Here is a 72,089-nt window from a genome sequence, read left to right as displayed (position 1 = left end):
AATGCAGACGCTATGTATCAAAGGGCCATGACTACTATCTTTCATGATCTCATGCACGTGACTGTGGAAGATTATGTTGATGACCTCTTGGGTAAATCAATAGACAAAGAAACGCATTTGGACATACTTTCAGTCGTCTTTGATCGGTTGGAAAAGTATAAAGTGAGATTAAATCCCAAGAAATGTGTCTTTGGAGTAACCTCCGGGAAGCTCTTAGGATTCATTGTATCAAAAAGAGGAATCAAAGCCGATCCAGCTAAAGTCAAGGTCATCTTGGAGATGCAACCACCAAGAAATATCAGTCAACTTCGATCTTTGCAAGGGAGACTCCAGTCCATATGAAGATTCATAGCACAACTTGCAGATAAGTGTAATCCTTTTCAGCACTTGCTAAATAAAAACATCAAATTCATATGGGATGATAATTGTCAACAAGCTTTCCAGACACTTAAAGATTATCTTCTGAATCCACCAGTTTTGATGCCACTAGTTTCGGATCAACCTCTATTACTATACATATCAACTACTTCAACAACATTGGGGGCACTCTTAGCACAACAAGTTGCTGAGGGCAAAGAAAAGGCAATATACTATATCAGTCGCACATTGGTGGGATATGAGCTAAACTACACACCAATTGAGTGTGCATGTCTCGTTGTGGTCTTTGCTTCGCATAAACTTTGACATTACATGCTAACTCATAAGACTAAGTTGGTTGCAAGGATTGATCCTTTGAAATACCTTCTCAATAAAGCAACACTTACTGGGCGACTAACCAAATGGGTGATGCTCTTGAGTGAATTCGACATTGAGTATGTGGACAGAAAAGCAATAAAAGGACAAGCTATCGTAGATCAGTTAGCAGATGCTCCCATGTTAGATGATGTTCCTCTAATTTCATAATTTCCAGATGAATCCATTTTAACATTGTCACATGAAAAGCCTTGGCAACTCTACTTTGACGACTCATACACACAACATGGGGCAAGAGCTGGCATCCTCTTCACAACTCCTCAAGGGGATTCTATACCAAAATCATATTGATTATCATTCCCTGCACTAATAACATAGTGGAATATGAGGCATTAACAATTGGATTACGGATTGCAGTTCAGTGGAAGATCTAGGAACTTCATGTTTTTGGGGACTCTCAACTTGTGATTCGTCAGGCAACTAATGACTACCAAACAAAAGGACAATAAATTAATGCCCTATAAAAGAGTGGTGGATGACTTGAAACAACAGTTCATGAAGATAGACTTTGAGCAGATACCCAGAGAGCAGAATCGAGTCATGGATGCCATGGCTACAATTGCTTCACTAATTGATCTACCACCGAATGAGACCCACTATGAGTTTTTGGTGGATAACCTTTTGGTTCCCTCATTTAAATCACTCCTACTAAGATGATATGTGTTGCTAGTCCTGAATCCCAGTTATACGGTTCCATTTTCGCATACCTTCGTGACAATACCCTACCTCCTGATCTATCCAATAAACAACGTCGCACTTTCATTCGCCAATCTTCTCGATATGTCATTTTAGCTGATATCCTATACCGTCAAGGTCTAGATGGAACTCTTCTTAGATGTTTAGAAAGCAATGAAGCTCAGATTGCATTACGTGAAGTACATGAAGGGATATGTGGTCCACATTCTAATGGTCCTACCTTAGCCAAGAAACTCATCAGGACTGGATATTACTGGCCCAATATGGACAAAGATTCATATCAGTTTGTCAAGAAATATAAGTAGTGTCAGCTTCATGGAGACCTCATCCATGCGCCAGCACAAGAACTTCAACCAATTGCGACTCCTTGGCCCTTTTGTTAGTGGGGACTCGATCTCATAGGCAAGATTCACCCTCCATCTTCCAACAGTCATAAATTCATCGTCACTGCCACAGAGTATTTCACAAAATGGATCGAAGTCGTGCCTCTCACACAAGTCATTAGAAAACAAATTGCTACATTCATTCTCAACTATATCATTTGTCGATACGATATTCCTGTTTCCATCATCACTAATAACGGGCGTCCCTTAAAAAATTAGGATGTTCGTGAACTCTGTGACCGCTTCCATATTACCCATTGTTTCTCCACACCATATTACCCCCAAGGTAACGGTCAAGATGAGGCGTCTAATAAAACAATCCTTAAAATCTTGAAAAAGACAGTTGACGACGCTGGCCGTAATTGGCATAGCCAACTTAATCCCGCACTTTGGGCTTACCACACAAGTGTCTGCACACCTATAGGAGCTACACCCTATTCACTTGTCTATGGCACTGAAGCTATCTTGCCTATTGAGGTCGAGTTACCCTCTTTACGAGTCTCTTTGAAAAACATTATCAGTGATGAAGACTATAGGGTCTCTCGCTTACACGAACTTGAACTATTGGATGAACGAAGACAAACTGCTTTTAATCATCTCAAGGCTTATCAACAATGAATGAGTCGCAACTACAATCATAAAGTCAAGCCTCGCACATTTGAGGTAGGTGACTTGGTCCTCAGAGAAAATCCTAAAAATCAGCAAGACAGAGAGAAGAAGGGCAAGTTCGAACCAAACTGGCTTGGTCCTTACATCATCACAACAACTTATGGATCTGGTGCATATCAACTCTCAACCACAGAGGGTGAATCCCTGGAGGATCCTATCAATAACATGCACCTTCACAGGTTTTACACATAGCTCTTTAGAGTATCTTAATTCAAAAATACAAAAAAATCAAAAAATTCAAAAATACAAAAAAAATAAAAAATTTCAAAATACAAAAAAATCGTTACTTGGTGAAAACCTGGCAAACAGGTGCCTTGTGACACAAAAAAATAAAAAAAGTAAAGAAAAACATTTCGTCCAATGGTGAAAATCACTTCGGTGGCGCCCTGGGCAAGTACCATGGTGAAAACTGGGTCACCAGCATCATGTGTAGAGACATTGCTCCTCCCTCCTTCAGGATTCAATCTCATTTCACTTTGCACACACTCACAACCTATCCATTCATAATAAACTTACCCATTCCCATCATGGCTTGTTATTGATCTATCTAAGATTGGTTAGCCATTCATAATAAACATTCATTTTCGCTCGTTTCAATCCATAATAAATCAGCTCCTATCTGTGGCTAAGGCAAATCCTACGTCTAGTAATGGGTGTGGAACTAAGAGCATCACATGTTTCGAGTATAGTTTCTTCCAACTTTCTTCAGTCTATCCGCGCACAATCCACAATAAAGCAGCACTTGCATCGCCAATCCGCAATAAGGTTTCGCTTTCTCCGTAATAAAGTATTAGTTTCATGGATTCAGTCAGTTTCAGATGAGACACAACAGCAACAATGGACTTCAACAAATCAAATCTTTCAACAGACTCAAACAACATATGGTTCAGTGTTATCTATCCTTTTTGTGAAAGTAAACATTGTGACCACAATCAAATACGACTTATACAAGTGACAAGAGACACTAAACTTGAGGACTACAGTGGATGTTGGTGTCGAGTCTTGGTTTTCTTTTGTTTTTATCTTTTGGTGACATGTCTTTTAGATTTTCTGGGATGTCTCTAACTAGAGATTTTATCTCCAGGATGTCTTTGACTAGAAAGGTGAGGATGGGGTATCGTCACCTATTTTTCTTTTGTTGTCTGTGGATTGTCTCTTAGTAATGCTATGACTTGTTCGAGGATATGAGGACACTGTGAGTCTAGTATGAACTGGGGCATTCCTTGTTTGTGACTATCTTATCTCCATGCAAATAGGTATAATGACTTTCTGGGTCGAACATATGCCTTGATTGTCATAACCTACTTGCCATAATAAAGCTCAATGATGATAACGCACAAGAAGCTCTTTCACTTTCACATCTTCTATCTTCCATCCCCCTTTCTTGATTGACCTCCATAGTCCTTCTTGAGTCCGTGTAGCCTGCTATCACACGACTGAGTATAATGACACACCAAAAATATTTGCATTTCATGTAGTTGCACCTGCATTACCACATATTAAGCATTCTATACATACATAAAGACATCACAATTGCATCACATCTTGCACACAACACATATTAGCACATTTTACATTTTCATCATGTAAATAATCATTTGCATTATCATATTCATTTGCATTTCATACATTCCCATTTGCGTTGGCATAACACATTAAAAACATTAAAAAAAAAAATTGCATTTCATCATGTACATATTTGCATCCATATCATAAGCATCACATAAAAAACATCTCATCACATAGGTACACATGCATATAGCTGCCGCAAAGATGAATCATCTCATATATATATAATCAAAAGTGTCATGATACAATGATGTCAAAATCATATGGCTACAATCACCCGAAGGTGTCTACATCATAATACAAAATAGTATAAAACTGATACATAGGGAGCCCTCTATGGCTATGATGAACTCCCTCCCTCGGAGCTGCCTGGCCTCGACAAAGTCTGAGCCCTAGAAGGACCCACCCCAGGATCATCTCTCCTGCCCCCTCTATCTGGTGGTGGTGGAGGACCCATAACCCCATCGCTGGACGCCTATCTCCTTTGACTCCCTTCCATAGCCGTCGCTGTTCATGATGGTCTGCAGAAGCTCCTCACCCGTTGCTTTGGTGGCACTGCCCCGTAGTATAGGTCTCGCCAATAACCTATCTCCTCCCCTGCCCGTAGAACATAGGCATATCGAGTCTCTGTGTCCTCTGTCGCCTTCCCCCCAGCCCTCAGTGCTGTCTCAACCTCAGTATAACGTTGGATAGCCTGATCCCGCTCCCGCTCAGTATCCCTCAACTATCTCCCGAGCCTAGTTGTCTCCCTCTCCAGATCTTGGATCTCATCTGCCTATCCCTGGCAGATCTCCCTCAGCTCAAGTAGCTCATCCTCCTCCTCCTCGACCCCTTGTGCCTCTGCCTATGGCTCCCCCTATACTGGTGGTTGTGCCTCTGCCTCTGCCTCTACCTGTACCTGCCTCTGGCCCTGTCCCTATACCTATCTAGGACCCTATGTTGCTGGCACCTGTAGTGGCAATCCACCGCGACCCCTCACCACTCGAGCCTGTCTATCCTCTCCACCCTCTCTTCGTGGAACCACTCTCCTATCTCCAACTGCACCCCGCCTCCTCTGTCGACCTCTCCCCCCACCATCTCCATCTCCATCATCATCCCCATCCCCATCACCATCTCCATCTATCGGCTCCCCTAGGTCTATCAGTCATGGAAATGGATGCTCTGCCCAATATGCAGTATACTCTGCATCCATACTTGCATCCTCAATCTTCAGCCACATATCCCATGGCATAGGCACCATCTCTACCAGCTGCATCACAGCCTGATCATACGATAGCAACGGCCCGAAGTGTGCCTGATCCCTGACTGTTCGAGCATACATCCCTGAACCCCGTGGCATCCGCTGAATCCTGCCAAACTGCTTGCATACCCTGTCAACCAACTGCCTCTCCAGTACATAGGGCATCTGCCCAATCAGATACCTGCTCCTGAAGGTGTATGGCAGCTCCACTGCGTCATCCTCCCACACCTCACACTCTCGGTACGGTCTCCATTCCATAGTGTCAATCTCATCAATGACCCTACGCCAGTGCTCCAGTCTCCCAATCTGTGGCTGTGAGGTAATCATATCATATAGATGCACAAAGCTGCGTCCATGACCCCTACCCCTAAAATGTATCGGTCGGCTAACCAACAGATGCTCATATGCCCACACCTGCAACAATGTAACTCTGCAGCCCAATCCTACGGATCCATGATAAACAAACTAATGAAGCTCATAATATAAGTGTGCCAGCACGCACGGTCCCCAGGCATATCTAGTATGTTGTGTAACCAGTGTCTCCAAGGTGCTCCCCCAGCCTACAACCAACCCTCGTGTCACCCTGTCTGGACACAGGAACCCACTGATCACTCCTCCTAGCACTGCTGGTAGTGCCAATCCTGTCACTGTCATGGTATCCCATGCCACGTGTCCAACCCTCATCTCCAGTCTCAGATCCTGGAACACTCGTCTCAGGGCCTCCCTGTCTCCCTCTCGATCATAGGGTATCAGCTCCCCGTCGATCGGTATCCTCAGAATCCTGTAAACATCCTCCAAGGTGACTGTCATCTCACCCATCAGCAAATGAAAAGTGCATGTCTCAGAATGCCACCTCTCAGCAAGTGCAGTCAACAAACCCATGTTCGCCCGAAACTCAGGCACATACAGAATGTATTGCAGACCCATAACCTCAATAGCTGCTCTGTCCTCACATGTCAGCTCTAGTTGTAACCTCTGCATCGACGAGAATCTCTCTCATGACTCCAGCATAGGCAAGTACTCCTGCAGTCATGCAAATCAATCATGTCAATCCTAGTGACACTCACTGTTCATCACAAAGTGTTGCTATCTATCCTAGTGACACTCACTATTCATCACAAAGTGTTGCTATTTATCCTAGTGGTACTCCCTGTTCATCACAAAGTACTATGTTTTAGCACTCCCTGTTCATCACAAAGTGTTGCTCATATTTGCACTCCCTGTTCATCACAAAGTGTTGCTCTTTTTAGTACTCCATGTTCATCACAAAGTATTGTGTCTTGGTACTCACTGTTCATCACAAAGTGCCTTGATCTATCCTATCCTAGGGCCTCTGCTTGAGTGTATCCTCTTGAGTAGTTTCCTAATTGGCAATGTATGTTCTATCACAAAATTGTCAATCTTAGCCCTATCTGCTCTCCTAGTCTTCCCTAGAGGACCTGCTTGAGTGTATCCTCTCAGTAGCTTATCCAATCGACAGCGTATGTTCATCACAGAACTGCTGATTTTCCCTTGAAGACACAAACGTGCCTTCATGACATAAATGTGCTTACAGACTGCACAAACGCGCCTAAAATACATAGACGTGCCTCTGCTCTGCACAGACGCGCCTGTCTTGCATAAACGTGCCCACATTTCACAAACGCACCTGAACAACGTAGACGCGCTCGCATCTGGCACATACGCTTTTCCCAACATAGACGCACCTGGCACAAACGCAGACACGCCTAGCCAACACAGACACACTTGGCACCAACGCAGACGCGCCTACACGTTTTTGACATTTTTTGACATTATCCTAAAGAGCATTTATTGCACTACCTAGCATGCATTTATGACAACAATTAATGCGACAAAGTAAAATGAGGTTTTTGAGGTACTTACCGGCTCTCTTGCATCTGCTGGCCTCTGATATCGGCGAACGCGATCGAATCTATGCACCAATGCCATCGCTGCTGACTGTTGCTGCTCTATTCTCTCTCTGCACTCTGATCTCTTGGATGTGTGGATGACAATGAGGATGTTTTCCCCTCGTAGTCTATCTTATAGACTGTCCTAGCCCTACCCTAGCCCTCGTCTCCCGAGTTAGTCTTTGTTATCCCGTGACTCTGTCACTCTATTCGGTCAGTCCATTCTAGCCTTTCTTTCTTATTGAGAGATTGTTTGCGATCTTTTCAAACATTTTCATCCAATATCTCGAGGGGGCATATCATTCCCATCTTGGGGCAACTTTGTATCAGTTCATATTATCTTCTTTCAAACAACGCGACAAGCCGCATTGTCTCAAAGAGGGGCAAAATGTAGACACCTAAAATTGTCCAGTCTAAATAAATAAATATTTTATTTATTTAATTACTTTAGCCTAATTCTTCTATTAATTAAATAAATCTTTATTTATTTAATTAATTCATTTATCCTCTTCTAGCCTTATTTCTCATTTATATTTAATTTATCCTTTTCCTAAATTAAATAAATATTTTATTTATTTAATTGATCCCCTTCTTCTATTAATTAAATAAATCTTTATTTATTTAATTAATTCATTAGCCTTTTCTACCCATGACACATGTCATTCATCTCTTAATTCATACACTACCTACCCTTTCATTATTTTCTTATTTTCTTTACCTACCCTCTAATCATAGCCGACCATTTATCTTTTACACCTCTCAATCTTATCCCTCCATTTCATATAGTGTCTTCTATATAAGAGGATACTTCCTTCATTATCAACCCTAACGAACTACTTGATTAATTGACTATACTACACCTTTGCACTTTCATATGCGATCCTACTTGCAACCACATTTATGTTCTTTGTTGAGCTCTTGTGCACATATAAAACCTAAGAGCAAATATATCAAGCAAGATCAATGGAGATAGGAAGAATGGAGATTCAAACCCTATTGGACATGTGATGGTATAATCTTTGTGATTTCATTTGATTTGCATTGTCTTAGGTAGTCTTCATATGTTATGGTGGATCTTTGTTGTTGTTAGGCTAGGGTTTTGTGGTTGAATTCATTTAGTCTTTCAACATTGTTGTTATCTATTTTCACCGTATACAGGGAGAAATGTTGTTTATTGGAGTTGGACTATGTTTTTTCTTCAAGAACTCACCACTTCTATGGGATACTGCATATTGTGGTGGGATATATGCTCTATCTTTCCCTCTTATGGGGGGATCATTAATTTTATTTGTGATGTATGTAGTCCTTGGGGGTAACATTGAGTGAACTCCATGCATCATTCGTCTTTATATCTTTTCTCTTTTTTGGAGAGCCCAATGGGTTTTCTCCTTTTCTATGTTTGTGAAATATTGCATTGTAGATGGGTGCCTAACATGGTCTAGTAGCTAGGACCGACAATAATATTGCATCTTGCATGATAATTAATTCTTTGTGAGTTGCATTTAAAGGGGGTGTTGGTGTGAATAAGTTATTTTACCCAACTAGTTCATTAGTGTGTCCTATTCACATAGTTAAGTTTAGTTAGGTTGTAAATCTTTCTAGAACGTGTTAGTTGTCATACGATATTATCTTATCTTTTGACATTTACTTTTAGTTACCTATGTCATTTCATAATTGAAACTTTAGTTGTCTCATAGCATAGGATTAAGACACATGTCATGATCTTGTCTAATCTTATGTCTCAACCTTGTCTTTATAAGCAAGACATCTCATGGTCTATTTCATAACTAATCAATCATTCGAGCATCTATAATCAAGAAAGCTATTATTTCAATTTCATCTATTGTGGAAGATATTTTGGTCTAATAAATAATATTGGGGTGTCATGAGTTCACCATTAACTCCTACAATTATATCCCTGATGCTAGTGACATTACAATTCTAGATGGTACACACTTACCTAGATATAGACTTGTCGATATAGTACAAATTGTGAGCTAAGTTAGAATATCAATGCCAATAAAGGAACTTCATATAGTTCATGTATAGGGATAGAGTGTGTCTTATTTTACTACTATAAATGAAACAGATCAATTTCTACTCCTAATAATGCTATTAGTCCTAAGGGTAAGAAAGACATCATTGAAATATATTTAGGAAATTTTTTATCTAATAATCAATCTAATGTTGGTCCCTTTTATATCACACTATTGATCAGTAGGTGGCTTATTCATAATTTCATGTTGGATTTCAGTTCCTCAAGTAATGTCAAGCACCTCATAGTTATAAATGATTTCGGTTCAGTCCAAGTCTTATGGCAAGTGTTTTTTCATTTTTTCTAGAGAGGTGAATGTTGTTGATATTGTAAATATTGTGAAGGTTCAATTGGCTACACCCGAACAAGTCATTCTTAATGGACATAATCATTATTGATTGTTCAACCAAGTGGAGTATATTGCTATCTAGAAAGTGGGCTATCTCAGTGGGTGGTAATTTAAAAATGGACCTATCTTAGGCTACCATTCCATTACAAGGTGAGGTGGTAAATATACATAAAGAAAACAAATTGCATGATACTATTGAAGACAAGTACAAAACAACTGATGAAGAGAACCATATTCATGTTGGACCTAATCACTTCATTGAATATTGTGAATAATTATTTTGAGATTCTTCAGTTTCTTGTTCCCTCTAGTCATATTACAAAGACAAATGACTTATGGACCATGTTATTTGATGGTGTATATTCTAAAGATGGTTCAGTGGCTAGAGCCATTCTTGTTCCACCTAATGGTGAATGTTTCAAATATGCATTTAAATTAAAGTTCAAGTGTAATAATAAAATTACATATTATAAAGCTCTAGTTTTAGGCCTAAATGTTGCACATAAACATGGAATTAAATATATAAATATTCTTGAATACTTGAAATAGATTGATCTAGAGGTGAGGAATATATAGGCAACTAAAGATGAGAAATTGAAAATATATAGAAATACTGTTTGGGACACCATTGATTTATTTGATGCAATTGATTCGAAGTGGATTGATAGATCAAAATTATTGTTGTTGATTCTTTAGCCATTGAGGTATATAAGTTTAAATTGAAGTCAATTATGTCCCAATATAAATTCAAAATTAAGGTTCTCACTTGACCTAGCGTACCTAGTAACATTCATAATTGACAAGTATTTAATGATAATTAACATACTTACGTTTCTAAACTATGTGGATAAATATAATAGCCAATCAATTGATTGAGAATATATGGTTGAATTTTAAGATGGTAGAGAGATACTATAGAGAAACGAAGTGCAATTTCATACATACTAACAAAATTCCCAAATGGTTAGTACAATTAGAAATAATGTTTGGTAGTGCTAATTTCTATAGGATAATACGTTAGCTAATAGATGAAATCAACATAGAAGGTGTAAATATGGGTACTAATTAGTAATATTTTGAAGCCAACTAATAACTTAGTCTTGATAGAACACTAAAAATTTTGAGTATTTTGCATGGTCATATGGTGAACTAAAAGCCTATAAAGAAGATCCATTTTGGCATATGATTCCTCTTCAGCCAAATGCAAAACCTTTTTTATCAAAATCCTAAAGAAAGGGTACATTATCAAATGAGTTTGACATTTAGAAATTGAATGACTAATATCTCAAAGACAATTATCCTCTTCTTAACATGGATCATTTTCCATAAAAGTTTATTGGACTAGAACTAATGTCCATGATGGAAAAATTATTAAGGTATAACCAAGTGATGATAATCAAGGCACCATAACAACACAAGACAACATTTGCAACTCTTTGGGGTACTTATGTATATGTGAGAATACTATTTGGGTTCAAGAATGTAGGATCAATTTTCCAAAGAGCCATGGATGTTGCATTTGTAGGCCTCATAGATGAAATCATGGTTGTGTACTAAGATAACCTAATGACCTATTGCAAGGATATAAAAGATCACTACAAACACTTATAGAAAATATTCAAAAGGTTCCTTGAATATAAAAATTCTTTGAATCCTAAAAAATGTAGACTTGGTGTTGAAGAAGATAAATTGCTAGGACACATTGTGTCTAAAGATGGAATAAGGAAAAATATGTACAGCCTAAATATCATAATTTTTTAATAATTAACCAAGATAAACATCTCAATAATAACAAAATGGTCTAAGTTAACACTCGAACAACTTTCATTAACTTTGATGATACAATGTTATAATGATATGCAAATCATGCAAGTGATATCAAATAATAATCTACATAATGTAAAACTTCCACTTAAGTATTAAATTAAGGAAGTACAAATCAATAAGTACATTGCAATAATATGAAATTCTCACAAATACAACCCAACAAGAGGTAAAAAATACATCAACAATGAAGATAACATCATTCCATAACCATGATAACAAGAGGTAAAAAATACAACCCATATCCATGATATGAATATATAATAGATCATGAGACCAACCATATATAAAGTATAAAAATAATGTACACCACAATACCATATGAAGAACTTCAATCTCAATCTACAAGTTAATCCTCCAAGAAACCATTCTCCTATTGTTCCAATTGGAGAAGGATTTGAATCAACCATGAGGATGTCTCTTTCCTCCCTATCCATCAAACAAGGTGAAGAAGCACCATCCATAAACCAAGGTGTGGTACAATGTAATCTATTAACGATTTTCTTTCTTACTTCATTCCTTTGGTAACCTACATACCCATGAAATGATATATGCAAAATTTCATAGTGCATATTATTAATATTAGTCACATGTCAAGTAATCATTTCAAGATAAGTAATCTTCATATACATTCTTTCTAGCATGTAATACACACTTGAATGCAACAACATGAACAAGTCAAAATATGACTATTAATGAAAAAACGACGAGTCCTTTCAACCTCATAAGGTTAGACTTAGTACAACACATCTAAGACCATATACAACATCCACATAAATTACCACTCACATCCCATATTATGAAAGCTCTCTTCATGTGATTTTATATATCTTCCTATTAACACATTCCTTGATGTAGGATGACATAAATCCTAACCTTTTCACAACACGTATCCAAATATACTAATAAAAACAGTCCAAATATTCAAGCACAAACAAAAATAAACATATATAAAAAAGTACATATAAAGAAAGTGCATAGAATAAACAAAAAATACAAGCACCTAGCATATTATTAAAAATTTATTATAATAATGACACTCATTTAACTAAAACCATAGAAACATTCCACAAATATGAAAAACACAAAGGGTTCTGAAAACCCATCTAGAGAGCATCTCCCAATTATGTAGTGTACCCAAGTACTACTACCTCACATAAGACAACAAGGTTAACCATAAAGCACCCCTAACACAAGGTATACCAAACATGTATGCCAATGCAATGAGCCATATGACTTATCTTGGAGATCTCTTAGCTCTAGTGGTACAATGTGGTCATAACATAAATTGCTTGTGTACCCTTTGCCAACAAAAGCATCATAGTCTATGACAATGTGGTGCCTATAGCAAGATAGGAAAGCTCAAATCTTGGCCAAATATATTAAAAATAATAGTATATCAAGGTATTGTGACCCAAGTATAAAAAAATGATATTAACCATCCTAAACCATAGGGAAAAATCATATTGCACTCTTCCAAATGAAACCCATGAGATATTTAACTCTTATAAAAAAGTCACATTTTATCATTTCAAATAGAATATATGAGATAACTCACCTCATAAAAAACATATTCCATAGTTTCCAATATAATTCATGAGATAAAAATCTCATAAAAATCACATTCTATCTTTTCAAATAGAATCCATGAGATAAACATCTTATAAAATTCACATTCCATCCTTTTAGGTAGCACCCTACTCTTATGAGTATAATTTCGACACAAAAGATATCATCTACAAATATGATTAACTGTGGTAAAATAGATGTCACACATAAATCATGACACACATTATATCACAAAATAACTATGACATAGATGAAATCTTATCAATAAAAAAAAAACCATGACATTAAATATGCAATATATTAACATGAATCAAGAATGATACAAAAGATGTCAAAATTAACATAGATCAATTATAACACAAAGGATGTCATAATTCAACACAATAAAAGTTGCCAAAATGTCACAAATAAATAGATTTAGCTCCCTAAGGAGTGTTGGGAAAATAGGTGTTGTACACCTTGCATAATAATGTTTGTAATTGTAATATTTATTTATTATGTGAGTTTCCCATGGACGTGTAATGTAATATTAATCTATTTGATGTTGCACATGGACGTGTAACATGTAGAGATTCCTTTGGAATATTCTCGGGACCACTTGATGAGTTGTATTGTAACATTAGGAGCTATTATATTGTATTTATTTAATATTGGGGAAAGTAATTTAATAAAGTACCCAATATTATATGTGGGGTCAAGGGGGTAGGTAGCCCATGGTATTTGCACATGGTTTTGATATAATACCACTTATTGGTTTTGTGGGAGCTTGTGTTTATAAAAGCATCCACAAGGGTAGTTGTTTGGGTGAGAGCCAGTTAGCCTGGTTAGCATTTGTGGAGGTTGGAAGCATGGCATGAGATGTGTCGTTACATGCTTGTTCACATGGAGTGCTTGTTGATGGCTGGGTTTTTAAGGCTTTCATAGTTGTATTGTAATGGTTGCATTGTTGAATAATACATGGTGATGGATGCTTTTGGAGGCTGGGTTGTTCCCTCATGAGGGTTTTCCCAGGATATATCTTGTGTCATCTTTAATGGGTATGTTGTCTATTCTTTGCATGTGGATTCTATGTGATTATTTTGTTGAAATCTAAATTGGGTTATGTGAAAATTGTCATAAAGTTGGCTGCAAGTTTCCTTACAAGGAGATAAAACAACACCAAGATGAGTTAGATATACACAAACATAAAAGTCTAAGAAAACATTGTACACCATAGACTATTGACCCTAGATCATTCATATAGTGAAAATACAATCATACAAACACTTAGGTATTGAAGGCAATTGTAGAAACCTCTGGGAGATAAGACAATAATTGGCATTCAACACACTAGCATGTCACACTATAGTATTCTTAGGGTTATAAATCCTAAAATATTAATTAAGACCCGTAATATAACCAATCAAGATACAAAAATATATAATATGAATAAATAGGTAATATTTAATCTTAGTATATTAATACAAAATAGAAATTCACTAAATAATTACTCTCATAATTTACAAACTGTGTATATTACGGATTTTGGGTATATGACTAATTGTCTATATGATTAAAAAAACATATCTATACATCTTTACTCAAATTTGTTAAAAACTCCATTCATTAGCTAAAATTTAATTACCAAAAAAGAGTGGTTTTCTCATATCATATAATCACTTAAATTCAATTAATCACATGATAATATAATTATACATTATACATAATCCACTAAATAAATACTTGCATCTAACATAAGTCAATATAGCACTCCCAATTTAGCCATAGAATTGAAATATGGTAGAATCATAACGAGATTGAGAATGAGAGATGGTACAAGATATAAAAATAGTAAAAGTAATTAACATTATTCCTAGGCCCAAGACAATCAAAAGGGTGTGTTGGGACTCAAATATGTTTTGCCCCTTTATTCTCGAGTCCCTTAATTTTCATGTGTTGACTTGGCCATTTGGACCCATTTGTTGATAACCAATTTGAGAAATTCTAAATTGGTCATCTTACTTGTTATGTCTTTAGATGGTGTCACTCCCCCCTTTATTTTTTAACCAACTACCAGTGTTGAAAAACCAAAATTTGGTTAAGTGTTGTTGTAGTTTTGTAAATTGTAACCTTGCATAATTCACACCTCATTATAGTGCCCCTACTTAAGCGTGTCCCATTAGGCTCTATTTCGACCCTTTTTACCTCAAATTTGATGTCACCTGACTACATGGCTAAGTGGACCCCATCTTGAGATTGTACCTTCTTGCTTGCCTCCTTGTTTGCCCCATTTTTGGAGGACAAGGGTGTTGGTATTATGGATATGTTGCATTGGTTTTTTCATTGATGTCAACACTTATCAACACTTATCCTTCTGGAGATCTTTGGTTATGTTCATCGGCAAGTTCAGTGACTTATGCACAGTCACTGGTATTTGGTTCACCTACAGGTTATATTGTTCACTGGCATTGAGGATGACTTGTTATCATCTGGAGATCACTTGGTTATGTCGAAGACATGGTTTGGACACTTGGTTTTGGAGATTTGGTTATTGGTCTAATCGGGTTGACATATTTGTTGTTACCGGCAAATTGGTTTAGGTTATGGACTGGCACACGTTATCTATTCCAGATCAGCACAACATGTTATGGAGATGGTTTAATCAATTGGTATTGTTGTTGAGCTAACATGATGCATCGCATCTTGACTTACTTGTAATAGATTTTATTGTATTATTCTTAGTAAGTCGACCTACACATTTGGTCTTAGGTTTTGGTATATATGTAAGATCTCTATTGTGAGATTGTGGTGGTGATATGTAATAAGGTATTATAAGGTTATGATATTCAGCATATGCGAATATAAGCAGAGCTACTCACGCAGACATCATTTGAAGATTCAAGAAAGGTCTGAAGAAGACAATCAGAGCTTAATTGGTACTGAATCCGGCATTGGAGATGCTACTTTGAGCAGTACATTATCATTGGATTTAATCATCCAATTATAGTCAGTGTGACTCCTATTTTGTGATTGAGCAATGAGCTCTAGGCAGCTGGCCTTTCTGCATGTGCAGACCCCATTTATAAACACTCACTTTCTGTAGTAGTATCATCTAATTGTGGGTAAGGTTTCCCACCATGGTTTTTCCCCTTACAAGGTTTCCACGTACAAATCTTTGTGTTATGTGTTGTGGATGTTGTTTCTCTTTCTGTTTCATGCATTAAGTTTCACCGGTATTAATATTAACTGTTAATCTACTTACCGACATCAAGTTTGGTTTATCAGTATTAAGTATCAAGTTTGGTTAAGTTGTATTTGGGTTGAAATTATTAGACAACTGATTCACCCCCCCTCTCAGTTACCTTCGGGTCCTAACAAAGGGTGCTTGGGGTGCCCCTGTTTGGACCAGGGTATCCTGGGCATCATGACCCCCCTTAAAAAGGCCCCAATTTAAATAGGATGGGGCACTTTCCCTCCCCAATAAGTTTTGGTCCATATTCCTCAATGTGACTGTTGGAGGCCGACCTAATTAGTAAATTACCTAGGGAACCCTATATAAAGACATCCTATCAATTAATTTTGATATCACTTTCATACCCCAACATTTGTGCATTCGTCATCAAACATTCTCAAGCATTCAAGGCAACATTTCTTCCCACCATATTCTTCAAGCATCATGGAGAAAATCACATCAACTTTCAAGCAAGCATATGTTTGTGTTTGATATTTCTATGTGTTGTCATGTTATTGCATCAACATTTGCAATCACATCTAAAGAGCATTGCATATCAATTTTCAATCAACCATTGCAGATTTGAGGTATACCATTCAACATCTACTTCAGTACTTACATTTCCTATTTCAATTCAATTCAAGGTTAATTCCTAAACTAAGGCTTGACCTAAGGAAAAACCCTATCAACAACCCCATTTCTTTCTTTTTGTGTGCAGGGAATTGGCTTAGGAGTTGTGAGCGAGGAATCTAGCAAAGTAGATGATGATAGTCAGACTCAACTTTTGAAGGCATAAAAAGTGGAGGACCAAGATGAACGACTTCCCTTGGTCCCAAGAATTTTTTACAGTGGATTTTGTGTGTCATATTGATTTGGAAAACATTAAGTTTGTTTGCCCCTAATATTTAGAGGACTAGGGCATCTGGATCTCCCTAGTCTTGACAATTCAGCCTGACCTTTCTGTCATAGTTTTTGATCTATTTTTGATCCTCAGATCTAGGTTTACAACTCTGCATGATATATGTAACATTCTGTTATTGTTATTTTATGTCAATTTCTCATTGTTTGTCCTAGATGTAGCATTGCAATTCAAACCCAAGTCAAATTTAGTTTCAACTCAAACAAGGAGGAATTAATTTGATATGTATTTAGCCCTTTTACGATTGTATTAATCAAATTTAATTCCCTCCTTAATAATTTGTGGTCTTGTGAAATTAGTGTCTTTATCCATTAAGGTGACGAAGCCCTAATTCCAACACCTTACAATTATGTTTTTCAGGTTGTTGGAGTTTTGATATTGATATATAGCTGTTCATGGATACTTGGAGACTTAGGTGAGGCTAGAGTTCCCTTATGTTTAAAAACATTTATTGACACAATTACTATTTTGAAGAGGTTTCAACAAGAACTTTGAGGAGACTACACCTTGGTTGGTTGTGATATCAACATGAACATATAGAGGAGATTGTTCTTGGAGTGTCATGATAGCTTGGGACAAGCATTCTCATTCCCCACCTTTGGTCCACTTAGAAGATAGTTATCTAGAAGAGGTATTTTCCCATTCTTGTTTTTATATGCATTATATTTTATGCTTTGTCTTCCCATGCATATGGATCTAGATATATGTTTTACTATTTGTGGAGGGTTCATTTGAATAATTTTGGCATGTTTATCTCCTTACCCATATGAGCTCATTTATGATGCCATTCATTGATAAATATTTAAGAGGTGTATTGGGTTGATTTCTTGATATGGGAATGGTTTTTAGTTCAATCTCCTTGTTAGAGAGGCTTACATCAATGTTGGTTACTGATACATATGTTTTGTTTAAACTTGGAGATTGAGTGGTTGGGTATTGTTGAGGGTTTTCATTTGAGGTGTTGTGAAGGATACTTGACACAATTTAGCATTTAGAGGTGTATGTAGAAGGACATGCTACATGCTTTAATTTTCAAGTTCTCTCTTTCGTCTTGTTCTTATTGCTAGATGTTTTTATTCACATTGCATTGGATTTGAGGTTTATGTGGAGCTATGGTGCTCATTATATTTGTGGTCACATGTTTTCCATTGTTCTTTGGTGACAATATAAAGGTTCCTAAATCTCTTTCTTTTGTTGAGTGTGGAGAACTTGGGAGAGCCTTGGAGACTAGTTATGAGAGATGTATTGTAATAGATTCATTTAGAGGTTTTACATATCTTTGTGGATGTTCTTTGGTATTACATGATATTGGCTACACAATCTATGTGTTATTGGTAGACTTGATATGCCTTGATTTTTTTGATTTTTTTTGACATTACCCATGCAATGGGAGTTCTTAGATGTGTATGTTTTCAATGACTTGTTTGACACATGGAGCTTGTGATTGTAGTTTATGGGTTCCATTTATTGCTGACATAAAAGTTTATTGATGTTGGATACCTTACGGGAATGGATGATTGTATGGATTAACATTTATTGTGGTTACTATTTCCATTCATGTGGGTTTTCAAGTCTTTTGAAAATAGCTTGGTAGCTTTTCTATCACTTGGATTTGATGCTTGTGTTCTTTGGATTGGCGCATTTTCACCTTGGCCTATTCCCCTTCTTCTATAAGTGGCATGTTGGAGGATTATAGGATTTCTTTCTTGATACAATGGATTTATTTTTATGTCATAAGTATCTTAATGGAGCATGAGAGCATTGCGGAGATTCGTGTGGTTTCTTGTTTGGCTATGATGATGTACTTCATTGATCGATCCTTATGCAATGTATACAAGTGTGAGATTGTTAGGAATAGGTGTTGTAGACCTTGCATAACATTGATTTAATTTACTTATGTAAAAAATATATATTTATTTGTGGTGCATAGGAGATGTGTTTGACCACATTAAATATTTATTTGGAGCCACTTTTAAAGTTCTATGTAACATTGGGTTAAATATATTTATATTTGGGTTGCACATAGGAAAATTATTTAATGTTTGAGTACCAAGTTACAAAAAAATTGGGGTAAATGGTTTTGTGGACTCATTGTTTTGAGGCACATGATTTTACCTTATCCCTTGGTTGTATTTGTGTGAGCTTGAGTTTATAAAAGCAACCACATGCTTATTGGTTTAGGTTGACTAATTGGAGTTTTGGTTTGGTTGTCATTCTAATGAATTTACTTCTTAGGAGTGCATATGTGAAGCATAACATGGGAAATATGGATTCATGCTTGGATACATAGAGGAGCATTGAAAAGGCTTAATGCTTTAGGAGTGTTTATGGAGACTTTATAAGTGCATTGTAATATTTCATTGTTGAGTACTACATTGAGCATGAATGCTTTTCGAGGCAGGGGTTTCCCTTTATGATAGTTTTGTTAGGGTATATCTTGTGTAATCCTATGATATGTCTTTCATCTTTGCATATGGTTATTTTGTATAATTGTATGCATGCTTTTCTCTCATGGGATCATCTAGGAAATAGATTGATCACCCTATGTGATTTTTCCAATAGTAAAAAAGACAACGAGGAAAGAGAAAAATGACTATGATAATGGAAAGTCAAAAGTAAACCTAAATCAAGGCTGAGATTGGATGGAACACCACTAAATACAAGATAGTTAAGAATCATAGGTAGAATGACATGAAGAAGAACAAAATCATATAAAAAACCAATAAATTTTGCAACGACCACACACAAGAACCACCCCATGATTACAATACACAATAAGCAAATAACTAATGCTCCAAATACACCAACAACCTTTGGGACACAACAACGACTTTAGATTGCAATGAAGATCAGAAGGATGCACACGAATGAGAAAAATGCAAAGAAAATGACCAAAAAATCACACAAACAATTAATTAAAACCCGACCCAAATCTACTTACCAGAATCACCATTAATGCATCTTAGAGCAATGAATGTGGTGTAGGTAGTAGGTGGAAGACATGTTATATCTTGCGCTAGAGATTGAGGTGTCAAATATTTGCCTACTAACATGCCGAAATGACAAGTTACAAAAGTTTAACGAGGTGAATCATTAACCTAACCTAACCTAACCATTAGGGATTAAAGCTTTGAGAAATTCCTTATAGTCATGCCATGATGACTCACTCACCTCAACTTTATTAAATCCTTCCATATTGCAATGCTTTAATGATTTTTTTAATCATTACAGAAGAAGGTCAATAAAAGAAAAGATGAGCCCGTGTACTTTGACAATTGAGTGAAATGACATTTTGTATGACACAAAAAAAAAACATACAATTTTATCACTTAAACTATTTTGCATCTGATTATATTAGTTGTGTCAAATAATATAAAATAAATTTAAATCTCTAATGCTTTATTATTTTAAAATTATTATTTATTTGAAACAAGGTGAAAGCTCCAAAAATAGGTGAAATTCCTCACCTAATCATTTGACAATAATTTTTTTTTAGTATTTCTAATTAGCCAATATGCTCTTTATGGTAGGCTTTGCCCACTAGATTTAAGAACCCTCATGCTTGAACTGATTTTTAGTAAGCAAGATGCATGTAAAGTTATACAATAATTCTATCATTACTCTTGTGTTGTACAAATACATGGCAATTCAAAACATGGAACTCAACAAGTTTCTTGTGGAAAAGCACGAGAGCTATATCAACTTGAGCTCTACAAAAGTGACATAAATGTTTTAAAAAATTGGAAAACAAGGATGAAAAAGTATCTGGAAAATTGGAGCTTTATCTAGTAAATTCCAAGATTGTTTGAAGAGTGTGTCGAAATTAATTAATATTTTGAAAATTTTGAAAACCTTAATGATTGCACATATTATTGCTTTTAAGCATAAATTTGTGAAAAATTGTGCAAATTTTGTATGTTAATATTTGCTAGAAGCATAAATTTGTGAAAGTTTGCAAAGATTTTGTAAATAATCATGGGTTGTAAATTTTCCAAAAACAATCAGCCAAATTCTAAAAATGTAGAAAAATAATACAAGACATAATTTGCAGAGAGAGCCAAAAAACTGTCATATATCTAGAAATTAATTAAAATATATCATCTACACATGATTTGAGATGTGGGACAACTCAACTTTTTTACTTGGGAGTCTTTTCAAAATGTAAAACAAACTTAAACCACTTGACAGGTAAGGAAATGTACTAAATACTATTAATTCAACTAAGAGTGGTTATGTCAAAACTTATTTTTCAAGTCAGCTTAAAATATTATTTAAGAACTATTGCTAAAAAATGTTTTAAATTATAGTGGTTATGTCAAAACTTATTTTTCAAGTCAGCTTGAAATATTATTTAAGAACTATTGCTAAAAAATATTTTAAATTAGCTTGATTATGGTACAATTGTCACCAACATGCCACATCGACTCTTCTTGCGGCCACGTTCCTCATTTGTGGCAACTTTCTAATTAATATTTTGGGCACACCTCATCAAATGCACCGCCTCCAATGAGAATTTAAACCCAAAATCTTAGAAGGAAAAGAAAAAAAGATGAAGCCTGAACAATACTTGCACCAGAGACAAGGGAATTTGAGAGAACCAGACAAAAGATAGGAAAAATCTTAGATGAAGTTTGGAGATTTGCAATCCAGGCATGCCATTGCTTTGTCTTCTTTCCACATTATGGATTCAAGCAATAATTTTATATTGTGGGACCTTTTTTTTGTTACTTTCTTTCTTCAGCTTAAATCCAAAATAAAATCACCATAGATGAAAATTTAAGGTATAGTATTGATTTAAGGTTGCATCATAAGTTATGCTAAAAGAAATGAGTTTTTGAACAACTTTTCAACCAAAGATTCTCTTACACTTGATCTATTTCTTCAACCTATAAGTCTTCCTAAACAAAGATGAAGATAAATTCTCAAACCTTATATCCTCCAATAGCACAATTATAATTTTATTGTTTTAGATTTGAGAGCTACTTTTAGGTACAAGAACATCTGAGATTTTGTTAAATAGTTGTAATTAGTTAGTCCTTTAATAGATGAACTTTAAGTTTTATGGAACATAGAAGTTTTGTGAGTGTGAATCTTTAAACTTTCTCAAAGTTAGCATTTGACTAGGTATCAAGGATTTGTGGTTCTTATTATTTTTAAACTTTATTCTAAAACACCAGCCATTTCAATTTTTTAGCTATAAGCTTCTTGACCTTACCAAAGTCTAAATTTAGGCTAAGTTTCATTCACTTTGAGACTCTAAATTTAGGCTAAGTTTCAATCACTTTGAATAAATCCTATCCAAGTTCATTTACAACAAGTCAACATCAACAACCAAACTATATTTACTTTAATCAACTTAATCTCACAGTAAACTTAATGTATCAAAATTTTGTTTTGCAAATTACCTTTAATTTATTATGATGCCATCTTCAAAAGGTCAACATCAACTACAAAGAAGACATATCAACGAGCAACATCAACCACAAACAAAAGAAAGAAACAATAATCCCCATCTTAATTATATTTACTTAAATCAACTTCCATTAGTGGAAGAGCCCCACTTGTCGCCCATGTTCCAATTACCGTCAACTCCTTGCTCATTCAACCCCCCAATTACTAACTTTAAAGAAACTAAAAATATGATACCTAATAAATTTCACATGTACCAATAGCCGCCCACTTTACCCCCAATAATTAAGAATTTTTAAACTTTAATTGGAGGAGTTGTGCAACTTTATTGGTACCAATAGTGCATAATAACTGGGGCATTTGTGCATAAGAATTGGCCATTTTTGAGGTGGTTGTAGTGCATGATTATTGGGGCATCTTTAAGTAGGTATCAAAAGACATTATGAAATGACCACTATCTCGTAGCGTACACCATTAGTACTCAAAAGCCAGAACAATAGTTGTTAGTAGTTTATTCACATACAAAGACACCAAAAAAAATGGTCGAATTTTGATATAACGTTTAAGATCTATGGATGTGCGAAATTAGCTATAATGACTACTGATACGCTTTCCCTACATAACACCCTCAAAATTTCATTTTATAAGAATTAAGGCCAAATCATGACAATATCATTTTCAAAAGGTAAACATAAACACAAAGAAAACATCAAATATCAAAATAAAATTGATTAAATATAATTTATTTAATAAATTAATTATTATCTCAAACATACTATTTATTATCACTATTACTACAGCCATTACACCTCTTTTCAATGCAAATACCAATTAGATTTTTTTAATCTGTGATCCCATAGACTCAGTAAAATCAATCATTCATTCGTTCAAAACTAATTATTAACTTCTGGTTTGTATTTTGTTCTCATACAAGTAGGTAGTAGTCTACCTGTTCAACGATTTTGAATGCTCCGCAGGTGCTAGAAGAGAAAAGTGAAAGGGGCGTGGAAGGAAGATTATGGCAGGAGGGAAGAGAGAGCCATGGGTGAACATTTATGCTGAGCGACCTGCAGCATGGCGTCCACCAGTAAGCCATATCTATGCATTCAATCCAGCCATGCACTTCTGCAGTTTAGACGTCTGGCCCTTGGTACTTGGATTTTTTTATTCGAGAAACGAATGCCTCGAGGAAGGTTAAATTCGTAAGAGGAAAAAGGCATGAAAAAAGAGGAAGAGAAGAACTCGATTATGTGCAACGAAATTTTCAGGTGCCTAATTTGTTGGACGCCATAGCTTAGGTTTATTTCTTTCCCAAAGTCGTCATTTTCCGTCGGGTTGTAGATTTTATTTGATAGATTGATAATAATTGAGTATTTTTTCTATTTTAGCTGCTGCAACCCATTGTAGATGTTATTCTTTGCCTAGTAAAAACCTAGGCACTATGCCTGAATACAACGCCCTTTAAATTGCCATTCATACTCATCAAACAATTTGTCTCGTTGTGAATGTCATGATTATGGCCCTAAATAAGGTGGTTTTCTGGTTAAACAATTTCGATGCCATCGCAGCAGGTTTCCCACTCTTTTATTCACCTGGCAATGACTATGCGCAGTTTAATTGACTGTTTCGGAAGGTATTGATCCTTAGTCGCCTGCTTGAAAATAAACCTTTTACATTTGTGTTTTACGGTTTAGATAAAAGACCAAAACAAAAAACCTTCTTAGTTCTTGATTAGTCTCAAGGAACCTTGGATACTCTCTTATTGTGACGAGTTCAGCTTTAATAAACTCTTGTTCCTTAATTGAGAGTTATTGCATAAGAAAAACCTCTCCTTATACCACAAAGCGTTACCCATCCATTTTAATCTTGTTGATGAATTCATATTCTATTATACTTACTAGCTAAGTTCACGAGTCAAGTGATCTTGTTGCCATACTGAAATTCGTCCTTTTGAACGATTGAGTTGAAGTGTAGATATGGCATGGAACAGTACTTCGTTATTTTCTTTCCTGAAAATACATTTTACTTGATTTTCTTATAAATGGTTTCAAACGACCTATACAAACAACTTGTACCCAATACTTTTGAGCTATCTTAAGTGTCTAGCCATGAAGTCTTAGTCTGAAACGGAATTCTGAATTGGTTAAATTCAGTTCAGCTGGACCAGTAAATGCCTTTACTAGTCAAAATTGACTAAGGCACCTTGTCAACACTCTTAATGCTCCTAGGATCGGATATTTAGCAATTGTTTGGAAACTAAATCGAATCAAGCTTGTAATGAAACATCTTATGGTCATGTTTGTATTTACAGACTTTAATGATTTTGTTTTTTCATTGAAGACTATGGCTAAGCCTAGGATGAAATATCTCGTTAGAATAACTGAGATAATAGTTTAGAGGGTTTTCCTTGGGGTGAATTTAACTACATTAAGTATGATTTGTAGTGTAATGGCTGTTAATGGGATTTCGTTCATGTATGATGCTGTGAAAAGTTTTGTTAGGCTGATGTATCCTTATATCTAAATATTTATCTTAGTAATCAAGGGAAGAAGGCTGTCCTGGAGGGTGAGGTAGTAGAAAATCTGAAAAACGCTTCTTACTCTTGAACATAAGACCATTGAGAAGTAAGCTCCATCCTTATTAGATTTTACAACTGCCTAATGTTCAAATGAGGAGCATGTTTAAGCCTTCTCAAGTTATGCTACTTCTTAAATGAATGTCATGTTAGCTAACTTTTGAAGGTCTCTTACATTTGATTCAGGGAAAATTACACGAATTCGCTATCTGCTACCATGGTCCAGTAGAGATTTCTTCTACAAGCCTATGTACCACTTCAGAGATTGTACCCTGAGGTTAAAGGATTATCATGTCCGTTTTTATTTCTTGGTCCTAGGAGTAATGGGATAATCCTAGACGAAGTAAGCCATATGATTATGGTTTCACTTTCAACTAATCTCATTGTAAGAGAATTTTTTTCAATTGTAGAACCAAGTTGGATATGAGAGCCAACTTCTACGGCAACACAAAATAGTCGGAGTAAAAGACCTAATGAGGGCATAGGTATAGGGTTGTATAACCTTAGTCATAGCTTACTCCTCTCCTTCTAAGGTGATCACCTCCTTTCAAGGTGATCAACAAAACAGTAAATCCTATGACCTGCCCAAAGATAAGCTTATTGCTGCTCTAGCTTGGCGGTAGTAAGGGAGCATGCTTTGCATGTAGATTGATTTGGCCATATCCTAGAGTTAGTCAACTATCACCTAGGCATGCAAGTTATGGATGCTAGGAGCTACTCATGAGGCTTAGATAGCTTTCGCTAGTAGCATGCAGTCCATAGAACTAGTGGCACGCAAACGATGGATGCCACTTTCTACCACTTAGCAGTCGTACGGATTGCAGGGAGAAAGAGGAATAATGGAAGATGAATAGGTAATGAAGAGGTTGGGATAATCTGTGTGGGTAAATTTTGCATCTTTCTTGGGTGGTCGTGTTCTAGACTAGCAAGGAGGAAATACGTTAGTATGGTTTGGTTGTTAATAGGTAACTACCTTGCACATTCATGATTGACAACAATAATCTCTCTCCGCAGGTCACATAACTCACTTGGATGGGGTGGATAGGGACTCTTAGCCATGTGGTTGGGATTGCATTGTGCTCTAGCCCAAACCTTTGGCAAAGCAAACGTCTAAGGAACTAGCATATCTCGATGTAGACAGCCAAAGGTATGATTTCCTTTATTAATGGTATTTATTTTACAATAATCAAATGTTGATGTGAATGTTTATTTGGCTTAATATTTACATTCTTATGGGTTTAATATGTTGTAAGAAGATTTGAATTGTAGTTTCTTATGGTTCAAATTGGGTAAGTTATGAGCATGAGCAAAAGTGATTTTATTGGCTTCTTTAACCTGCCGATCTACCATGTAGAGATTATGCACATTATTGTTGTATGGCTGTTCTTCTAAGCATCCTTCTTAAATAACAGCAATTTTTTTTTTGTAGTAATTATAAAAGGTTATTACACTAATGCTGTAAGTTATATAATAACAAACTCAATTGTCAAGTAAACAAATTCACGAATAAATGCAAACAAATGATCAAAAAGAAGTCCGAAAACACTTTTGTCCATTAAACACACTTTCTTGATTTAGACTCTATAAAATGCAAAAAATAGAAGAGAAGCTACATGGGGGCAAGAAAGCTCTGCAAGGGAACAAACATTACAACAGTAGGGAATGGAATGCTATGTGCAAAGACAGTCAATCACCACATATCCCATAATGAACACAATTGGACACAAAAAAACATGATGGATTTGTAAATGATCATAAACATGTGAAATAACTTCTAGGGACAATGTTTTTAACTTCACATAAGAACAAAATCAAAGCATTGCAAACATGATTCTATTGTTATAGACAAGTTATGTTGCTTAGAATGGAGACACAATGGTTTTTGAAGAAGTGTTTCTTCTAGTCAAGGACTTCAAGATTTATCACCTGTTTTATGATTTGTCTTGCCTTAAGATGGTCATCTAGGCGGAGGCAAATGTGAGGAAGATTTCATGTGTTAGAAAACATTAAGCATCAAAATAACCATTGAATGCAAAGTGTCTAATAGAGTGCAACTGATTGATGTGGTCAATCACTCAATCGATATGTAGTAACCACCTAGTTACTACGTTTTTTTTTCAATAAACCTCAATTAATATCTTGATTGACCAAGCGAGTTCAAACCAATTTAGAAGTGCCAACTACATAACCTTACCAACCTTAGTCAAGGCAACAACTTAATGCCACAATTTTACATACTTGCACCAAACATGGTAACCTTCCAAATATTAAGGTCATCCCTAGACCCAAACCTAAACATGAAGTATTCATTTGAATGGCTTTGTCTACATATTCTTTTTTGGGAGTCAAATGCTTCATAATTTGCACACTAATAATAGAGATGCTTTATTCCTTTGATACAAGGTCTCTAATTTCACTTTTAATTTATAGGCATTATTTGAGCTTATGCTTTTAATTAAATCTATATACAATAATATGATAGCAAATACATTCCAATCAAATGTTAGTTCAATGCCAAAATCATTGTACAAACACACTGAACCACACAGTGACCAGCTCATACATACACCACATGTACACACATAATGATTTGCTTGTACATACATCACATATACACAAGGTGACTAGCTCATGCTTGCATCATATATACATAGTATGGCTAGCTCATAAACATAGTATTAGGTAAAGCATGCACCGAGTCAAGAGAATGGAAAATATTCAGTATGCATGCAATCAGTGAATCCATTAGCAAATCCTATTTGTAGGTGTTATAACAGCCAAGTTCTTGTATTAGCAAGGTAAGCATTTTATCAAACGAGTTTCATGCATTCAGCATAACCTTTCACCCAAGGCCATAATAATCTTTCACCTAAGGCCATTGGCTTCCTAATTTCTGAACTAAACTTTCAGCATAGCCTAGAGGCATACAATCTACTAAAATAGTGGTCTGGGAGGTCTCTGATAGTTAGAGATATAAAAGTATAGATTATAATAATGTAGGCAAGCACCAAAGTAACTATGATGTGCCCATTGCAGCAGCATATCAGCTGGTTAAGGAGCTAATTTCAGTGTTCCTGGCAGCAACAGCTAAAGCCAAGAAAGCAATTTGACCTCACAAGAAGAAAGGTCTGTCTCTATAAGAAGAAATTGGCAATTTGCCAAACATATGGTCTGTGTTCAGCTTAAAGACATTAAATGATGCGTATGGCATCCGTTCAGCTTTAAGCATTATAAATTCATAACAAATGTATGGCATCCATTCAGCTTTAAGGATCATTTAAAATTATGCCAGACATTTGGCAACTACATCCATGCTAGAAGGTGCCTAATAGATTGACCTCTACGTTTATTTTCAAGCCTTAATATGCTTAAATTTCAGTCACCTAATTTTCAGAGGAATTATGTCAAAATGATAGACAAGCTACATGTGTTTTATTACAATTCCAGAAACCAATCACTATTGAGCTTTTGGTTAAATTTATGTTCACATATTCTGATTTCAGAACCCTTCTCGTGTCTAAGGTTAGAGGGGCTTGGGGGCGCAGGGAGGGGAGTGATAGGAACTTTCAATGCTGCGAAAACATGTGTCAAACGCATCACCATCTTGCAATCATCTAGAAGACCATAGAGTAGGCATCTTAATTAGCCGATAGGCTTTGTTTTAAGTGGACTTCCCAGCCCACATCTTCCCGTTATACCTGTCTCACACCGTCAAACCACTACTAAACCTCTTTTAAACCATTTTTAGCTGCCACCAAACCATTTACCAATCACCAATTTTCCAGGTACTGCTCCACATCTGCCGTTTTTACGCCCGTCCATTTTGCCCATCTATAACCGTTCTCTTAAATGGGCGATTTTTGATCATCAAACGGTCAATCTCCCATGATCTCCTAACAAAATGCAAACACTCTGTTACTGCTGATTCCATCGAAGCACTCTTGCCTAGCCACATGCCGGAATCTGGCTGGCCAATGATAGGCTGCAATGGATGGCTTAAATAAATTTGCGTGGAAATGAAAACAAGGAGGTGAACACGGGATCGAAATAACAAAAATCACTATAGTTAGATTGCGAGCTTGTTTTTAACTTGGGTTTAGATTTTAACAACGAGGCTAATAATAAATTTGAGCTCATCCAAACAGAATAGAATACACTGTTTTTAACGCTTATGAGATGAAAGATATATTGTGGATGGTAGTTTTGTCAGATTAAGTTGGGAAAGTAAATATTAACACCTTAACTATAATACATTCATCTAAAGTGAATGCAAATTAATGGAAAGCATGATGTAGTAGTTCGTATATTTATCTATATGCGGTTTGTTTACTGTATAAACTTGGGTAGAGTTTTTTAATAAAATATATTAATTGGCATGTAAAGTAATTATTATTATTTTAGTTTTATTAATTTTATTTTGTTTAAAATTTCATAAATCAATTATAATTAAAATTAAATATTAGATTTTTTTAAAATTTGTAATTTAATTTTTATCTTATTTTTTGTTTTTATTGTATTTGTTATGTTTTAGTGTATTAATCTTTATTAATATGTTATGATATGTAAGCAATGTCATAATGGTTAAGCAATGTAATTTTATTTCAATATTCATTATTAAAAAATTATTTAAAAAGGTTTAAAAGGAAAGGAAATAAAATAGTTTTAAAATCTAGACTATAATGAAATTAAGACAATATCGTAAAAAGCAATGCCAAATTCTGCTGAGGTAAATTAATTGGATGTATACCTGTAAATTGATGTATTTCTTTGTTCACTACAAATAAATTTGGGAGTGTCTACAAGATAATGTTACATTCTTTTATGTGCTTTTTTTATGTCCTACTATATCTATTTGTGTCATCTTTCTAAACTACATTGGATATAGGTACATATGCTCAATATATTTGTTAATTGAAGCATAATATTAGAATTTGTACAGTTTGTCATCACGAGATTCCATGATTATGCTCAATTTGGACCTTAGAAATATCACTTAAATTAAAATTGTACCATAATAATTCAATTAATATACATATATGTTATTCTTATATTTACAACAAAACTTCATCTAATGTTATATTAAAATACATTTAGATTTTATCTTTAATTTCCTAATGACATATCCCTTGAACCTCCTATAGGTGCAAGTGCTAGTTTTAGCATCATTATTATTCTAAGCACCTCCTACTATAATCATATCCGTGACCTAGATATTTTACTGACTACCTTACAAAACTCACACCATTCTTGCATTTACAAACAGAATTGCATCACCATTTAAGAAAAAGAAAAGGTACCTTTCAGTTTATTGAATATCCGATACTTCACACATAATCCTAAATCATCCTAGATTAATAATTTCCAGCTACAGCAGTGTATAATTCAGTATTTCACATTATAGAAGCTACAAAGAAAATTAATCACAATTCGAATCCATTCAAGAGAGAGTTTGTGCATAAATCCTTTTCTCCCCTCTTTGTGCTGTCCTGTCCTGAAATGTGATAATGAGGAGGGTGGGGACCGTGGGGTGGCACAATGCCCTAGTAATAGCCTGTTTAATGACTTCTTCCCTCAAGGCACCTATTCCCTACCCTTAATCTGTCTCCTTCTGTGGTATATTGCTCTCCACCTGCATTCAAGTTCCTACTTTAATATGGCAGTTTGGTAGATTACCATCACCCTTGATTTTCGTTTCTCTTCTTTTAACTTTAGTTTTTTTATTTTATGCTTTTCTTTATAATTTGTCTGGACTCGAGACCATTGATTAGGAGCTGGAAAGTGAGGTGATAGAGTAGGTTGACCACTCTCACTTCACCATCATTTTGTTGTTCATTTTAATATTTTTTATTTTTCTTTTATTTATTATCATATACATATGGTAATAATATTTTACTTATGTTTGAGTTACAATTTAATTTAGAATGTTTTATATTTGTAAAAATGTGTTAAATTAAAATTAAAATTATTAATTGTATATTAATTCTCACACAGAATGATATCCTTCCGAGATGAGGTCTCAATATGACAACACGAGAAGCCGATATCATCCTGGCCCTCGTGAATTGATCAATACACTGATCCATGACAAGTAAACTGGGTGCCTGCAGGAGGTGTGACACAATATTGCAGGTAAGCCACTGCTATAGTTTTCTTCGTCCGGCTTTTTAATTGCCATATCTGAAGTATGCATGTAATATTAGTTCACATTTTTTCAGGGAGGCTGATTTGATTAAAGTAGTTTTGACAGATGTGATAATGTGTTTTCCAATGTTCCACGCAGCTTCCTGACGGGGGAATGCGGGGACGGGGGACCAAGGGCCTAAATTTGGGGACAGTGAGGGGAGGGCGGGGGACGGTGGCAGAGCGGTGCTGATATAGAAATAGAGGTCAATTGAAATCTTCAAGGCAAAATCTGCAATATAACATCTCTGTGAGGGCCCCATGAAAGGCCAACTAGTTTTCATGAAGTTAAAGGTTGCAATCAGTATGTAATGGCATGTGCCATATAGCAAGCGACCCAGCGGCATCCCTGATAGAGGTGGCAGAGGTGGTTCTGTGGGGGGACGTTTCCCCCAAGTCTTGGAAATGTTCCCCTACAGGGACATGGGTGGGCCGTTGGGAAAAGATTGTGACATTGGGTATAAATGGCTTGATTGAAATATATTATACCACATGGCAAGATGGGTTGGCTGTATTTGTTCTTAGCATGGGAGAATATGTCAAAAGGTAAATGACCTCATAAAGCTGCAGACCAACATCCTCAAAGTTGTCTCATAATTTGGAGGTGAAGTAGATCATGTTGATTGAGGGAAGGGTTTAAGGGAGATCAGTTCCTCCTTGATGACGTTAAATGTCTGAGAACCTTAAAGCACTGAAATGAAATTACAGTGACTTCAGGGAAGGCAGCCGTCTGACTATTTTATCGCATGATCAACAAATTGTAAAAGTAGCCAACGTTGATGAAATGTGCATATTGAGGCTTTCTAACAAACATAAAGAAATTGAATTTTGAGAATAAAATGAAAGGGCTGATGATAAAGAAGCAATAAAAAGAACATTAGCTTGCACTTCTCACCACTCAAAACCACAAATTCTGTCCTGTGGCTGTAAGTTTTTTGACCTTCCAAATGCTGAAGTCATGATTTTCTTTGTTGGTTCTATTCATATCTTATTTGAAATTAGATCATAACAAAAAACAACTTACCATAGAACCTGCAAACGATAAGCATAACAGTCACATCCTTGTTGGTCATGTTACAGCACCTACTGTTGCATGCAAAGACCCATAATGCATGTGGGATGATGGGGATGGTATGATGGATGGAAAATGTTCAGGATGTACCCAAGTGCATCGTGAATGCTGGATATGTTCTTTTTCTACGACTGAGCCATTTCATCAATTGAACTTGGCCCCCTCTGGTGTTTACAAAGTACTTAATATGTGCAATAAACCAAAAGATAAAAAATGATATCCTTATCAAATTTGGTAGGTAGCTTCTTGTTGTAATATATTCTTGCAAAAATATCGAATCATTGATAAGCATTACAAGATTCATGCATCTTGATTTGACACTAGTCTCTTTAGGCTGGACTATAGAAATACTGTAATATTTTCTTTTTCATTTATCTTGATTATTCCCTTTTTTAAAGTCTGAATTTCCAATAGATTTTGAATCCCCCAACTTACATGGGGGTGAAGGACTCGAACTTGCAACCATTGACTCATTCATATACACTTTCTCTGCATTATTTGCAAAGTATAACATACTCTCTGAACAATACTTCAATGCCCTTTTGGTGATAGTAGGCTTATATTTCAGTAGTTTGGCATACTCCGTTAAAGCATGGAACATATAGTCATAAACATTTTTCATCGTTAACTCATTTAATATGAAATGACTCCCTGCCTCACCAATTGCCATGGCCTGCACAGCAACCCAAAATGTTAAAAGTTCTGCTAAAATCAGTAAAATAAAGAAACTAGAAATAATTTAACGTTTTACACCATGTACCTGTCCTCAGGATGATACCTGAAGAGATATGTAGAATTTCATAGAAACAAGAAAGTTTAACATGTAGCTAGAAGCTATACACAGAAACATGTAAGGAATTACACTCACCTCTTCTGTGTGGTTGTTTCCCCAATTGACAGTAGACTCGATGGATTCACACTTCTTATCTGGTCTTATGGGCCAGTAGTGGTGCTGAGGAACAAGGCCTCGCAGGAAGAAATCATAGAATTCTGGTGTTATCAGGAGAGTTGGAGAGTTACATGCCAGAATATACTTGAGGCTCACTGACCATGCTATGCCTTCTACATATATCTTATATCTTGAAACAACAGGCCAACAAAAACTATCTCAATAATTTGTATATCCAAAGATATTTACTTTTTAAATGATGACGTATTACAATATTAGGCACAATTGCACATATGTTTTCAGTCACACCAATGTAATGAGAGTCCAACAAAGTTGGCGTGGCACCCAAATAAACAATTTTCTAAAGAAAGAAAGAAAGAAAGAAATAAAGATTATTTTATAGTCCATGATGTCGGGTGGTCTGTATATGGGTCTACAGATGGCTTATAGTAATATGGGAGTACCCCATACTTCTTGTGGGAGGTGCCTAACTGTGCTACAAACGAAGCATACAAGTAGAGATATATTGTAGAAACAGTTTTCTATGCGAGTAGATATACTTTGATAGGTCAAAGAGACTACTTCAACCTTACAAGGCTCAAAGGTTACAGTAATTTCTCATCTATATGCAATCTGACAGCCATCCAAGTACAGTTCCATAATGTGCCAGTAGGACTGCGCCCATTACTTCCATGACTATCCATCCAATAATGGCAAGGGGCATTAAAACGTTGGAAGTATGCCTAATGGGACATTTCAGACCTATATTTATATGCTGCACTTTCAAAACTATATTCATATGGGACATTGCAGGTGTCTAATTACATAGGTCTGAGGTAGTGGTTTATCAGATCTCATCCTTGTAAAAGGCAAAAATTGAAGTTTATCACTCTGGTTGTGGTACAAAATAGCAAAAATTAAAGTTTATCAGTTTGGTTGTGCTACAAAATAGAAAAAATTGACATTTGTCACTTTGGTTTCGGTACAGAATAGTTTTTACCTGTGAGTACACTGGCTGGAAAGTTTGGAGTCCTTGAAACCACTATTAGACTCTTTGAACCAGTCCTGTGTAAAACCAATTGTTGGAATTCACAAATATTCATAAGGAAACTTTTCAGTGAAAAAGATAATAGAAAGCCAGAAGAAGACAAATATAATAATACTACCATACATCATAAAGTTTGGCATTATCATATCGCATTGTGATTGAAAATTTATTGTTAATATTTGCTTTTATAATTTTGTTATCCCACATACTGTTGAAAACAAGTGGATTGACCCGTGTTTAACTTCAACAACAATTGATCCTCCTTCGGTGAAAAGAAAAACAAGCAGTACTTTTTTGTTAGCATCATTGCAATCTAAATTTTCTGTTTGATATCCAGAACACTCACAATAAAATTCATTCTTTGGAGGGATTTAAATCTGCAATTTCAATCACATAATAGTTTTATGAGATATGTTCTTTTCAGTCAGTGATTCTAATCATATATAATTTCATAACACATTTTCTTTTCAGTCAGTAGCATACGGCAATTTTATTTCTTATATTCAATTTTTAAAACACCAAAAGCAAGACTACATCCTTGCAGAAACTTTTATATGTAATTCTATCATAGACATTTTTAAGTGCTAATACAAAAGGATTGAGTAGCCTATCTCCAAGTTAAGTTGGGCTACATCAATTCTTCAAACTTTCTTCAAACATCTGGGAATGAATTGGCAAAGTTAATATATCAGTATACTAGTAAGGATGTATAAGATTCCTTACAATACTATTTTATGAAGTGTGACGTCAGAAGTCTACATGTACGTGGGATTAATTTAATTTGTTTACCTGTATATATAGCCTGCCATTCCAATTGGGAATCCCGCTGCACATCATAAGGTCCAGTCTCTTGGGAGAAACGAAAGGATTGCCTTTCCAATAGGCAGTTGGATCTCTATTCGGCCAGTTGACCTGCTGATTTCGGTTTTGGATGTCCTGCATGGTTCTGTTCCATGGTGGTATCTGTAACTCCACCCTATCATTAAAACAACAAAGAAATTAAAAACCCGTTTTATCCGTTTAATCAAAACCAAAGAAATTCAATTATTCATCTTTAGACTACCAAATTCGAATTTGGAGTCACTGCTAGCAATGTAGGTCATGCTTGTTGATTTAGTTATCCAGGTGTTTAAATCTGATTCTTAGTTAATCAGTTTGTTTATATAGCTTATTAAAATTCTATTTTTGCTTTCATCTTGGCGCAAGCAGTGTGTCCCAATTAAAGTATATTCCAGCCTCTAGACTGAGATAAAATTTAATACTTTTCTTATTTACTGAAGAATTCCGCTCTCTTGTTCAAATGTTATGTTTTAGTTCAAGGGCTAAGACGCCCGCTAGTTTAGTTTATGAGATCTGAATTGTTTGTGAGATTGCACATGCGAATTTTTGTCTATTTGAATAAATATCCATCCAAATCTCCTTGGAGAGTTATCATCATCTTTGGAGAAGAAACAATACATAAGACGTTCAATCTTGGAGAGTTATCATCTTTGGAGAAGAAACAATACATAAGACGTTCAATCATCCTAATTTTAACTATAAATTTATGGCCACTCCTAATAAACAGATTTGACTATATACACACAAGCTTCTGATATCAAAGTTTATCATAATAGGTTCTATTGTTTATACAAACTAGTAATCTACTTCGTTCAAGGAGATGGATGCATATTACACAGGCACAGGAGAGTAGAGAGTTTTAGAACCTTTCCCTTGTAATGTAACGTCATAATTTTTAATTTTTTGATTGGTAATACAAGAATTTTTAGCCTGGCCTAAATTAGGTGATATCACAAATGGGAGATCTCATCCTTGATGTGAATGCAGAACATTAATATGAATAATTCAAATTGGTAAGCATAGTAGTACAGCAAGGGCACAAAGCTTGCAAGCACATTAAACCAACAAGGGTTGAGATCATTAAGTCAATTGACATGAATGATGACATCGACACAAAGGTTCAAACTCATGAGCAGAATGGATCAGCTAAGGCACAATGCTCGTGATCATAATGACCCAGTGAAGATTTGACCTTGGTGGCTACAACAAGGTCATGATTTGACTATCACAATATGCTATTAATTGTTAGACAGTTCATAATTTTAAATTACAAGTGACCAAATATAATAAATATTTTAAGTAAATATTTGACTTGATGATGATGGAGATCCATGCTTATAAAATCGTGATGATGTAAATCCTTATTGTGATAAGGCAAACCTATAGTTCAACCCAAAAAAACCTGTAACAAAAAAGTGAAAAGAAAACGTCCTTGGCATGAGTTATTTGTGCCATATTTGAATATTGCTCAACACACTTTCAACTTAAAAAATCAATTTAATTGGTCCTCCTTGGGTAGAGTGGATTGGCTACTTCCCTTCTCATGCCCGTAATCCTTTCTTGTGAGTGGGTCTCTACCTCGAAGGTAGGACAATTTTTTATATTGAATTTGGCTATTTTATTTAGTATGCAAGAGAATAAAGAAAATGTTTTCATTGGATGGAAGTAGGGTCTAAATCTGATGGTCGATTTTGTCAAGTAATATGTTTATGATGGTTATCAATTCGAGGTTCTCTTAGAATACTAAAACATATCTTGATGTAAATAAAATGTTATTTAAAAAAAAATCCAATTGTATTCATAATAATTGCTTTGAGTTGCTACCAGTTATTTTTTAAAATTTCATCTCAATAATTGTGCGCATTACAACTTCCAAAATTTTTTGCACAACTGATCTAATACACATTCGTCTGATAAATGCTTTTACAAATACCTATGCACAAGTGTCTCATAATTGTGTGCTATGGTTATCAACAAAGTTGCACAACTCCAATTAAATGTTCAAATTTTAACTATCGGGTGTACAACTGGACGACTATTGGTACATAAAGGATATTTTAATAGTTTTTAATTGTATTGATTATTTTTAAAGATTATAATTGGAGGATTAGGTGGACGAGAACATAACTATTAATGGTACATGGATGATTGCTACAGCTTTTCTCCTATGACCTTCCAAATAGAGATTGTCAAAAAATCGGATCCTTTATATTTTCCAAGAAAATCTTCCTATATTTGTTTCACTCTTCTAGTTCGCTTATAGCATGTTTGATGGAATACCAATTTCTTTCTATAACAATTTGGGATGTATGTAACATTGAGATAAATATTTATTGTGGGTTGCACATTAAAAAACTATTAGATATTGAAAACAATTAATGCCAAAAAGGGGAAACTTAATAGCAAACATTAAAAATGAGGGTGACATGGTTTTGTAAGATGGTGTTATTAGACACATGGTTTATTTAATACCACTTGGTTGTTTTGTGCAGTTTTTTTTAATTTAAAGTAAGCACATGAGTAGTTGTTGAGATTGATTAGTTACTACCATAACCTTTGGCTTATTGGACAGGTTGCATATGTGAGGACTGTTGTTTGTAATTAGGGCTGGCGAATTCCAATTGCCTTGGGCAACATTGGAATCCGCCCCCCCCTTTATAGGGCCAGGCCCAATACCTCTCGGCCCTCAACTAAAGAAACCTCCACGCTTCACTCAACTCACACGCCTCCTTGATAGGGTCGGCTCCATCAATTAAAAGGAAATTAATACTTAATTGTTTAATGGTAAGGAGGCCGACATGGTTGAGAAGTTATGTGTCCCCTATAAATGTAGCGCATACTTCTCATTATCAAACCAAGTTTTTAGCTGATGACATTATATTCTGCAAAGAGCGAATTAATACAAAGGCATTTGGAATAGAAAACAGTAGACAACGAACTCCACAAGAGGCAGCAAACAAAGAGGAAGAAAATCCAAATTGGAGAGCGAACTAGATCAAATAGTTGCAGATCCCAAACAGTAGACAGCGAACTAGGAAGAAGATCCAAATTGGAGAGCGAACAGTAGCAGATCCCAAACAGTAGACAGCGAACTCCACAAGAGGCAGCAATCCATCTCCAAAGCATAGAAGACTTCTTTAATGAACTGTGATTAGATGAGGAGGACTGCAAGCTGATTGAAGAGTATTTCATCTCTTTCACATAGTGACTGCAACTCTAGATAAGTGTGTAATGTTCAGTTGTATTCTAAATCATAAATCAGATCTGAGGATCCTTTGGCTGGGTTTTTCCTCTTAGGAGGTTTTCCCAGGGTAATTGTGCATTGTCCTTAGCATTTCATTTCTCTTATTATGCTTAAAAGTACAGAAAACAATAAATTAATTAACCTAATTCTAAATTTCTGAGTTTTATTCAATCTGAAAGTACTAAAAATATCATGGTATCAGAGCTTATTGGTTAGATCAATCTTCATATTTAAAATTCAGTACTCCTTTATTTCAGTTTGCTATGTTTTTGTAAATCAGGTCAATGGGGCTGAAAGTTGAAGATAGGCTTGATGGGAATCTAAATTTTACTGCATGGAAAGTTAGAATCAAGTTGGCTCTTGAGGAAGAAGACCTTCTTCAATTCATAGAAGAAAAGGAGCAAATTGAGCCTTCAGATGCAGCTGAGTTGAAACAATTCAAAAAGGATGCCATCAAGGCCAGGAAGATTCTTATTGATTCAGTCAAAGATCATCTCATCACCTCTATCGCCTCATTCACCACTGCTAGGGAAATGTTCAACCATCTACAAGGTACATATGAAGTTAATAATCTTAGTAGGGCAATTACATTAAGACAACAACTACTTAATATAAAAATGGCTAAGGAAGATTCTATGATTTCCTACTTCATGAAAATTTTAGAACTAAAGATTCAGCTAGGTTTAATTGGTCATAACATGGAAGACAAAGACCTTGCCATGATTGCCCTTAATGGTCTACCTCTCTCATGGGAGTCATTTATCCAAACCATAAGTGGTCGGTCCGAGTTACCTTCTCTTGATCGCCTTAAGAATGATTGCATCCAAGAAGAGTCTCGCCTCATATCAAGAGGTCATTCCAAGAGCCCCCATGTAGATGACCATCACATGCTTGCAGCTCAATGCAAGAAAAAGGGAAATTGGAAGCAGCCTTATCCTAAAAGAAATAGGGAATCTAGATCTTTTAGTTCCCAACACCCTTGGAAGAAACCAAGAGATACTTTGCGTGTGCAATGTTTTAGATGTGACAAATTCGGTCACTATGCTAAGGAATGTCAGTTTAACCCTAACCAAAGTGAAGCAAACCTAAATGAAGTCTCAGAACAAAATGATGACTTCTTATTCATCTCCGCTCTATCTAGCAGTGTTCCCTCAGATAGCAATACATGGTTGATTGACAGTGGTGCCTCCAGACACATCACAGGTTACTGTGATCATCTTTCAAGCCTAGTAGAAAAGGATACCAGCCTTCACGTGGTAATTGGTGATGACGCACGTTATTCGGTAAGAGGTTCTGGCTCTACTTCTCTAAAATTAGATTCTGGTATTTCCTTGCATCTCAGTGATATATTGTTTGTTCCTGGAATTAAAAGAAACCTAATTTCCATTTCTGCTCTAGAAGATAAAGGTTATCAAATTGCATTTTCTGAGGGAAAAGTTCTTGCTTGGTCTAAGAAAGATAGTTTTAAATCTGCTCGTATAATTGGACATAGATATGATAGTCTTTATAAGCTCTCTACTAACCCTATTCAAGCACTCATTAATGAGGCTCCGGAATCCTGTGAGTTATGGCATAGAAGACTTGGAAATCTACATTATCAAGCCCTTCCATCTCTTGAAAGGATAGTTAAAGGTATGCCTAAACTCAGTCAAATTCATGATAACACTTGTAAAGGTTGTGCTACTGGTAAGAATGTTAAAAGTCCATTTCATAAAAGTGAAAATAGAGCTAAAGATAAACTAGAACTTGTTCACTCTGATTTATGTGGTCCTATGTCTATAGCATCTCCTAGTGGATTCCTTTATTATGTTATCTTCATAGATGATTTCTCTAGGAAAACTTGGATCTACTTCTTGAAATCTAAAGAATCCGATGAAGTCTTAAGTAAATTTAAGGAGTTTAAAGCATTAACTGAAAACTTCTCTAGTAAAAGAATCAAATGTTTAAGATCTGACAATGGAGGTGAGTACACCTCCGGTAGCTTTCATGATTTTTGTGTTGAGTCAGGAATTAAGAGAGAGTTTTGTGTTCCATACAATCCTCAACAAAATGGTGTTGCTGAAAGAAAGAATAGGACCATTGTGGAGGTTGCAAAGGCTATGATCCACGATCAAGACTTGCAGACCTTCCTATGGGCTGAGGCTTCTAGAACAATAGTATACATCCAGAACAGATGTCCTCATCGTGCTCTAAAGAACATGACCCCGGAAGAAGCCTTCACAGGATCCAAACCAGACATTAGTCACCTCAGAATCTTTGGAAGTCTAGTCTATGTTCATGTGCCCAAGGAAAAACGATCCAAGTTGGAACCCTCCGGAAAGAAAGGCATGCTAGTCGGATACAGTGAATCCTCCAAGGCATTTAGGATTTACATCCCAGGTCAAAGGTACGTTGAGGTAAGTAGGGATGTTAAATTTGAAGAAGACATTGCTTTTAAGAAATCGAAAGGTTCTTGTGTTATTGATGAATCTAATGATAATCAAAATATAGACGTTGATACTAACCCTGAGATTCAGAGGGAGCAAGTTGAACCTCCACCTCAAGACAATCATGATGATCCTTCAGAACCCATGAATCCCACTGATATTCCTAGTGACATTGTCATTACCAAAAAGAGGCCTCTCTGGGTAAGAAACACCATTCAAGAATCTGAGAGATTTGCTGCTCCAAGTGGCACCTTCCGTGAAACTAAGAGACCTCAGGTATTTTCCAACTACGTTTCGTTAATGTGTAATCTCATTGAAACTGAACCTTGCAATGTTGAAGAAGCCTTAAGTCATCATGCCTGGAAGCTTGCTATGGATGAAGAATATCAGTCAATCATCAAGAATGATGTGTGGGACCTTGTGCCCAGACCCAAAGGTAAATCTGTTGTTTCATCTAAATGGTTATTTAAAATTAAACATAATGCTGATGGTAGTATTGAAAAATATAAGGCTAGATTTGTAGCGCGTGGCTTTTCCCAAAAGGAAAGCATAGACTATGAAGAAACATTTGCTCCTGTTGCTAGATATACTTCCATTAAAACAATAATTGCTATTGCTGCCTCTAAGGGTTGGAAACTACATCAGATGGATGTTAAGACTGCCTTTCTCAATGGTGTCATTGATGAAGAAGTCTATATTGAGCAACCTGAGGGATATGAGATTCAGGATAAATTAACCCATGTGTGCAGGTTAAAGAAAGCGTTGTATGGTATTAAACAAGCTCCTCGTGCTTGGTATGAAAGAATTGATAAATACTTGCTAAGTCTAGGTTTTTGTAAAAATGATGCTGACCCTAACATTTACTTTAAAGTAGCCAATGATGAAATGCTAATTCTAGTTCTTTATGTGGATGACTTATTTCTTACTGGTAAAGATCAACTTATTATTAAATGCAAGAAAGAACTAGCTTCAGAATTTGACATGAAAGATTTAAGTCTAATGCATTATTTCCTAGGTCTAGAAGTATGGCAAAGATCTAACGAAATCTTTCTAAGTCAAGGGAAGTATACTATTGACATTTTGAAAAGATTTAGAATGATGGATTGTAAACCAATGTCTACTCCTATGGAATCTAACTTCAAGAAGTTAAGTGTTTCTGCAGCTAACTCTGAATTTGCAGATCCATTCGAGTACCGACAGTTGATTGGATCACTGATGTATCTAGTTAACACTAGACCAGACATATGTTTTGCTGTAAATGCTCTTAGCCAATTCATGAGCTTGCCCAAGCATGTTCACCTTGTTGCAGCCAAGCATATCCTAAGATACTTGCGAGGCACAGTTGGTTTTGGGTTGAAGTATCCACTTAACACTCCAATAACCTTGGAAGGTTATTCTGATGCAGACTGGGCTGGAAGCGTCAAAGACAGGAAAAGCACCTCTGGTATTTGCTTTAGCTTGGGTTCTGCAGTGATCTCTTGGGCTTGCAGAAAACAATCCTCAGTGGCATTGAGTACTGCTGAAGCTGAGTATATTGCAGCAAGTGTAGCATCCAGAGAAGCAGTATGGCTTCGTAAGCTTCTTGCTGGGTTGTTTGGTCAGCCATGGGATCCTATAGTTATTCACTGTGATAATCAGAGTTGTATTAAAATGTCTATCAATCCAGTGTTTCATGATAGGTCAAAACATGTGGAAACCCATTATCATTTTATTCGGGACATGGTGCAAAGAGGAGCTATTCAGCTGAAGTATGTCAGCACTGATGAGCAAGTTGCAGATATCCTCACCAAGCCTCTATCCAAAGTGAAGTTTGTGTACTTTAGGGATAGACTTGGTATTGTGGAAAATGAAGCTCCGATTGAGAGGGAGTCTCAATTTCAGTGATACTTTGTATTGTATAAAACCATCCTCTGCGGGCAATGTAAGATGGTGTTGTAAATGTTAACCACCCTCTGCGGGCAATGTAAGGTGGTATTGTAAATTTCTCAGGGAGAAGAGTAATTATTAACCATCCTCTGCGGGCAATGTAAGATGGTATTGTAAATATTAAACCACCTTCTGTGGGCAATGTAAGGTGGTATTGTAAACTTCTCGGGGAGAAGTATAATATTAACCATCCTCTGCAGGCAATGTAAGATGGTATTGTAAAAGGAAGTGTAAATTGTTAAACCATCCTCTGCGGGCAATGTAAGATGGTATTGTAACCTTGACCATCCTCTGCGGGCAATGTAAGATGGTAGTAAAGGATCCTCTCCACCCTCTGTGAGCAATGCAAGGTGGATCCAGTCTATGCTTGTGTGCAAGCTGGAAGATTATGATTATGATTCTATTCCCTAATTAAGAGGGAGTGTTGTTTGTAATTAGGGCTGGCGGATTCCAATTGCCTTGGGCAACATTGGAATCCGCCCCCCCCCCCCTTTATAGGGCCAGGCCCAATACCTCTCGACCCTCAACTAAAGAAACCTCCACGCTTCACTCAACTCACACGCCTCCTTGATAGGGTCGGCTCCATCAATTAAAAGGAAATTAATACTTAATTGTTTAATGGTAAGGAGGCCGACATGGTTGAGAAGTTATATGTCCCCTATAAATGCAGCGCATACTTCTCATTATCAAACCAAGTTTTTAGCTGATGACATTATATTCTGCAAAGAGCGAATTAATACAAAGGCATTTGGAATAGAAAACAGTAGACAGCGAACTCCACAAGCGGCAACAGACCAAGAGGAAGAAAATCCAAATTGGAGAGCGAACTAGATCAAACAGTTGCAGATCCCAAACAGTAGACAGCGAACTAGGAAGAAGATCCAAATTGGAGAGCGAACAATAGCAGATCCCAAACAGTAGACAGCGAACTCCACAAGAGGCAGCAATCCATCTCCAAAGCATAGAAGACTTCTTTAATGAACTGTGATTAGATGAGGAGGACTGCAAGCTGATTGAAGAGTATTTCATCTCTTTCACATAGTGACTGCAACTCCAGATAAGTGTGTAATGTTCAATTGTATTCTAAATCATAAATCAGATCTGAGGATCCTTTGGTTGGGTTTTTCCTCTTAGGAGGTTTTCCCAGGGTAACTGTGCATTGTCCTTAGCATTTCATTTCTCTTATTATGCTTAAAAGTACAGAAAACAATAAATTAATTAACCTAATTCTAAATTTCTGAGTTTTATTCAATCTGGAAGTACTAAAAATATCAAGGACAGGAAGCATGGATTGACATGTTACACGATTCTCATTTGCTTGTTCACATGGAGTGAAAGTAAGCAGCGTGATATTTCAAATGTATTCATGGAGACTCTACAAATGTATCATAATTTTGTTGACAATATAATGCATCAAGTGTGTGAGTGTTTTTGAAGGACATTTTTTCTCCTCATTATAAATCTTACGTCATTTTGATTGCATGTTTGTCTATTCTTTTGCATTATGGATTCTAAATACTTGTTTGCATATTTTTCTATCATGGGGGTTATGTGGAAGTAGTTCATAATGGATGTAAGTTTCCTTTCTCTCAACAACTAGCCTAGATTTGTTATTTTATTAATCCATTTTCCAAGAAAGTTTTTGGAGCTTCATATGATTATGGCTTGTGGTAGGGTTTATAGAACCAATTCGTTCTTCCCTCCTACTATGTGGGCTTTGTTAGGAAATATGGTTCAATGCTAATGGTTTGAGGGTTGGTGAGTGGGGTCATGGCTCCTTCTCCAAGTGATATTTAAGGTAAGGAAATCCTTGTGTGGGGTAGAGAATGGGTCCCCCCCATCCCCTATTTTGGAAGGTGAGCCACTTTGTATTCCCCATGTCTCTAGCAAGTTTGATGTTGGTTCTTCTAGTGCTTTGTTCTCAATGGGTAGTAATTTTTCTATTGGCAATGGTTTTGCTATGCCTACGACTAATCTTATGCCCCAAAAGGATCGAGGAGTTTGGACCTTGGCATAGACAAGAAATCCCAGTCCAAGGTGATTGGTGGTTTGCCCTACTAACTACTTCTTTTTGATAACCTTCTTGAATTATGATGATAGTGTTAGGGCCCTTTTAGGAGGTCCATAGTTCATTTTGAGATTGAGGCTCTTCCTTTAGATGTGGAACTAGGGTTTTGATTTTAAAAAGGAATGCCTTAATAGGATCTTAATTTGAGTTAGGCTCCTAGGTTTATGACTAGAATATTGGGATGAAGAGGTTTGAGTAGACACCACTAGTTCTTTTGGACAACTTAATGCCATTAACCTTGTGACAAGATTCATTAAGCAAATGATGTATTGCTAATTTTGTTTGAATGTTAAGAAGCTATCTTCCTCTATCTCCTTGTCTTCTAAGTTTGATTTTTGGGAGCAAAGGATCAAGTTTGAGGTGGCCTTGAGCGTTTGTCAATTATGCTTATGTGTGGTCACTTGTCTGTTGTTTGCTTGGGTAATAGGAGGAAACAAAATGCTTGAGGAAGAAAGGGAAAAAAGAGCTTAGTAATCCTTTGAACATAGAGGAGATGCCTTCCTCACCTATTGTTGAAAGGAGTATGAAAGTGGTTGCACGAGGAGATTGCCTCACCTATTGTTGAAAGGAGTATGAAGATGGTTGCACAAAGAGATTGTTGTGCTAGCCCTTTGCATGCTTCACAACCTTCTTCCTACATGCATATAAAAGAACCATAGTTCCACAAAGTTTTTTGATGGGGGACACAAGTATGCGGGATGGGTTTCGGGGACCAGGGGAACAAGGGCCTAAATTTGGGGACGTGAGGGAACAGCGGTGTGGGGTAATACTGATAAAAAAATAGAGGTGAATTGAAATCTTCAAGGTAAAATCTACAATATAACATCCTTGTGAGTGCCACGTGAAAGGTCAACTAGTTTTGATAAGTTAAAGGTTGCAATCAGTATGTAATGACATGTGCCATATAGCAAACGACTTGACGACATCACTGACAAATGTGGCAGAGGTGGGGGAAGTATTTGTGCTATGGGGGTACATTTCCCCAAGTCCCCATGTCTCAACAACGTCCCCCGGGTTTTTTTTTTTTTTGGGGAGGGAGGGGGCGAGGAGGGAACGTGTCGTCATGGAACACTGAAGGTTTCGGCCCCTATTGATCACTTTGACATAAGGTCTTTAAGTCAAAAACTAGGATCAACCATTAAAAAAAAAAGGAGATCAAATCTTTGTTTCAATAATTTGATGTAAAGAACGACAAACTAGTATTCAAAGCTCTCTCGAACTCAATGGGTTTAAAACTTTTAACTGCTGGACACCTTTATCTGTGTTGTTTGTAGCAATTGTGCAGCTAGTGTAGTGCTGATTGCTTTTGTTTTCAGCCTTTGAGCTGACCATATAATTCATATCTATTGAATTTAACTTCATTTTCTATTTGATTTGACTTTACTTAAAAAATTGAACCCTTTCAAAGCTTATTTTTATTCTTATGAGAAGAAAAATTGTAATTCATAAAATTCTAATCCTGTAAAATTTTCCTATTCCGACTTTACCAAAAAGTTTCAATCCTTTCTTAACCCATTTTTTTTGTTCTAATGAAAAGTAAAACAATTATAATTTTACAAAATTTCAAACTAACTTATTTAGTTCAACTATATTCATGAAATTTTTACCCAACATAATTGAACACAGAGTTTGAGGAAAAATTCAATTTTGAAACTTACCATCCCCAGAAGGACCAATCTGGAAAAGCAATATCAAACGTATCTTCGCTCCCACAGTAACGAAATAAGGGCGGTGGCTGGGTATTCTTATACAACTCCTTATGCACAGTAGTCTTATCTTTGCAATTAAACATCAAGTCCAAATCAGGTACCATTCCTGGATACATCCTCAATAACTGAGCAATTCCCCACACAGTAAACAAATCCCTTGTCTGAAAACAGTGACGAAAGCTCTCAACAAACAAACTTCCATTAACAATAATGAGTCTGAAAGATGCCTCCTTTTGAGCTTTCTCGACAGCTTCCAATGTTATTCCCGACTTTTTCCATGGCTCCAGGTCTTGGTGAATGAAGTTAAAATACAAGGGGCAACTTTCTGAGTGATTATCAGGGGAATGCTGATCATTGGGGTGAGTAGATTTGGGTGAAAATGAGGACGTGTGGGGTACTTTGCAGTAGTGGTCTATGATTTCTTTGGCCTTGGTTATATTTTTCCAGAGTGTGGTGGTTTCTTCTGTTTTGTCTGGGTGGAAGATACTTCTGTCTGCAAATGATTCATGCATCCATAGCTCGTACAACTGCAAGAGCCATGAAATTTCACTTATCAATTCTGTTGTGAATATCAATCCACAAAGATGTTGGGTGAGGGATTTATAATCCTTAAACCTTTCAATTTAACAAATACACAACGGCATTAAAAAGTGTTTACTGGATTGGAAAAAGGCTGCCCAAAAACAGAGTTCACTATGAAAAACTAAAAATATATGACACCCATTAAAAACAGCTTTATTTGGGGTGGTTTGTTTTTTGTTTCAGTTTTATGAGTTGATTTTGAGCTCTTCTTTGCTTTTCTTTCAGAGGTTTCTTTATTTGATTCAGGAGGTGGAAGAATTACTAAAACTGGAAGATTTTATGAGTTGGTTTTGAGCTGTTATTTGCTTCTATTTCAAAGGTTTCTTTATTTGATTCAGGGGATGAAAGGATTATTAAATTTGTAAATTGTACAATAGATGAGAGAATATCATATTTATAAATTAATTGAATTGTTTCATTAAAATTGGATGATTTATCTGCAATAAAATAATTAAATTAATTAACAAATTTAAAATAATAAAAAATTAAATTATAGTTTTTTAAAAATTTAAATGTAAAACTAAAAGAAACTTGCTTGTTTAATTATTCATTGAATGACAATTTACATGAAAAATAGAAGTTTTTTTGGAAAATTCAACTTAATCAAATTTGTAGAATAATCTAAAAAATAAGAAATTTGTTCAAAATTGATTGTTATTATATTTAAGAAAAAAAAAATTAGCAGCTAATTGTTGGGAATTGAAATAAAAAATAATAAAATGCACATACATTTGTAATTTCTAATAGTTCTATGATTTAATTTTATTAAGGACTTTTGGTAGACATAAAAAAGTAAATAATATAAAAATAATAGGAATCATAAATGTGAACAAATATACAAGAAAATAAAAAATAAAAAATAACACAAGAAATATGACATTCATTTGGATTGCGAAAAAGGTTAAGGTTATGGTTAAAATAGGTCTTAAAATATGTTACAAAAATGGATAGTGAAATAAGCACATTACTTAGATAAGAAATTATAATACCTAGCTCAAAGGAATACAAAGAAAAAACACATGTAATTGACAAGACAAGCAAACAAGAACAAAAATCACAAACAAAAGAAGATAGTTTTGATTAATTTCATTGAGATGATAGCCTATTCGATGAGAATGAGCATACTACCCTTTCAAGACAAAAGTTGAACCTCCCAAATTTGTTCAATAATACATAAGCATAATTATAACATATATACCTATAGCTTAAATTCCATCAATGTCTTTTACTTTTTGGCCTTTTTTATATGAACACTTTACCCATTGTACTTTTCACACCCATTTGACCTTCTATATTTGTTTTCAAGACCGTTCTCTCATTTTAGAGCATTTTGGTGTCCGTTTTCCATACATTTGTTTAGTTTACCACTTAGTTCAATACTTTTGGCTTTCTACATCTCTTTTTCCCCCTTTTTATCCACTCACAATTTTATGTTTCTTGAATTTCTCACTTTGTTTGTTTATGTTTCCTTGTTACATTTTGTTTTATACCTATTTCAAATTTCCATGTTTGCTATGCTTTTTATATGACTTATGTTTGTCTCATACCTATGACATTTATATTATTATGATGCTTATATGTTACCATTAACTATTGATTACTTACTTTGACCCTATATTGCTATATGACTCTTTTTATAAGTTACATATTGTACCTATATTATCATATATTTTATGAGTTACATATTTGAATTTTGTTGTAACATTATAATATTTTTAAAGTTATCACTAGACTTGAGGGCCTCATACCCCCCCTTTTAGATTTCACACTTTCATTGCTATATCCTCATAACAAGGGCATTATGTTAACCATTACCATTTAAGCTACTTATATCTTTGCATTGGGAACATCACGCCTTCATCATCCACACTTTTCTTACAATGTCTTTAGCATTTATATCCACATTGGGAGCATCATGCCTTACTCCTTACTCATTATGTTTAGTGGACATGTTTTTCCCATTAGGGATATCATACCTTACACCACACCTACCATATGTCATGTCTCTATGTCAAGAACATCATGTCTTCCTCTTCTTGACATTTCATACCTACATCTCTCTTAGTGCTAATCTTATTATCAAGGGCATCATGCCTTCCCATATCATATTGTTTCTACCTAGAATCATGTTAGCATGAGGGACCTATTACATTACAAATCATGTGCTTGTGCTATCACATTGGGGACATATGCCGCCTTTAGTGTCTTATGTACCTATATGGGTGTTTTCGACCATCGAGGGCTACGATACTATATTCTACTTGCCCATGCTAGGAGAAACCTTATCCTTAGAGATTCATCTCCAATCCACATGTTCTTACTATGCTTAATCAATTTACACTTGATTATTACATGATACACATACAATTATTACTCTACATGTTTTACATGGTTGCATGCTTACCTTTAGATTTTATTTACATTCGATGCATTATTTCTCCCTCCTTTAATTCCTTGTTGAGATTATGGATGCAACTAATTGTCACGATCATTCTTGAGTTGAGATTTTAGGTAGGGATAATTGCTATATGGAGATTCAACACCATGACTAGATGAATCATCATCACATGACATGCCAACATTGCGCATTCACCTTCTCATCCTATGGCCATTGAGCCAAATAGAATACTATCACTTTTTGAACAAGTAGAATTCCTTAGCTTTTCTTAATTCATGATTTTTCTATTTCTTGGATAGTTAAGCAAGCTCCTAATTTCATGCCTAATTTTTATTTGTGACATAAGCTACTCATTACATATTTTCCCTATTTTGTAGGTTCTCATGGAGTGTGGATGCCAAATGATGAACTTACATGATCATATTCAATAGGGTCCATTAATTTATATGGACTTACATGATATCATTTTGTGTTTGAATATTTACTTTACACACATGTTTATGAGAGGTACCTATTTTGTGATACACAATCATTCTAGGATTTACATGTACCTCAAAGTGGGGACAAAATGTAAGTAAAATTTGCACACCTATGTCACTTCCCATTTTGATCTATGCTCATTTTGAGAGTATTTAAAAAAATGTACAAATTGACAAATAACACAATCTTGTGTGAAGTTAGCTTCATTCTCGAAGCCTTTACTTGTTCTAACTCACAAATCCCCATACATTTTGCTCCACCTTATCCATCTTTGCATATCTTCTCGTATTGTATCACACCTACCCAAACATTCATTCCCCACTTAGATCCTACTATTGGGTGAACTCACAATACTGGGTCCCACTTTTTGACCAACTTTGACACTTAGATGAACATTTTGCAAAAAACCTTCACTTTCCGACACCTATAACTTTTAAATCGTTAAGAATTTGAAGATGATGTAAACTAGTGATTTGTAAAATCCTTTTGGTAGATTCTAAATATATTTTTTTCAAATTTTTTTGAATAAAATTTTATTGATTTTTCCATCTCCCTCAAAAGTAGTTTTTTACAAGAAACAACATTTTTTAAGAGTGATGTGCATCCCGAAACGTATAAATTTTTTTCTATAAATGATAAAAACTTATCTCTTTTAAATTTTGGTTTGTAACATCAATACCCAAGGCATGTAGTTGGTTTGATAGTGATATGTTGAATATTTTTTATTTTATTAAGTTTTGAAGTCCGACTAATTATAATTTAGATAATAGGTGTACGTTTGAACACATAACTTGCTCTATATATATCAAAATTAAGTTTTATTTTTTTTGTTAGAAAGAAGACATCAATACCTAGGGCATAGATATTTTTTAGAATTTTTTTGAATTAGTTTGCTATTTTTCCCAATGCATTGAACAAAGAAGTTCATGTTCGGTGAAAAACCTACATTCATAAAAAATAAAATAAAAATATATTAATAAACTTAAATATATTAAAAATTATACTATTTGGAAAGCTTATAATAAGGACTAAATCCTCAAGAAAACAAAACTTCTAAATGAATTCGTTTGACCCCTCAAAGGCTAATGTAAAATTGGTTTTTTATCAGCATTTGATAGATACAAAGGAGACTCCATTGCAAGTATGATTTAGAAGTAGAGAGGTTCTATCCAAGAAATTTTTATCTAAGAGCCTTTGATCTAACTCTCTTCAATTAATTACTTCAAATGGGACCTCTTAAAGCTTAAATAATTATATTTTCCAAAAAATGTATGATTTCAACAAAAATCAGGATGTACCAAAAAGTGGGAACCAGCTTTGTGAGTTCACCTTATTCTACTATATTTAGTCATTTTTGTAGATGTAGGCTGACCCTATTGTTAAAGACTTGACTTTTGAAATTTTAAATCTCATTTAAGTTAGGTTGATTGGACTACACATTCAACTACACAAAATGAGTTGACTAAACAAACATTTATGTGATTTGATGCTACATACTTGTATGTAAAGACATTCATTGCCACCATTTAACAACATCTTCAATCTCTCACACCCTAGAAATATTCAAGGAGAAATTAATATTAAATCACTTCAATTCACTGCATTAAAAGTAGTAAATTTGCATACATCATTCTATGGTTGCTCTCTTTTATCCTTTACTTGCATTTTTAAAAACAACCACAATCCTTCCAAGGTATTTTTTAAAACCATTGTCTCTAGATACCATACAAGAGTGAAGCATACAAAGATCACTCAAGTGAGTCATAAAGTAGAGGTATACTCTTGGCAAGATCACATTTTGAGTATAAAGGATAGGTCCATTGATGCATAGAAGATTTTAACCCATGGACTCAACCTTAGACAGAGTTAAGATCCAATGCAAAATCCAAAGCAAGACATAGAGAGGTAGCATTTATGGGTCAAAAATAATTTAGAAGTCAATTACACATTAGAGATCGTTCATTCTTCAATCATAGAGCTAAGTGCCCTTGTTTATTGCATTTACTTTATGCACTTTAGTATTTAGTTTCAAAATACATTAGCCCACATAAATTACACATAATTGTCAAATATTCATTTAAGTTATTTTGTGGATCACATTTTGAGTATAAATGATAGGTCCATTGATGCATAAAAGATTTTAACCCATGGACTCAACCTTAGATAGAGTTATGATCCAATGCAAAATCCAATCAAGACATAGAGAGGTAGCATTTATGGGTCAAAGATAATTTAGAAGTCAATTACACATTAGAGATCATTCATTCTTCAATCATAGAGATAAGTACCCTTGTTTATTGCATTTACTTTATGCACTTTAGTATTTAGTTTCAAAATACATTAGCCCACATAAATTACACACAATTGTCAAATATTCATTTAAGTTATTTTGTGGTGAGTTGTATGTGTTTATTCAATTAACCTAAATTAAGTATAACAATTTTTATTTTATTTTATATAAACATAAAAAAGTTTAATATTCATTCAATTGATGGATACAAAAGTAATAAATAGTAATTCTATTTCTATCTAGAATTTTGCTAAGTATAATCAACCTATCACAACTAGCAATATTCAAATTCAATTTTTTTTATTAAACCTAAAAAAAATTAAACACATCAGTTCAATTGATCCATGCAAATATCAGAATTTTTTTTTATATCTACACGAACCAATTAAAGTAATTTATGTTTAACTTTTTGAGTAAATTGTCTAAGAAATATTTTTAGATTTAATAAAAAATTCTTTGAAATTGCATATTATTGATTTTAATAACTTAATTATTCTTAAACATTGATAAGTATGGTGTATTTTTAGTATGTGTCAAATTATGGTATTAGTATAAGGATTTTGTAGTTTTAAGTCAAACTCATTGACCCATATTTTATGAGTAGTGGTTCACACGAACCTATATCACATGAGAATGAATGGACCACTTAACACTCATTGCATCTAGGCAACATTCACAGGGGTGAGGCATTGTGACTTCTTTGGAGGTAACCCAACCTAGTACTACTTTGACTCAAACAAACTTAATACCCATGATTTTTTCCCAAGGTCAGGTTCGCTTGGCTTGCTAAATCATTTGCAAAACCTTCAGCAAGTGTTGGCTCTTTTAAACTATTCATCAAAGAGCCCCTTAAGCTCATCAATTGATAAGTAGGAAGTATTTTCCACAATATGTCAAGTTATGATACTAATACTAGGATTCAACTACATAGTTTTTGAGTCAAACTCATTGACCCATATTTAATAAGTGGTGGTCTACACAAACTCATCTCTAGGGAGAATGAATGAACTACTTAACATTCATTACATCTAGTACAACTCGAGTTGGCTGAACTACTTAACATTCATTACATCTAGTACAACTCGAGTTGGCCTAGTGGTGGAGAACTTGTGCTCTTGAAAGAGAGGTCACAAGTTCAAATCCCACAAGGAGGTAGGGTATGTACATCTTATTACCCATTAAAAAAATAAAACATTCATGAAACACCCTTTGTGATCCAAAAAAAAACTGCAAAAACTATCACACAGTCAAATCTAAAAACAATCACAGTCAACAATATGGATTGTGGAAATCTAATATCATAAAATTTTTAAGAGATACATCAGATTTCAATTTCATAATATCCATTAATGTTTTCTTTCAATTTGATTATGTAAATATTTTTCCATGAACATTTCAGATTGGTACAGGCTAATCTCCACCCAAAACGGCACTCCAAAAAATCTCTCAGATGTACAAAACACAGAGTTTTTTTGACAGAATTTTTGTGGTTTAACAGCAATGGAGATGCAGAACATGAAGATTCACGTTTAAATTTTTTACAAAAATCTGTTGTGTTTTACAGATTTTAAGATCTGTACAGAGTGCCGTTTTGTGTGAAGATTAGCCACTTCCTTTTAGATTATACACTACTATCAACATTTTTGAATCATGAAAAAAAATTAAAAAGCAATAAACTATATATGCCAAAAGAGTAAGAAGATTCATACCCAAAACTTGAAGAGGAAGACAAATATGAATGTAAACAGCAAAGCCAGCAACCATTTAACTGGTGTTCCTCTCAATCTCTTCATCTTCTTTTTGGCAGAAAATTTTGTGCTTCTTTCTTCTGAAGACATTCTGATATCTGATGCCCCGGCCCATTCCCTTGACCGCCCCTTTCCTCTCATTCGGGAGAGAGGCCTATGTATTCAGTCGAGTCAGTCAGTGGAATCGAACGCCCTCCCAAGAGGGGCCCTTACCTGATAGACCGAGGGCAGGAGTAGTTCTTTTTTCCGTCTCAATATCCCGCCAAGTACCAGCCTGCTTGCCAGAGCCCTACTATTCTAAGGCCCCCCCAATTATATCGCAGTTAGGACAGGTGTTAACTTCTCTCCTTTCGAGAAACGAGGGTGTATTAGCTGGTTGAAAGTCATGAACTTTCTGGGGTTAAAATGAAAATGAATCTTTCTCGCAATGATTTTTTTCTCAAGAGATAGAGAAACTATACGTGTTCTATCCGAAGTAGCCGTGGACTGACCATAAATAATAATTTATTAAAAATTTAAAATATGTCTACAGGAAACATGCAGACAGTACGCTGGATTTATATTGACCTTTCAAGACTTAAATAAACAAACAAAGTAGAGGACACATGGTGGCTTTTTATTTTTTTATGACGTTGAATTTATCCTGTCTCACTCACAGTAATTATAGTAATTGCTTTATTTTCAAATTCAAAATTTGAATTGGTGAAAATATGTATTTTATGTTAATTAATTGTTGATCTAGAAATTAGAAATAAGTAAATTTAATATTGATTTTAGTAATGGTTTACCAAATTTTAGTATAATTATATAATATTATAATTTAATTTTGTAAAATAATAATAAATTATATAAATAATATTTTTTAGATTGTTTAGGTGAAGTTTTATTGAGGTTTCATTTTTTAGACAAAAGTATGGTAATATTTTATAACTTTACATATATAATATAAAAAATTTATGGAAGGTCATCTACCATGTTGTCACAAGACCAACACCTTGATCAAACAAGTCTTGAAGAAATACAATATTATTAAGAAAAAACAAAGACAATATTTTTTTTAGAAGAAACCTATTACTATCTTTATACCCAACAATCTTTATCATCTATTGTACCACCATTCAACACCACATTTTCTTCTACCTATCTTGAAGTAGTAGATGCAACAACATTCTCTAGATTTCCTACACCAAGCATGCAAGTAATGGAAACTTAATAGCAAAGTTGAGCTCCTTTCAACATTGAGTGAGGTGAAGTGAACTATTGTAGAAAATAGGCATAGAGAAATTGTTACCCACCTCCACATGATCCTACCTATAAGTGGCACACATATGTAAGAACCTTAACAACATCACTAAAGTAGGTTTGTAAAATTAAAATAGATTCTTGTGCATAACCTCCATTGCTTTCATATGATTATCCCTAGGTAGTGGAGAGTTTATTGATATGAACATCCCATAATTCTAATGACACACACCTAGGATAAAAGCACAAGCTACAAACCACAAAAAATCACTACATGAAAACCACTAATCCTTCTATGATGCAACTCATTTCCATACATGACCACTAATGCACCTAACTTCCCACATTTTACTAGATATCCATTTACACTTGTAGACCCACTTAACTTACCGATCCTTCAAGACCATAGAATGAACAATAGTATATAATAACTACCATATTGAATGATTCACTAAAACAAAGCAAAAAAAAGGCATTTTCACCACCCTCAACCCACTCCAAGGAGATAACATAAAGGCAAAAACTAGAAATATATCCCTTTAAGAGCTAATTTATAATCATGGTAGCTAGAAAAGAAATGTGGCCATCTAATTCTACCTATAAACAAAAAAAATGACTAGATAGTTGTTATAGACTCTTGCTCTATGCCCATGTTTCCTAGATAATAAACTACAACATTTCAATGTTGCTTTCAATAAATAAAACTACTAAGCCATTTCATCTCTTCAACAAATTGGTTAATCTTTCAATTAGGTGTTGACCCTTTATTTATAGCATTAATCACTAGTAAAGAATCTCCCCTCTCTAACTAGTCTTTTAATATTTTGGGAGATAGTACCCACCATACTTGCAAGTAGAGGTTCATATTATGCTTCATTGCTATATTTGTACCCAAGGAATAATTAGCCCCCATAAATAAAGCCACCTTTTGAGATCCTAAAGAAAATATCTTATTTAGTCAATTTTGGATTACATCTTGATGCTCCATCAAAAAACAATTTTGTTAATCCTTCTTTGGGAGGAATCTATTTCTCCTTTTGTTCATCCAAACTCCTTTTGTTCATCCAAACTCCTTTCTCCATTCTTCATTCAAAAACTTTAAATGATTCTTTGAAATTACATCTTATTGATTAAAATGACTTAATTATTCTTAAATATTGATATTTATTAAGTATTTTTTTTATGGTGTATCAAATTATGGTATTAATATCATAATTCAACCATATAGTTTTTAAGTCAAATTCATTGACCCATATTTCATCAGTGGCTTGCATGCATTCATCTCACATGAGAATGAATGGTCCACTTAGCACTCATTGCATCTAAGAAATATTCATAGTTTGAGTGGGGCATCGAGACTTCTATGGAGGTCACCCAACCTAGTATTGCTTTGACTCAAACAAACTTAATATCAAGATTTCTCCACAAGGTCATCATGCTTGCTTTCCCCATTGCAAAACCTTCAACAAAACTATTCATCAAGGAACCCCTTTAGCTCATCAATTGATAAGTAGGAGGTATTTTGAGCTCAATATGTCAAGTTATGATAATAAAATTAGAATTCAACTAGATAGATTTTGAGTCAAACTCATTGACTCATATTTCATGAGTTGTGGTTTGCACAAACTCACCATTTAATGCTCATTACATCTAAAACATGCTCACAAAATGAAACATTAGAAATAAACTTAATAAATTATTCAATAATGAGATTTTTTTTTTTAACTAATAAAACTAATAACAACAAAACAAAATCAATTGATTCATAATTGATAATGTACCTAGAATAGTTCAATTTGAAATGATAACAACAAAAAATAAATCCAATTTGATAACAACAACAAATAAATCCAATTTTTTTAACAACAACAACAACAACAAATCAGTCCAATTTGAAATAACAATTTAAAAAAAAATAAAAAATGAATGGCTTAGCCCAAAACACAACAAAATAGGCATGTGCCCAATGCGATTGAATATCATATAGATTAGCATAACCATTGATAGCAGTAAAAATATCCCCATAACTTATATCCAGTCTCTGTAACATGGATACACATCTTCAACCTTTTGAGACGTGTCTTAGAGACTTTTCATGCTTTTCGAGACCTCATTTTCAGCTGGAGACTTCACTTCCATGTCTCTTGTCGTCTCCCCATCTCTTGCTAGGTTTTTGGTCATCTCCTATGCATCTCATCTCACAAAAGGCACATGAAAAGGTCAAAAACAAAACAAAAATGTTGTTTTCCATCAACAACCATTGTGGATGAAGCAGTTGAATCATATGGCCTTAATGAATTGCCCCTAGTTCTAGTACCATTAGAGAAACTTGAGTTTGAGAGTGATGATTATGTGGAGAGCATTGTAGATGAGGAGCTTGATATGGGTGATCAAAACATTGAAGAGTAGATGATAGATTTCTGATTTTTGTTTTATGTTTGTGTATCAACATGAACTATAAATATTTTTGAATTTCAATATGTAATGGTTATCTAATATGAAATATGTAGTGCTAGTTTTGAACTCTTTGACTCTTTAACACAATGAGATTTGACATTTTGTTTTGTGTTTTTAAAATTTAAAGTTAATGTTAAACTTTACCCTTGTTCTTGTTTTCAAAGTCCTATGTCATGATATTTTTTTGGAAATTATTAAATTATATTAAAGAAAAAGTTTGGCATCTCCAAGTACCCAATCTCCTATTTTTAAGAATTAGTTGTACTAACACAAGTATCAGTTTCCGGAGTCTCCAAGTACCCCCATCTCCCGGTGACCTTGTATGCAATTTAAAATAGGTGGGGTCCTATGGAGGGGGCTTCATAAAATAATTAGTGGTTGTTGCTGATATTTTTTAGGATTATTTTAAAGCGGGTGGTCCCATGAATTTTGTAGTGCAATTCAAACTTAAAAGTTTAAGCTCCGAAATTTATGGAAGTTGGCGGTCTCATGAATTTTGTTATTTAGGGTGGGGTCCCATGAGAGGGGCTTCAGGATCTACTTTTAAGTAGTAGGAGGTTCCATGAAGTGAAAAAAAATTGCTATAGGATTAATTAGAATCTTTCCCTAAAAACTAGCAACTCCTACTTTTTACGAGTAAGGTCTTATGGAGAGGTCTTCTTTGTTTTTTTCGTAAACACCATTTTCCCTCTATTTCTTTTTTGGCAAGAATCTAAAATATTACCTGATTGACAAGTGGCAAAAAAAATTCTTAAGTTGCACCGGCTGAAAATGCAATCCTAAAAAGTAGAGGCTAATATTTTTCTAGAAAAGATTCCAAATAATATTTTATTTATTTATTTATGGGGCCTCTTGCTCCATGAAAATAGATCCCCAAACGCCCCTCATGGAACCTTACCCTAAGGCTACAAGTTTGAGAGGGTTGAAAAGGTAGGGCACTAGAAATTGCTCCACAAGCTTAGGCTTTTTCCTTACCACTTGTCAAACATATATGCAATTTTTCATTTTTTATCAATTAAATTTTTTATTTCTAATATTTATTTCCTCTTTGAATTGAATATGCTAAATAACAAAATGAATGAAACCACTAAAATTCATGGAACCCCTCCTTTAAAACAATCCTAAACAATCTCAGCAGCACCCGATGAATTTTCTTATAAAGCCCCCCTCCATGGGACCCCATTGTTAGCATATTCAATTCATGGGAATAAATAAATATAAAAAGTAGAAAAAAAATAATTGATAACAAATTGAAAAACTTTAGATGAATGACACGTGACAAAAAAAAAAAAGCCTAATGTGGTGGGGCAATTTCTAGCTCCCCACCCTAAAAAGTAGCGGCTGTTATTCTTTAGGAAAAGATTTCAATCTTCTTGAGATGCTTTTCTTTTTCATGTTTGCTGTGATGTATTGTTGGCATCAAATGTGAATATATATATATATATATATATATATATTACAGATGTTAATCTAATTTCATCTGCTTTCAAGATTAATTGAAAACTATCAAATTCAGTGTATTTTAATCCAAAAAAGTTTTTAGAAATATCAGACTTTCGGATTTTTTCTACTTCTTAGCTCTCTATCATTTTGATGTTGGATCGGAAACATGGATGCAAATAAAAACATACAGTCTGAATCGAAAAACAGCACATAACAGATTTTCAGAATACATAAATTCAATTAAAATAATCAACATGTAGTATCATACCCTAGAATCAACATTTCAGATCATATTTCATAATCTATTATCTGAAAAAAAAAATGATTTTTTTTTTTTTTTTAAATCTATACAAATGAAAGAATGAATTTCATACCCAATTCTTCAAGACGAAGAGAAATATGAATGTAAAGAGCAAAGGCAGCAACCATCTAACTGGTGTTCCTCTCAATCTCTTCATCTTCTTTTTGGCAGAAGATTTTGTGTTTCTTTCTTCTGAAGACATTCTGATAACCGGTTCTTCTGAAAGTAATGAAATTTCTGGGGTTGAAAAGAAAATGAATGATCCTTTTTAATTGATAATATTTTTCTTCTCAAGAGAATAAAAATTATACGTATTCTATCCCAAGTAGCGATGGACATTTGACAGTAAATAATAATAATTAATTAAACAATTTAAAATACGTTTACGGAAACGTGCAGACATTACGCTGGAATATTGCTGTAAGAAGATTTCAATAAACAAACAAATCAGATGAAACACTGTCAATTAGTACGTTCTACTATTTATGACGTTCAATTTATTCTCACTCACAGTTATTATATAGTAATTATTTAAATTTAATATATTGTAGAAATTATTTATTGGTTAAAAAAATTTGATATTATAAGAATGGTATATTTTTAGATTTTTTATGACGATACGTATGATGAACAAATCATACCTTTCACGTATGTAATCTCTTAAAAACTTGAAATGAAAAGTTAGATTCTTAGGTTCTTTGTGTGTGTCTATCATGAAGTGTCATATTCCAAATCACGAGACTAAGAAAGTTCAGTTAATTGTGAGAAAGAGAAAAATAGCGAGTCTCGGGTCATCAAAGTGATGATTCCCCACTATGTTGCAAGGCAAAAGCAACAAAAAAAAGGGCTCCAAGATGTGATTAAAAGCAATACATAAAATTCCATCAAGATTTAGAGAGAATAACTTGGTCTAATTGAGTCTAATCATCAAAATGATGATTCCCCACTATGTTGCAAGGCAAAAGAAACTAAAAAAAAGGGCTCCAAGATGTGATTAAAAGCAATACATAAAATTCCATCAAGAGTCTAATTGAGATATTATGAAACCTTAGGATTAGCCCTACCAAAATATGCCCTAGTGATTCCATTATGAAAACATCCAAATTCTATCCACCTCAATCATATTGATCATGAATGTTCATTCATGGTTTATAAAAATGAATCAAAAGGGCATGAATTATGAGGAGTTAGTTCAATAGATTATATCTTACATATAATTAATTAATAATCTAATATTTAGTTAAGCTTAGGTTCATAATGTTAAATTTGATAACAAATAATATAATATGACATTGTTATCTATGTAGTTTTTGAGTCAAGCTCATTGACCATGTTTCATGAGTCACTGGGACATGGGTTAGTAAGTTTGACTCAAAAAGCTACATAGTTGAATCTTGATAATAATATTGAGATTTGACTTTTTGTGGAAAATATCTCTTGCTTAACAAATAATATAAGTGGATCATTAAGTTTGAGTTACAATAGAACTACTACAAGAAAAGTTAAGGATCTTAATCCTCATTAGTAATTTTGTTTTAAAGTGTACTTGTGTAATGTTCTATGATTTAATTGATTACTCTAGAGTAATGTGATTGTTGGTGCTTATTTTCATTTATTTAACCTAGACTTTACTGAATACATTATTTTATTCCTTGGTTCGTAAGAGGAAGATGTGGCTCTATGCTATCTACAATGAGTTTGGTTGCTTATCAACTTTAGATTGCTCTAATTGTTGAAAGGTTTAAGGTGACATTTTCCTTGTAAACTTATGTGTATGTTATGTGTCTCCAACATTCTTGGAAGCTATACTTGGATGCTTAGGATGTAAGTGAATAAATAATTTGTATTTAGATTCTCATAGGAATCTTGGAATTAGTTGTCATATACATTCCTGAAGAAGGTGGGGCACTATGGTGGTAGTTACAATTGATTTTGTATTCATTTAAGACACTTTCCTAGTCATTGGCACTAAAGGAAGAGGTGGGGAATCTTTTTATAATGGATGGGACCCACATGAGTTAGTGGACTCCAAAATGAAGAGTTGGGCTTGGGGATGTGAATCGTTAAGGATTTTTTGGTTAAAGATCTCTTTGTTCTTATATTTTCTATTTGGTGAATCATTGATTGAGTTCATGTTATGCCCATGCAAAGTCGTCGATGTATTGACTATTCTCAAAAGGTGCTCTCCAAGGTGGACATGGGGTTTTTGTGCAATAACATGGTTTTGGTATCTATTATTTTGTTAAAAACATTTATGGTTTTGACCTCTTTGAAGTTGTACAACCTATTTTATTAAATCAATGGTTCAAAATAATCAATAAGATATGCAAGACAATTTAACTCATTTTAACCGTTAGATCATTTCTCACTATTTTCAGGGTTATGATCAACTTTATAATTTCATGCACTATTGAATAGATACATGATTTTGTAAAGTGCTAGTGAAAATAAATGGATATCCACCTATTTATACAATTACCTACACTAAAAAAAAATTACTTATTATTTTGTCAATCTTATAATAATATAGTTTCTAGAAGCTAGAAAAATAAATTAATTAAAAAAGTTTCAGCAATTTAGAATTTATGTGAGATTGTGGTTTCAATTTTAATGGTTTTTTTAACTTCTCACTAAATATTGTCAAAGATGTTTCATATGGATATATAATATTTTTTTAATTTATTATTTATTTTAATAAGTATAATATTATAATACATTAATCATTGAAATTTTAACAATATTGTTATTTAACTTTTAAGTATATATAACAATAAGTATATATAACAATAAGTATTTAATAATTATTTTTAATAATAATATTAATATATTTTATTTTTATTTTAAATATTTTATTTGAACTACAATTTTTTAAAATTTGACTTAATTAAGAATTTTAATTATATTAATATTTAATTTTTGTTTGTTAATATTATTTGTAATATATTAATTATATTTTTAGACATATGTTTTATTAATATTTCAATTCTAATCAATTGAAAAATTAGCTTTACTTTATTTAATTATCTATTAGCTTAATAAGTTTATTATTAATTTAGAATTCAGTTTAAAATTTATTTTAATTTATGTTTTTTAATGAAATTTTCAAATAATAATTAAAAGTTATTATGATTAAATTAATTTATAATTATTTGCTTATTAGATTTTTAATTATTATATAATAATTATATTTTGAATTATATTTGATGTATATAGTAAAACAACTTTCAAACTTAAAATCTAAACTAAAAGCTAAAGAGATAAGATATATAAAGATTTAGGGATATATATATATATATATATATATAGAGAGAGAGAGAGAGAGAGAGATTAGAGTTCTCTCTCTCTCTCTCTCTCTCTCTCTCTCTCTCTCTCTCTCTCTCTCTCTCTCTCTCTCTCTCTCTCTCTCTCTCTCTCGCGCGCGCGGCGTGCGCACACACGCACACACACACACACACATTTTTCCCTCCATATCTCTATCAAGCTATCTCTCTATCTCTCTCTATTACTTATCTCTATCATCTCTTTTATCTCTCTTTCCCCCTCTATATCTATCTTTCCATCTCTCCCTCTTTATTGATCCCTATCTCTCCCTCTCCCCCATATCACTCCCTCTTTCCATATCTCTCAACTCTTTTTTTATTTCTCAATTTCTCTCCCTCCATCTCTATCTATAAAATCATCTCTCTCTCTCTCTCTCTCTCTCTCTCTCTCTCTCTCTCTCTCTCTCTCTCTCTCTCTCTCTCTCTCTCTCTCTCTCTCTCATATTACTCACATATTTCTCTACTTCTCTTTTCTTCTTCCTCTATTTATCTCCCCCCCACTCTCTCCATATCTCTCTCTCTCATATATAATCTATTTCTCCATCCCTATCTCTATATCCATCTCTCTATCTTTCTCCCCCTCTATATTACTTGTCTTTGTCACCTTTCTCTCACTCTTGCACCCTCTATCTCTCACCCTCTCTATCTATATCTCATTATCTCCACCTCTCTCCTATTCATTCTATCTCTCCTACTCTATATCTATGTCTTTATTTATCTCTCTTTCTATCCACATGTCTCTACTTCTATCTAACTATCTCTCTCTATCTTGTTCATCATCCCTATTTATCTCTATATCTCCCTCCCTCCCTCTATCTATCTATCTATCTATCTATCTCACTCTATCCATATCTCCTTGTATCTCTCTATCTCTCCCCCTATCCTCTTTATCTTACTATATCTATGCAGATATATTGATCCATGTCCCCCCCCTCTCTCTCACTCTATCTTTTTCTATCCATATCTTTCTCTACCTTTATCTCCATATATCTATATATCTCTTCCTATCTCTCTATCTCTTTCCCTATCTCTCTACCTCTATATATTTATCCTTCTCTCCCACTCCCTCTCCATCTCTCCCTCCTATTATTTCTCTACTTATCCCTCTCTGTAAATCTCCCCTCTTATGTCCCTCTCTTCCTCCTCTACCTCTTGCTCCCTCTCTATCTATCTACTTCTCCCTCTCCCCCCTCTTCTCTCGTTATCTCTCTCCCTTTCTCTTAAAATATATATCTATCTATTTCTTTCTCTTTTCATATATCTCTATCTCTCCCTCTCCCTATCCGCCTATTTACTCTCCCTCTCTCCATCTCTATTTGTCTATCTCTACTGTTTTTGTATATCTCTCTATCTCTCTCATTCTCCCCACTCTCTATCAATCTCTTTATATCTTTACCTCTATATCACTCTATCTCATCATCTATATCTCTCTTTATTTATCCCTCTCCATCTTCCTCTATATCTCTCTATCTTTTTCTTTGTTCCTCTCTATCTCCCAATCTCTCTGTATCTTTATCTCCCCCTCCACCTCTCTTTATCTCTCTATATATTTTTCTCCCTCTTCATCTATACTTCTATATTTCTCTCTCCCCCTCTATCTCAAGACATGTCTCTAACCTCTCTATATCCATCCACCTCTCTCCCTATCTCTCACATTTTCCCTCTTCCTAGACCCCCCCCCCTCCCCTCGCTCTCTCACATAACATGAGTCTTGGAGCTCGATTATCTTCCTAGCTCAAAGGTTTTGTTTTAATCATGTTTTGATTCGTATAGGTGGATGCATAGCTAATTTGAAGCTATCATTTCTCCAATAAGATTTTTATTGCACAAACAACATTATTTTCTAAAGGGCCTACCAATGGACCTCATGTACCTACACATATGTATGCAAAAATTAGACATTTTTTTTCTTCTAAATTTGACCTTCCACACCTTTTTCAAGTACCCATTGCACACCAAGGTGCAATTGCTAGTTATAGGTAAATAGATGCTAATTTTCATGGTGGAAAGTTCAAGTGTGTTGATATTGTATCATGCACATTGAAGATTAATACATATTGTTTCATTTCTCTAATATATTTTTTCTTGAAAGGTTTTATCCACACTTGGATCCTATGTCTATATGGTTTGCTAATTATTGTTATTGTTGATCATGTATCTAGTCAATAATCTTTTATAGTAATCATATCAAAAGAATCTTATTTTAGATTTGCACATACTTTGGAGAAGATCTTATTGTAGTAGTTTTGAGCTAACAATTTTGTACAAATGGGGACACCTGTCTATTAAGATTTTTTTTTTTATTGTATCTAGGAGATTTTTCTTTGTATAATTTTGTAATTTTGTGAGGGATTAAAAATCTATTGTCTCTACCTCTTGATCAGATATTGAGAAATTTAGTGACATCGAATGTTAGATGTGGAAGCTAAAGATACAAGATCTTCTAAAAGAAAGAGACTAGTGAGTGTTAGTTTTAAATGAAAAGAAACCATTTAAAATGCCCATTGAATATTGATTATAGTTAGACAAGAAGGCATGGGGAACCATTCAGTTGTGCCTTGCAGATACTATTCTCTTGAATGTCTTTGAGGATACCACTACATGCATGTCTTTGGAGAGGATATATGATATTTATTAAATTGAAAGTTTAAGAAATAAACTATCTCAAAAGATGCTTATATTATTTAAAAACAAAAGATGGTGATTTGGTTGTAAATCATTTAAATATTTTTAATTTGATTTTTAGCCATCTTGTTTTAGTATATATTAATTTAGAAGAATAAGACAAATACATTGCTATGGATGTCAAATTTGATCTATACTAGGAGAGTTGGTTGCATAAGAAAACAATGAAAATAAAACTCAAATAAGACTTACACACTTAATTTAGAGAAAACTAAAAGTAAGAATTACAATACAAATACAATAAACAAGAATTTCATACAACCATCTAATCTTTGTGGTGTTCTCCAATGTTGAATGATTGCAATGTGGGTTCTCTTTTCTTTTATGTTACTAAATTTTTCATGTAAGTTCTTTGAATGATGAATTTTCTTGTGTCAATGGGGTAAGCCTTCTTTAATAGACTTTCCAAGTTAAAGATGTACGGCTCATATAAAATGATGAAATCAAGGGCTGAGATTGATTTGCATGGATATGCATCCTAGCCTCTTGAAAAGTGGTAGAAGGCTCAATGAAAGATGTTTGATCAATGACATACCATAAGATGTCATTGAGTTTGTCCAATGATGGGACAACTTTTCAAAGGGCCATGGACATGACTTTTCAGGGTTTAATGCATGAGACTGTTCTTGTTTACCTTGATGATTAGCTATTTTGTTAAGGATGCTAAAGAACACTTTCCTCATTTGAGGCAATTCTTTGGCATGTTAAAGGAATATGGTTTATTGAACTCAACCCAAATAAGAGAATTTTTGTTGTCCGTCAAGGTAAGCTTCTTGGTCACGTGGTGTCAAAAGATGGGATCACCATTGATCATAAAAGGGTAGGTGCTATTCTTGCTTTGTCGTTGCCAAGTCATAAGAATTGTTTGCACATTTTTATTAAAAGAATCAATTTTGTAAGAAGTTTCATACCTAATATATATAACCTTTTGAAGTTGCTAATTTCTATGTTAAATAAAAATATGCATTTCAATGCAACAAGAGAAGGTAAAATGAGTTTTGAAGCCATTAAATAAGCAACCCCTAAACTTATTAATCATGTATTAATCCTAATTTTTCTACGGACTTCATATTGTATTCTTTTGAAAGCATAGACATTATGTCAACAATGTTAGTACAATAATTCATTTTTATCGTTGCACTATTTCTTTCTGAAAGGAAATGAAGCGATGCACGATGCCTCCCACCCAAAAAAAATCAAACTCTCCCTCCTCTGGTGCTGCGTTGTTTGTGCAAGGCGATGCTTGGTTGGTGCCTGGTGTTGAGACTCGGGTCCAGAGGGATTCCGATGCCTTTCATTCCTTGGATGCTTCTGTTGGGGTTTCAGGTGTGATGGGATCCTCCCCGGTGTCCTTCCGTCATAGTGTTGCTGGTGTGTTGCCTAGTGTGACTCGGAAGCCATGACCTAGACCATTTGGTGGGTTCATTTCGGTTACTAAGGCCATATCCATCAATCTAAAAGATGATACGGTAGAGAAATTTTTTTATAATGCTTCTTTCCTTTCTTTACATGGTGTGATCTGTCGTTTTAGGGGTTTTTGGCCTTCTCTTCCTAAGTTGCACGCTTGGATATCTGAACACTGGGAGCCTCTTATCAAGGGTAAAGTTCATATTTTCCCCATGGCTAAGGGGTTTTTCATTCCAAAGTTTGATAATGCCCAGGACATAAACAAAATTTTATGTGATCATTTTTTTAGCTGGGAGGATAAATTTTTGCTAATGATTAAGCCTTGGCACTCTGATTTTAACCCTTCTACTGAAATATTCAATAAGATTTGAACTTGGGTTCGGCTTCCTAATCTCTCACTTCATTTATGGAATGATTCTCTTTTAGAGGAAGTGGGAGATGCCCTTGGTGACTTTCTGATGGTGCATGCTAAATCCTTTGATATCTTCCACTCTACATTTGCTCGCATACTTGTTGATCTGGATATCCCAAATGGGTTGCCTGCTGAAATTTTACTTAATTCTTCAAAAGGTTCTTGGGTCCAATCTTTGGACTATGAAGGGAGACTCTTTTGTTGTAGAAGATGTTTTAAAATTGGGCATGTTGTTGAGCATTGTGGGTTTGAGAAAAAGGCAACTAAAGCTACATGGTGGAAAGGTGCATCAGTACAACATTATACAGTGTCAAAGATTCCAAATTAATATAGGAGTTTTTCTGAGGTGGCTGCTTTGGATCCACAGGATTTTGAGGCATCCCCTCTGGTTGTCTCTCTTAGTGGGGTTGTTGATACTGTGCATGTGTCTCCTGATGTTTCCCATGTGAAGGAGACTCAGGAGGCTTCTTCTGGTGATAATGATTTGGAAAGTGCACTCTTGTTTTTACCAAGATTGTTGACTTGCCTATTGATGCTGGGGTTTTGTCGTCTGCTGGTTCTGGTGAGGCTTTGTCTGTCGGGCTGAGGTGGACTGGTGATGCTGGGGTTTTGCCTTTGCTGCCTGTTGGTTTTGGTGAGGCTAAGACAATGACTGTTGGTACTCACTCATAAGATTTTGGTGCACTGGATTGGCATGTTAAGGCAGGGCATGTGGAAGAGGGATGAATTTCTGTTAAAGGCAAAAAAGCCGAGTCATTTAAACCTTCTTTCGATATGACTCTCTGATCCCATAAGAGAAATTCTAAATGTAAATCTTGATGGTTCTTGTGTTGGGAAGGGTTTTTGGTTGGCTTCAGGTTGTTCTTTTTGCAACTTTGTTGTTTTTGGTTATGGGTGTCCTTTTTACCCATGGTTGTCTGTTGCTTTCCTGCTCCTTTTTTTTTTTGAACAACTTTCTAGTTGAGGATTTCATATCCTATCATATTTTGTTTGTAAAGGGTTTTGGGTCCCTTCACAACCTGTTTTTCCCTTAATAAAAATCAATGTTAGTGCAATAGAATGGAAATGGTTTAGAGTAGCCAATGACCTTCTTTAGCCAAGGCCAATAGGTTATGAAGAAATGTATATAATTGTTGAAAACATGTACTTGTTGTGATTAGAAGTCATAAAAATTCAAAACATTTGGTTTCAAATAATAAGATTCATTTAATGGTTGCTCACCCAAGTGTCAAAGAATTTTTGTTGAATAAGGATTTGAGTGATAAGAGGGTTGGTTGGATAAAAAAATTCATATAGTATGTCGTGGAAATCAAGGTAACAATGCTAGTAAGAGGTAAGGGTATTTTTGAACAATTGGCTATTGGGTTTGAAAATAACCAACAAATAGAAAAAGAGGTTGTTCTCGTACTTAACAATGAGCACCAAAACATTGCACCTACAAATAATGCAAGTTGGACATGTGAAATGGTCTGCTATCTTAAAAAATATGAATGCCCCAAGGGACTAAATAGTGCAAAGAAAAGGTATTTAAGATTGCAAGCAATTCCTCATGTCATTTTGTTTTTAAAGGATTTTAATGATATACTATTGAGATGTATCAAACAAAATACTAAAAGAGTCTCATGATGGGGCAGTAAGAGGTCTTTTTTTCCCTAGAACAACTTTTAAGATAATAAGAGTTGGTTACCATTGGCTTGATTTGTTTAAGGATGCACATAAATGGGTGAGAAAATGTAACAAGTGTGCCATGCTTGCAGAAAAACAAAAGTTGACAACCTTACGTTCTAGCTAATACAAACTGTAGAACAATATTTCATGAAGTAGGGTCTTGACTTCATTAGAGTCATTAATCGACCTTCAACTTAGAGAATAAATGGGTATTAATAGAAAAAAAAAATACTTCATCAAATAAATTGAAGCTATTGCATTGAAAGAAACAAATGAAAATATTGTCCTAAACTTCTATGAAGACTTGGTTACAAGTTTTGGTATACTTGATTCAATTATCTCAAATAATGCATTCGATTTTGTAGGCATATGGAGAATTGACTAGGTTGTTAGAAATGGCATACATTTGAGCACTTCATCCATCTATTACCCTCAAGGTAATAGACAAGATGAGCCCACAAATACAAAATTAATCAAAATCATCAAGAGGTCCATTTTGGATAACCAGTGAACCTGGAACAAAAATTTGAAATCCACTTTATGGGCTAATAGAATCACTCCTAAGAGGTCTACATGGCATTCACCTTATGTACATGTGTATGGACAACAAGAAAGGTTGAATATATTAGTTGAGCTACCACCACTTAACCTCGTCAAGGAGTTGGAAATGATGGAAGAAGAGAAAATGAAAGTTAGACTTGTTGAGTTGATGGAGTTGGAAAAGACTAGAAGGCAAGCAATGCAAAAATTGCACCAAGCATAAATTAAGAGCACTATTGACAAGAAAGCAACCCCTAGAGTTTTCAAAGAGGGGGATGTGCTAAAAAGAGGCAAGTTTTAGAGAAAACGTTGAAAACATAGCAAGTTTGATGCTAGGTGGAGTGGCTCTTATGTGATCACAAATTGTAAAACACAATGCTTTCCAATCGTCCAAGATGGATAGAGAAGAGCTACAAATCCCAATCAATGGGATTCACCTCAAACTTTTCTATTGAGATGATGTTTTACCATTTGTACATACTATGCTAGTTTTGTCAAATAAGTGTTGTAGTACACATTTTTCAATTTTAGTTTTCTTCCAAGTGTTGATGCATAATTAGCTAGTCTTTCTTGATTGCTTTGATGGGTGTCTTATGTTTCAAACACATTTCAAATTTATTTTTTGTTGTAGTGGAGGTACAAACAACAATTTCTTAGGTATGGTTTTGAGTTTGTTTACGGTCTTCTTGACTCCATGCCCAATAAACAATTTAAAGCTATTGGTCTTAAATGCTTAGTAGACATGCATCCTGAACCAAGGGAAAATCCATAAGAGGGTTAATGGTTAGATTAAATCAAAATAAGAATAAAACACATTAAAAAGACCATTATACCTTCATGAAGACAATCTCTTGTTCCTCAGATTGAGCTTTTGATGAAGTGGAATGCGACCCAAATGCTCCACTTGATTGGATTGGCTCCAAGATGGGATGTGGATTGCTCTCCACTACACAATGAGGTGGGATTGGATCCAAATGATGAGCATGGGTGTGATGGATTGGATTATGAGGCAATATTCTGGCATTACGATGGCATGATGGGTGATTTTGGATCTCAAATGGGCAGCATAAGATTGGATGAAAAGTGGATATGGAAATGAGGGGAGGAGACCCCAATTTATAGATTGGAGGAGGCCAAAATGGAGGGCCAAGATTTATTTCAAAATGAAGGGTTGAGATCGATTTGAGAGGGGGCACGTGGATTGAGAGGACAATGTGTGGAGACCAAAAGATATGCCATAAAGGCATTTCTTGTCTCCACACCTCTCAAGGTACGTGGGGAAGAGCTCCCAAGTACATTGGGAAGAGAAAAAGGAATATAAAATTCCTTGGAGAAAGGGAAGAGGAATTAAAATTTCCAAAATAAGAGGATGTGTGGGAAGAATAAATGAGAAAAGGAATTAAAAATTCCTTGGGAAGAGGATGCATGGGAAGATTCAAAGAATTTGAATTTCTTTGAAAGGATCAAAGTTGACGATGTGTAAATGATTAAGAGGATTGATTAGGTGGCTTAGTAAGTGATTAGAGTGTAAGTGGGAAAGTTAGGAGGATGTGACATGAGGAGAGAGAATGAGTGGAGGAATTTAAAAATAAGGGAATAATGATAATCATGCTTCTAGAAGAATTAATTGGGCTAGATGATAGGATTAGAAAGGGTGATTTGTAGAAATCACATGATTAACTTAGTTAATTGAAATTAATTAACTAAGTAGGGTTTAGAAGAAACAAATGATATTTGATTTTAGAAGAAAGGGGGAATAATTAATTTATTGATAAATTGATTATAGGACTATAGTGATAAAATTAATTAAATTTGATTTAATTAATTTTAAGAAGAAAGGGACGAACACAATTAAATTAATTAATTATGTGGAGAGGCTTAAATTAATTAAATATTAATTTAATTAATTTTAGGTGTCCACACATCCCACAAAGGTCGCTAAAGATGTTAACATTTTTACCTTGCCTTAGCCCAAATAACCACTAGGGAAGTCTTAGAGAATCTTACAAGGCTTAAGTTTCAAGTCAAAAGGAAATGAAGCCTTTGGCACTGTGTGGGGGAAAAAGTGACACTAAGCAAACATGCCCTAATCTCACTTTCAATCACACACTTGTGGAATACGAAAGAGCCTAGAGGTATCACACAATTGGCTACTTCTTTTTGTGGAAGAGAGAGAGCCACGGGCTACCTATTAGGATTTCTATTCCTTTGTTGCAAATGATAGATAGAATGATGCATGTTCAACTATTAACCCTAAAGTGCAAGTATGAACTAATAACAAGATTGCAGAATTGAGATTAAACAATGGAAAGCTGTAAACACAAGGACAAGACAAGAATGCAAATGCATACCCGGAGTTAAAATCTGAGTGAAAATGTTCGAGACGAGGGCGCAAGCGCCACTGTCCTGATTCTGCTCCTGAAACTGTCATTTTTGGCAACCTGAAAGCTGTCGAAAAGTGCTGAAAACTTGCTGTCTGACAGAGGGACCAGGGTGCCCAGCACCCCTGTCCTGGCAGGACCAGGGTGCCCCATGCCCCTGTCCTGGTCTTTTACTCTAAAATTTGGTGTGTTGCTCGGTTTCCGTCTGCTTCTGTCGGATCT

The 72,089-nt window shown here is 34.8% G+C and overlaps 1 protein-coding gene and 1 long non-coding RNA gene across 4 annotated transcripts; one reads left to right on the top strand and one right to left on the bottom strand.

The window, feature by feature from the left end:
* Positions 1–23,397: 23,397 nt before the first annotated feature.
* LOC131039595 (uncharacterized) lies at positions 23,398–32,500 on the top strand. 2 transcript variants are annotated; one of them, XR_009104675.2, is made up of 5 exons: positions 23,398–23,804; positions 26,126–26,258; positions 31,103–31,240; positions 31,392–32,217; positions 32,372–32,500. It is a non-coding gene; the product is annotated as an uncharacterized LOC131039595 (long non-coding RNA). The 2 variants fall into 2 exon arrangements; XR_009104676.2 differs by lacking the exon at positions 32,372–32,500 and having other exon boundaries at positions 23,402–23,804; positions 31,359–31,428.
* Positions 32,501–32,568: 68 nt separating this feature from the next.
* Positions 32,569–59,685, bottom strand: LOC131039592 (uncharacterized). Of its 2 annotated transcripts, none has more exons than XM_057972383.2 (6): positions 59,528–59,685; positions 46,463–47,040; positions 35,090–35,276; positions 34,253–34,317; positions 33,232–33,442; positions 32,569–33,036 (listed from the first exon to the last, which is right to left on the bottom strand). In XM_057972383.2, the coding sequence occupies exons 1-6, from the start codon at positions 59,654–59,656 to the stop codon at positions 32,731–32,733; spliced, it is 1,476 nt and encodes a 491-aa protein (XP_057828366.2). In that variant the 5' UTR covers positions 59,657–59,685; the 3' UTR covers positions 32,569–32,730. The 2 variants fall into 2 exon arrangements, with proteins under 2 accessions (XP_057828366.2, XP_057828365.2); XM_057972382.2 differs by lacking the exon at positions 59,528–59,685 and adding an exon at positions 53,973–54,462.
* Between the last annotated feature and the right edge of the window lie 12,404 nt (positions 59,686–72,089).

The sequence above is a fragment of the Cryptomeria japonica genome, chromosome 5 (assembly GCF_030272615.1).
Source record: "Cryptomeria japonica chromosome 5, Sugi_1.0, whole genome shotgun sequence".
NCBI lineage: Eukaryota > Viridiplantae > Streptophyta > Pinopsida > Cupressales > Cupressaceae > Cryptomeria > Cryptomeria japonica.
This window is presented reverse-complemented; position numbering and strand designations above follow the sequence as displayed.

Bases quoted from the DNA above. Each gene is read 5' to 3' on its own strand.
- LOC131039592 (XM_057972382.2), bottom strand. From the start codon at position 54,152: ATGAGAGGAAAGGGGCGGTCAAGGGAATGGGCCGGGGCATCAGATATC. The intron at 35,277-46,462 runs GTAAGTTTCAAA...TTTTAATGATAG, and splicing joins GATTGGTCCTTCTGGGGATG to GGTGGAGTTACAGATACCAC. The intron at 34,318-35,089 runs GTAAACAAATTA...GGTTTTACACAG, and splicing joins ATGGCAGGCTATATATACAG to GACTGGTTCAAAGAGTCTAA.